A 72,089-nucleotide genomic window follows, 5' to 3' on the forward strand; every position below is an offset into this window, starting at 1 on the left:
GATTGATTGAATGTGATTGATTGAAGGTGATTGATGTATAGAAGGCAACTGATAGATAGAACGTAGGAGATTGATACAAGGTACGTGATTGATAGATAGTAAGTCATAGATGGTAAGTGATAGAAGGAAAGTGATTGATAGAAGGTAAGTGATTGATAGAAGCTAATTGATAGAAGGTAAGTGATGACAGAAGGTATGTGATAGAAGGCAAGTGATAGAAGGTAAGTGATAGAAGGTAAATGATAGAAGGTGCATGATTGATAGAAGGTAAGTGAAAAAAGGTAAGTGACAGAAGGTAATTGATAGAATATAAGAGATTGATAGAAGGTTAGTGATGGAAGATACGTGATAGAAGTTAAATGGTAGAAGGTATATGATAGAAGGATAGTGATTGATCGAAGGTATGTGATAGATGGTAAGTGATAGAAGGAAAATGACAAAGGGAAGTGATTGATTGAAAGTAAGTAATAGAAGGTAACTGATTGATGGATGGTAAGTGATAAAAGGTAAGTGACAGGAGGTATGTGATGAAGGTAACTGATTGATAGACGGTAAGCGATCGAAGGTAAGGCATAGAAGGTAAATGATAGAAGGTAAGTAATAGAAAGTAAGTGGTAGAAGGTAAGTGATAGCAGGTAAGTGATAGAAGCTAAGTAATAGGAGGTAAGTAATGAGGGTAACTGATTGATAGACGGTAAGTGATTGAAGGTAATTTATAGAGGGTAAGTGATCGAAGGTAAGTGATCGAAGGTAAGTGATAGACAGTAAGTGATAAAAGGTAAGTGATAGAATATAAGTGATAGAAGGTAAGTGATCGAAGGTAATTGAAAGAAAGTAAGTGGTAGAAGGTAAGTGATAGCAGGTAAGTGAGAGAACATAAGTGATTGAAGGTACGTGATAGATCTTAAGTGATTGATAGAAGGTCAGTGATTGATAGAAGGTAAGTGATAGAAGGTAAGTGATAGAAGGTAAGTCAAGGATGGTAAGTGATTTAAGGTAAGTGATAGATGGTAAGTGATTGATAGAAGGTAGGTGAAAAAAGGTAAGTGACAGAAGGTAAGTGATAGAAGGCAAGTGATTTATTGAACGTAAGTGATAGAAGTTAAGTGATAGATGGTAAGTGATTGATAGAAGGTATGTAATAGAAGTTACATGATAGAAGGTAAGTGATAGAATGATAGTGATTGATTGAAGGTAAGTGATAGATGGTAAATGATAGAAGGTAAGTGATAGAAGGCAAGTGATTCATTGAAAGTATGTAATAGAAGGTAAATGATAGAAGGTAACTGATTGATAGACGGTAAGTGATATAAGGTAAGTGATAGAAGGTAAGTGATAGAAGGTGAGTGAATGATAGAAGGTATGCGATAGAAGGTAAGTGATAGAAGGTAAGTGAATGATAGAAGGTATGCGATAGAAGTTAAGTGATAGAAGTGAAGTGATAGAAGGTAACTGATTGATGGACGGTAAGTGATAGAAGGTAAGGGAGAAAATTTAAGTGATTGAAGGTAAGTGATAGAAGTTTAGTGATTGATAGAAGTAAGTGATTGATAGAATGTAAGTGATAGAAGGTAAGTAATCGATGGTAAGTGACAGAAAGTAAGTGATAGAAGGTAAGTGATAGAAGGTAAGTGATAGAAGGTAAGTGATAGAAGGTAAGTGAGAGAATTTAAGTGATTGAAGGTAAGTGATAGAAGTTTAGTGATTGATAGAAGTAAGTGATTGATAGAATGTAAGTGATAGAAGGTAAGTGATTGATAGAAGGTAAGTGATCGAAGGTAAATGAAAGAAGGTAAGTGATAGAAGGTACGTTATTGAAGGTAAGTGATTGATACAAAGTAAGTGATGAAAGGTTGGTGATAGAAGATAAGTGATTTAAGGTAAGTGATGGAAGATAAGTGATAGTCGGTAAGTGATAGATTGAAGGTAAGTGATCGAAGGTAAGTGATAAAAGGTAAGTGATAGATGGTAACTGATTGATTGACGTTCAGTGATCGAAAGTAAGTAATAGATGGTAAGTGATAGAAGATAAGTTTAAGGAGGTAAGTGATAGAAGGAAAGTGAATGATAGAATGTAAATGATTTATGGAAGCTAAGTGATAGAAGGTAAGTGATAGAAGTTAAGTGATTGATAGATGTAAGTGATTGATAGAAGGTAAGTGATAGAAGGTAAGTGATTGACAGAAGGTAAGTGATCGAAGGTAAGTGATGAAGGTAAGTGATAGAAGGTACGTTATTGAAGGTAAGTGATTGATACAAAGTAAGTGATGAAAGGTTGGTGATAGAAGGTAAGTGATTGAAGGCAAGTGATGGAAGATAAGTGATAGTTGGTAAGTGATCGATAGAAGTTAATTGATAGAAGGTAAGTCATAGAATGTAAATGATAGCTTGAAGTTAAGTGATCGAAGGTAAGTGATTGAAAGAAGATAAGTGATTGATAGAAGGTGATTGATAGTTAGAAGGTGTTTGATTGATAGAAGGTAACTGATTGATAGAAAGTAAGTGATTGATAGAAAGTAAGTGACTGATAGAAGGTAAGTGATTGATGGAAGTTAATTGACAGAAGGTAAGTGATTGATAGAAGGTAAGTGATTGATAGAAGGTAAGTGATAGAAGGTTCGTGATAGAAGTTGAGTTGAAGAAGGTAAGTGATAGAAGGAAAGTGATTGATATAAGTTAAGTAATAGAAGGTAAGTGATGATAGAAGGTAAGTGATAGAAGGTATGTGATAGAAGGTAAGTGAAAGAGTTTAAGTGATTGATAGAAGGTAGGTGATAAAAGGTAAGTGATAGAAGATAAGTGATAGAAGGTAAGTGATCGATAGAAAGTGAGTGATAGAAGGTAAGTGCTGGAAATTAAGTGGTAGAAGGTAAGTGATAGAAGGTAAGTGATAGATGGTAAGTGACAGAAGGTAAGTGATTGTTCGAAGGTAAATGATAGAAGGTAAGAGATCGCAGATAAGTGATTAAATGTAAGTGGTTGATGCACGCTAAGTGCTAGAAGGTAAGTGATTGAAGGTAATTGATTGAAGGTAAGTGGTAGAAGGGAAGTTATTGTGAGAAAGTAAGTGATAGAAGGTAAGTGATGGAAGTTAAGTGATTGATAACCGGTAAGTGAAAGAAGGTAAGTGATTGATGGAAGTTGAACGACAGAAGGTAAGTTATAGAAGGTAAGTGATAGAAGGTAAGTAATAGAAGTTAAGTGATAGAAGGTAAGTGATTAAAGGTAAGTGATATAAGGTAAGTGATCGAAGGTAAGTGAGTGAAAGAAAGTGAGTGTAAGAAGATAAGTGCTCGAAAATAATTCGTAGAAGGTAAGTGATAGAAGGTTAGTGATTGATAGAAGGTAAGTGCTGGAAAGTTAGTGGTGGAATGTAAGTGATAAAAAGTTAGTGATAGAAGTTAAGTGATTGATAGAAGGTGAGAGATAATAGGTAAGTATTCGAAGGTAAGTGACAGAGCGTAAGTTTGAGAAGGTAAGTGATAGAAGGTAAGCGATTGATAGACAGTGATTGATTGATTGATAGAAGGAGATTGATTGATCGAATGTAAGTGATTGATAGAAGGTAAGTGATAGAAGGTAAGTGACAGAAAGTAAGTGGGTGAGAGCAGATGATTGAATGAATGTGATTGATATATGTGATTGATGGATATAAGATAAGTGATTGATAGAAGGTAAGTGATAAAAGCTAAGTGATTGGTAGAAGGTAAGTGATAGAAAGTAATTGATTGATAGAAGGTAACTGATAGAATGTAAGTGATAGAAGGTAAAAGATAGAAGGTAAGTGCGAGAAGGAAAATACTGCAAGGTACGTGATGATAGAAGGTAAGTGATAGAAGTTAATTGATAGAAGGTAAGTAATAGGAGGAACCTGATAGAAGGTAAGTGATTGATAGAAGGTAAGTGATAGAAGGTAAGAGATAGAAGGTAAGTGACAGAAGCTAAGTGATTTGTAGAAGGTAAGTGACAGAAGGTAAGTGATAAAAGGCAATTGATTGATAGACGGTAAGCGATAGAAGGCAAGTGATAGAAGGAAAGTGATTGATAGAAGGTAAGTGATAGAAGGTAAGTGATAGAAGGAAAGTGATTGATAGAAGGTGAGTGATAAAAAGGTAAGTGATAAAAAGCAAGTGATTGATAGAATGTAATTGATATAAGATAAGTGCTAGAAAGTAACTAACTGATAGACGTTAAGTGATAGAAGGTAAGTGATAGAAGGTAAGTGATTGATAGAAAGTGAGCTATAGATTGTTAGTGATAGAAGTTAAGTGATAGAAGGTAAGTGAGAGCAGGTAAGTGACAGAAGGTAAGTGATAGACGGTAAGTGATTGATAGAATTGTGATTGATTGAAGGTGATTGATAGAAGGTGATTGATTGAAAGTGATTGATAGAAGGTGATTGATATATAGAAGATAAGTGGTTGATAGAAGGCAATTGATAGAAAGTAAGTGACTGATTGAAGGTAAGTTTTGGAATGTAAGTGATCGAAGGTAAGTGATAGAAGTTAAGCGATAGAAGGTAAGTGATAGAAGGTAAGTGATTGAAAGTAAGTGATTGATAGAAGGTAAGTGATAGAAGGTAAGTGATTCATAGAATGTATGTGATAGAAGGTAAGTGATTAAATGTAAATGATAGATACAAGGTGATTGTTAAAAGGTGATTGATAGAAGGTGATTGATAGATAGACTTTCAGTGATTGATAGAAGGTAAGTGATAGAAAGAAGGTGATTGATTGATAGAAGGTGATTGATAGATAGAAGTTCAATGATTGATAGAAGGTAAGTGATAGAAAGAAGGTGATTGATTGATAGAAGGTGATTGATTCATCGAATCAGTGATTGATAGAAGGTAAGTGATTGATAGAAGGTACGTGATAGGAGGAACGTGATAGAAGGTAAGTGATTGATAGAAGGTAAATGATTGATAGAAAGTAAGTGACTGATAGAAGGTAAGTGATTGATAGAAGTTAATTGACAGAAGGTAAGTGATTGATAAAAGGTAAGTGATTGATAGAAGGTAAGTGATTGATAGAAAGTAAGTGACTGATAGAAGGTAAGTGATTGATAGAAGTTAATTCACAGAAGGTAAGTGATTGATAGAAGGTAAGTGATGATAGAAGGCAAGTGATAGAAGGTATGTGATAGAAGGTAAGTGAAAGAGTTTAAGTGATTGATAGAAGGTAGGTGATAGAAGGTTAGTGATAGAAGGTAAGTGATAGAAGGTAAGTGAAAGAGTGTAAGTGATTGATAGAAGGTAAGTGATTAACAGTAAGTGATGGAAGGTAAATAGAGAAGGTAAGTGATTGATAGAAAGTGAGTGATAGAAGGTAAGTGCTGGAAATTAAGTGGTAGTAGGTAATTGATAGACAGAAGGTAAGTGATAGAAGGTAAATGATAGATGGTAAGTGACAGAAGGTAAGTGATTGTTAGAAGGTAAGTGATAGAAGGTAAGTGATCACAGATAAGTGATTAAATGTAAGTGATTGATGCACGCTAAGTGCTAGAAGGTAAGTGATTGAAGGTAATTGATTGAAGGTAAGTGGTAGAAGGGAAGTTATTGTGAGAAAGTAAGTGATAGAAGGTAAGTGATAGAAGTTAAGTGATTGATAACCGGTAAGTGATAGAAGGTAAGTGATAAAATGTAATTGATTGATAGACGGTAAGTGATAGAAGGCAAGTGATTGATAGAAAGTAAGTGATAGAAGGTAAGTGATTGATTGAAAGTATGTAATAGAAGGTAAGTGATAGAAGGTAAATGAATGATAGAAGGCATGTGATAGAATTTAATTGATAAAAGTTAAGTGTTAGAAGGTTACTGATTGATAGACGGTAAGTGATAGAAGGTAAGTGATAGAAGGTAACTGATTGCTAGACGATAAGTGATAGAAGGTAAGTGATAGAAGATAAGTGATAGAAGTTAAGTGATGGAGGTAAGTGATAGAAGGTAAGTGATAGAAGGTAAGTGACAGAATGTAACTGATTGATAGACGGTAAGTGACAGAAGGTAAGTGATAGAAGATAATTGATTAAAGGTAAGTGATTGATAGAAGGTAAGTGATAGAAGGTAAGTGTAAGATTGTAAGTGATGGAAGGTAAGTGGTACGGTGATTGTTAGAAGGTGATTGATAGAAGGTGATTGATAGATAGAAGTTCAGTGGTTGATAGAAGGTAAGTGATAGATAGAAAGTGATTGATAGAAGGTGATTGATGGATCCAATAAGTGATTGCTAGAAGGTAAGTAATAGAAGGCAAGAGATAGAAGGTAAGTGATAGAAGGTAAGTCATTGATGGAAGGTAAATGAAAGAAGGTAAGTGATTGATGTTAGGTAAGTGATAGAAGGTAAGTGATAGAAGGTAAGTGATTGATAGAAGGTATGTGATAGAAAGTGACTGATAGATAGAAGTTCATTGATTGATTGAAGGTAGGTGATTGATTGATAGAAGGAGATTGATTGATCGACTGTGAGTGATTGATAGAAGGTAAGTGCTAGAAGGCAAGTGATATAACGTAAGTGATTGATAGAATGTAACTGATAGATGCTAAGTGATAGAATGCAACTGATGGATAGACGGTAAGTGATAGAAGTTAAGTGATAGAAGGTAAATGATAGAATGTAAGTGATTGATATAAGGTAAATGATAGAAGCTAAGTCATAGAATGTAACTGATTGATAGACGGAACATGATCGAAGTTAAGTGATAGAAGGTGAGTGATAGAAGGTAAGTGGTTGATAGAAGGTAACTGATAGAAGTTCAGTGATTAAATGTCAGTGATTGAGAGAAGTAAGTGCTAGAAGGCAAATGATAGAAGGCAAGTTATAGAAGGTAAGTGATAGAAGGTAAGTGATAGAAGGTAAGTGATTGATAGAAAGTGATACAATGTAAGTGATAGAAGTTAAGTGATTAAATGTAAATGATAGATACAAGGTGATTGTTCGAAGGTGAGTGATAGAAGGTGATTGATAGATAGAAGATAATTGATTGATCGAATAAGTGATTGATAGATGGTAAGTGATTGATAGAAGGTAAGTGATAGAAGGTGCATGATAGAAAGTAAGTGATAGAAGGTAACTGATTGAAGCTAAGTAATAGAAAGTAAGTGATAGATAGAAGGTAAGTGATTGACGGTATGTGATTGAACCTCAGTGATAGAAGGTAAGTGATTAATAGAAGGTAAGTGATAGAAGGTAAGTGATAGAAGGAAAGTGATAGAAGGTAAGTGATAGAAGGTAAGTGATAGAAGGTAAGTGATTGATGGAAGGTAAGTGATAGAAGTTAAGTGATTGATGGAAGGTAAGTGATAGAAGGTAAATGATAGAAGGTAACTGATTGAAGCTAAGTGATAGAAAGTAAGTGATAGATAGAAGGTAAGTCATTGACCGTATGTGATTGAACGTCAGTGATAGAAGGTAAGTGATTAATAGATGGTAAGTGATAGAAGGTAAGTGATAGAAGGAAAGTGATAGAAGGTAAGTGATTGCTAGAAAGTAATTGATAGAATGTAATTGATAGAAGGTAACTGATTGATAGACGGTATGTGATAGAAGGTAAGTGATTGATAGAAGGAAAGTGATAGAAGTTAAATGATTGATTGAAGGTAAGAGATTGATAGTAGGTGATTGATAGAAGGTGATTGACAGAAGGTGATTGATAGAAGGTGATTGAATGATAGAAGTTGATTGATTGATACAATGTAAATGATACAAGGTAAGTGATAGAATGTAAGTGATTGATAGACGGTAAGTGATAGAATGTAAGTGATAGAAGGTAAAAGATACAAGATAAGTGTGAGAATGAAAGAACTGGAAAGTACATCATGGATAGAAGGTAAGTGATAGAAGTTAAGTGATTAAAGGTGAGTGATTGAATGATGGTAACTGCTAGAAGGCAAGTGACCGAAGGCAAGTGATAGAAGGTAAGTGATAGAACGTAAGTGATAGAATGTAAGTGATAGAAGGTAAGTGATTGATAGAAGGTATGTGATACAAAGTGACTGATAGATAGAAGTTCATTGATTGATTGAAGGTAGGTGATTGATTGATAGAAGGAGATTGATTGATCGACTGTGAGTGATTGATAGAAGGTAAGTGCAAGATGTAAATGATAGATACAACGTGATTGTTAGAAGGTGATTGATAGAAGTTGATTGATAGATAGAAGTTCAGTGATTGATAGAAGGTGATTGATTGATCGAATAAGTGTTTGATAGAAGGTAAGTGATTGATAGAAGGTAAGTGATAGAAGGTAAGTGATAGAAGGTACGTGATAGAAAGTAAGTGATAGAAGGTAAGTGATTGATAGAAGGTAAGTGATAGAAGGTAAGTGATAGAAGGTAACTGATTGATAGAAGGTAAGTGATAGAAGATAAGTGATAGAAGGTAAGTGAGTGATAGAATTGTGATTGATAGAAGGTAAGTGAGTGATAGAATTGTGATTGATAGAAGGTGATTGACTGAAAGTGATTGATAGATAGAAGCTAAGTGATTGATAGAAGGTAATTGATAGAAGTTAATTGATACAAGCTAAGTCATTGATGGAAGGCAAGTGATAGATAGAAGGTAATTGATTGATAGAAGGTAATTGATTGATCGAATAAGTGATTGATAGATGGTAAGTGATTGATAGAAGGTAAGTGATAGAAGGTACATGATAGAAAGTAAGTGATAGAAGGTAAGTGATTGATAGAAGGTAAGTGATAGAAGGTAAGTGATAGAAGGTAAGTGATAGAAGGTAAGAGAGTGATAGAATTGTGATTGATAGAAGGTGATTGATAGAAGGTGATTGATTGATGGTGATTGATTGAAAGTGATTGATAGATAGAAGCTAAGTGATTGATAGAAGGTAATTGATAGAAGTTAATTGATAAAAGCTAAGTGATTGATAGAAGGTAAGTGATAGAAAGTAAATGACTTATAGAAGGTAAGTGATAGAAGGTAAGTGATTGATAGAAGGTTAGTGATAGAAGGTTAGTGATAGAAGGTAAGTTATAGAAGATAAGTGCTGTAAAGTAACTGACTGATAGACGGTAAGTGATACAAGCTAAGTGATAGAAGGTAAGTGAGCGATATAATTGTGATTGATAGACGGTGATTGATAGAAGGTGATTGATTGCACGTGATTGATAGAAGGGGATTGATAGATCGAAGATAAGTCATTGATAGAAGGTAATTGATAGAAGTTAAGTGATAGAAGGTAAGTGAGAAAAGCTAAGTGATTAAAAGAAGGTAAGTGATAGAAAGTAAGTGACTGATAGAAGGTAAGTGTTGGAATGTAAGTGATAGAAGGTATGTGAGAGAAGATAGGTGATGCATATATGGTAAGTGATAGATGGTAAGTGATAGATGATAAGTGATAGTAGGTAAGAGATAGAAGGAGAGTGATAGAAGGCAAGTGATAAAACGTAAGTGATGGATAGAAGTTAAGTGACAGAAGGTAAGTGATTGATGGAAGATAAGTGATAGAAGTTAAGTGATTGATGGAAGGTAAGTGATAGAAGGTAAATGATAGAAGGTAAGTGATTGATAGACGGTAAGTGATAGTATGTAAGCGATAGAAGGTAAGAGATGGATAGAAGGTAAGTGATAGAAGGTAAGTGATAGAAGGTAAGTGATTGAAGCTAAGTGATAGAAAGTAAGTGATTGATAGAAGGTAAGTGATTGACGGTATGTGATTGAACGTCAGTGATAGAAGGTAAGTGATTAATAGAAGGTAAGTGATAGAAGGTAAGTGATAGAAGGAAAGTGATAGAAGGTAAGTGATAGAAGGTAAGTGATGATAGAAAGTAAGTGATAGAATGTCATTGATAGAAGGTAACTGATTGATAGACGGTAAGTGATAGAAGTTAAGTGATTGATGGAAGGTAAGTGATAGAAGGTAAATGATAGAAGGTAAGTGATTGATAGACGGTAAGTGATAGTATGTAAGCGATAGAAGGTAAGAGATGGATAGAAGGTAAGTGATAGAAGGTAAGTGATAGAAGGTAAGTGATTGAAGCTAAGTGATAGAAAGTAAGTGATAGATAGAAGGTAAGTGATTGACGGTATGTGATTGAACGTCAGTGATAGAAGGTAAGTGATTAATAGAAGGTAAGTGATAGAAGGTAAGTGATAGAAGGAAAGTGATAGAAGGTAAGTGATAGAAGGTAAGTGATGATAGAAAGTAAGTGATAGAATGTCATTGATAGAAGGTAAGTGATTGATAGACGGTAAGTGATAGAAGTTAAATGATTGATTGAAGGTAAGAGATTGATAGTAGGTGATTGATAGAAGGTGATTGACAGAAGGTGATTGATAGAAGGTGATTGAATGATAGAAGTTGATTGATTGATACAATGTAAATGATACAAGGTAAGTGATAGAATGCAAGTGATTGATAGAAGGTAAGTGATAGAATGTAAGTGATAGAAGGTAAAAGATACAAGGTAAGTGTGAGATGGAAAGAACTGGAAAGTACGTCATGGATAGAAGGTAAGTGATAGAAGTTAAGTGATAAAAGGTAAGTGATAGAAGGTAAGTGATAGAAGGTAAGTGATAGAAGGTAAGTGATTGATAGAAGGTAAGCGATAGAAGCTAAGTCATAGAATGTAACTGATTGATTGACGGTAAGTGATAGAAGTTAAGTGAAAAAAGGTAAGTGATAGAAGGTAAGTGGTTGATAAATAGTAAGTGAAAGAAGGTAAGTGATAGAATGTAACTGATTGATAGAAGGCAAGTGATAGAAGGTAAGTGATTGAAGGTCAGTGATAGAAGGTAAGTGATTGATAGAAGGTACGTGATAGAAGGTAAGTGATAGAAGGAAAGTGATACAATGTAAGTGATAGAAGGTAAGTGATTAAATGTAAATGATAGATACAACGTGATTGTTAGAAGGTGATTGATAGAAGTTGATTGATAGATAGAAGTTCAGTGATTGATAGAAGGTGATTGATTGATCGAATAAGTGTTTGATAGAAAATAAGTGATTGATAGAAGGTAAGTGATAGAAGGTAAGTGATAGAAGCTAAGTGATAGAAGGTAACTGATTGATAGAAGGTAAGTGATAGAAGGTAAGTGAGTGATAGAATTGTGATTGATAGAAGGTGATTGATTGAAGGTAATTGATTGAAAGTGATTGATAGATAGAAGCTAAGTGATTGATAGAAGGTAATTGATAGAAGTTAATTGATAAAAGCTAAGTGATTGATGGAAGGTAAGTGATAGAAAGTAACTGACTGATAGAAGGTTAGTGATAGAAGGTAAGTGATTGATAGAAGGTTAGTGATATAAGGTAAGTGATAGAAGATAAGTGATTGAACGAAGGTAAGTGATAGAAGATAACTGATAGAAGGTAAATGATTGATAGAAGGTTTGTGATAGAAGGTAAGTGATAGAAGCTAAGTGATTGATAGAAGGTAATTGATAGAAGTTAATTGATAAAAGCTAAGTGATTGATAGAAGGTAAGTGATAGAAAGTAAATGACTGATAGAAGGTAAGTGATAGAAGATAAGTGATTGAACTAAGGTAAGTGATAGAAGATAAGTGCTGTAAAGTAACTGACTGATAGACGGTAAGTGATAGAATGTAAGTGATAGAAGCTAAGTGATAGAAGTGAGTGATATAATTGTGATTGATAGAAGGTGATTGATAGAAGGTGATTGATTGAGGGTGATTGATAGAAGGGGATTGATTGATAGAAGATAAGTGATTGATAGAAGGTAAATGACAGAAGTTAAGTGATAGAAGGTAAGTGAGAGAAGGTAAGTGATGCATAGATGGTAAGTGATAGATGTTAAGTGATAGATGATAAGTGATAGTAGTTAAGTGATAGAAGGTAAGGGATAGAAGGAGAGTGATAGAAGGCAAGTGATAGAAGGTAAGTGATGGATAGAAGGAAAGTGGTAGAGCGTAAGTGATTGCTAGAAGGTAAGTAATAGAATGTAACAGATAGAAGGTAAGTGATAGAAGGTAACTGATTGATGGGAGGTAAGTGATAGAAAGTAAGTGATTGATAGACGGTAAGTGATTGACGGTAAGTGAGAGAAGTTAAGTGATAGACGGTAAGTGATTGATAGATGGTAAATGATAGAAGGTAAGTGGTAGAAGGTAAGTGATTAAATGTAAGTGATTGATAGACGTAAGTACTAGAAGGTAAGTGATAGATTGTAAGTAACAGAAGATAAGTGATTGATCGAAAGTATGTGATAGATGGTAAGTGTTATATTGTAACTGATTGATAGAGGGTAAGAGAGAAAATGTAAGTGATAGAAGTTAAGTGATCGAAGGTAAGTGATAGAAGGTAAGTGATAGCAGGTAAGTGATTGATAGAAGGTAACTGATAGAAGGTAAGTGATAGAAGGTAAGTGATTGATAGAAGGTAAGTGCTAGAAGGCAAGTGATAGCAGGTCCGTGATAGAAGGTAAGTGATAGATGGAAAGTGATAGAAGGTAAGTGATGGACGGAAAGTGATTGATAGAAGGTAAGTCATACAATGTAAGTGAAAGAAGGTAAGTGATTAAATGTAAGTGATTGATATAAGGTAAGTGATAGAAGGTGATTGATAGATACAAGTAGAGTGATTGATAGACGGTAAGTGATTGATAGTAGGTGATTGAGTGATAGAAGGAGATTGATTGATCGACTGTAAGTGATTGATAGACGGTAAATGATAGAAGGTATGTGATAGATGGTTAGTGATTGAGAGAAGATAAGTGATAGATGATAACTGATAGAAGATAATTGATTGATCGAAGGTAATTGTTAGAAGATGGTAGGTAAGTGATAGAAGGTAACTGATTGATAGACAGTAAGTGATAGAAGGTAAGAGAGAGAAGGTAATGATTGATAGAAGGTAAGTGTTCGAAGGTAAGAGATATAAGGTAAGTGATAGAAGGTAAGTGATGCAAGGTAAGTGATAGAAGGTAAGTGATAGAAGGTAAGTGAGAGAAGTAAGTGATAGAAGGTGATTGACAGAAGGTGATTGATTGAATGTGATTGATCGAAGGTGAATGATAGATAGAAGATATGTGATTGATAGAAGGTAAGTGATAAAAGCTAAGTGATTGATAGAAGGTAAGTGATAGAAAGTAAGTGATTCATAGATGGTAAGCGATAGAATGTAAGTGATAGAAGGTTAGAGATAGAAGGTAAGTGACAGAAGGTTAGTGATAGAAGGTACATGATGGATAGAATGTAAGTGATAGAAGTTAATTGATAGAAGGTAAGTGATTGTAGGAAAGTGATAGAAGGTAAGTGATAGAAGGTAAGTGATTGATAGAAAGTAAGTGATAGAAGGTAATTGAAGGAAAATAAGTGATAGAAGTAAAGTGATAGAAGGTAAGTGATTCATAGATGGTAAGCGATAGAATGTAAGTGATAGAAGGTTAGAGATAGAAGGTAAGTGACAGAAGGGTAGTGATAGAAGGTACATGATGGATAGAATGTAAGTGATAGAAGGTTAGAGATAGAAGGTAAGTGAAAGAAGGTAAGTGATAGAATGTAACTGATTGATAGACGGTAAGTTATCGAAGTTAAGTGATAGAAGGTAAGTGATAGAAGGTAAGTGGTTGATGGAAGGTAACTGATAGAAGGTAAGTGATTTAATGAAAGTGATAGATAGAAGATAAGTGATAGAAGTTAAGTGATTAAATGTAAGTGATTGAGAGAAGGTAAGTGCTAGAAGGCAAGTGATAGAAGGCAAGTGATAGAAGGTAAGTGATAGAAGGTAAGTGGTTGATAGTAGGTAAGTGAAAGAAGGTAAGTGATAGAATGTAACTGATTGATAGAAGGCAAGTGATAGAAGGTAAGTGATTGAATGTCAGTGATAGAAGGTAAGTGATTGATAGAAGGTAAGTGATACAATGTAAGTGATAGAAGGTAAGTGATTAAATGTAAATGAAAGATACATCGTGATTGTTAGAAGGTGATTGATAGAAGTTGATTGATAGATAGAAGTTCAGTGATTGATAGAAGGTGATTGATTGATCGAATAAGTGTTTGATAGAAGGTAAGTGAAAGAACGAAAGTGATACAATGTAAGTGATAGAAGGTAAGTGATTAAATGTATATGATAGATACAACGTGATTTTTAGAAGGTGATTGATAGAGGGTGATTGATAGATAGAAGTTCAGTGATTGATAGAAGGTAAGTGATAGATAGAAGGTGTTTGATTGATCGAATAAGTGTTTGATAGAAGGTAAGTGATTGATAGAAGGTAAGTGATAGAATGTATGTGATAGAAATAAGTGATAGAAGGTAAGTGATTGATAGAAGGTAAGTGATAGAAGTTAAGTGAGTTATATAATTATGATTGATAGAAGGTGATTGATAGAAGGTGATTGATTGCAGGTGATTGATAGAAGATGATCGATTGCAGGTGATTGATAGAAGCGGATTGATAGATAGAAGATAAGTGATTGATAGAAGGTAATTGATAGAAGTTAAGTGATAGAAGGTAAGTGAGAAAAGCTAAGTGATTAAATGAAGGTATGTGATAGAAAGTAAGTGACTGATAGAAGGTAAGTTTTGGAATGTAAGTGATAGAAGGTAAATGAATGAAGGTAGGTGATGCATAGATGGTAAGTGATAGATGGTAAGTGATAGATGGTAAGTGATAGATGGTAAGTGATCGTAGTTAAGTGATAGAGGGTAAGAGATAGAAGGAGAGCGATAGAAGGCAAGTGATAGAGGTAAGTGATGGATAGAAGGTAAGTGATAGAAGGTAAATGATTGCTAGAAGGTAAGTAATAGAAGGTAAGAGATAGAAGGTAAGTGATAGAAGGTAAGTGATAGAAGGTAAGTGATTGATAGAAGGTATGTGATAGAAAGTGACTGATAGATAGAAGTTCATTGATTGATTGAAGGTAGGTGATTGATTGATAGAAGGAGATTGATTGATCGACTGTGAGTGATTGATAGAAGGTAAGTGCTAGAAGGCAAGTGATATAACGTAAGTGATTGATAGAAGGTAACTGATAGATGCTAAGTGATAGAAGGTAAGTGATTGATAGAAGGTAAGTGATAGAAGCCAAGTCCTAGAATGTAACTGATGGATAGACGGTAAGTGATAGAAGTTAAGTGATAGAAGATAAATGATAGAATGTAAGTGATTGATATGAGGTAAGTGATAGAAGCTAAGTCATAGAATGTAACTGATTGATAGACGGTACATGATCGAAGTTAAGTGATAGACAGTAAGTGATAGAAGGTAAGTGGTTGATAGAAGGTAACTGATAGAAGTTCAGTGATTAAATGTCAGTGCTTGAGAGAAGTAAGTGCTAGAAGGCAAATGATAGAAGGCAAGTTATAGAAGGTAAGTGATGCAAGGTGAATGATAGAAGGTGAATGATAGATAGAAGTTCAGTGATTGATAGAAGTTAAGTGATAGATATAAGGTGATTGATTCATAGAAGATAATTGATTGATCGAATAAGTGATTGATAGATGGTAAGTGATTGATAGAAGGTAAGTGATAGAAGGTACATGATATAAAGTAAATGATAGAAGGTAAGTGACAGAAGGTAAGTGATGGAAGGTAAATGAAAGATAGAAGGTAAGTGATAGAAGGTAAGTGATAGAAGGTAAGTGAGTGATAGAATTGTGATTGATAGAAGGTGATTGATAGAAGGTGATTGATTGAAGGTGATTGATTGAAAGTGATTGAAAGATAGAAGCTAAGTGATTGATAGAAGGTAATTGATAGAAGTTAATTGATAAAAGCTAAGTGATTGATAGAAATAAGTGATAGAAAGTAAATGACTTATAGAAGGTAAGTGATTGATTGATAGAAGGTTAGTGATAGAAGGTAAGTTATAGAAGATAAGTGCTGTAAAGTAACTGACTGATAGACGGTAAGTGATACAAGCTAAGTGATAGAAGGTAAGTGAGCGATATAATTGTGATTGACAGAAGGTGATTGATAGAAGGTGATTGATTGCACGTGATTGATAGAAGGGAATTGATAGATCGAAGATAAGTCATTGATAGAAGGTAATTGATAGAAGTTAAGTGATAGAAGGTAAGTGAGAAAAGCTAAGTGATTAAAAGAAGGTAAGTGTTAGAAAGTAAGTGACTGATAGAAGGTAAGTGTTGGAATGTAGTGATAGAAGGTATGTGAGAGAAGATAGGTGATGCATAGATGGTAAGTGATAGATGGTAAGTGATAGATGATAAGTGATAGTAGTTAAGTGATAGAAGGTAAGAGATAGAAGGAGAGTGATAGAAGGCAAGTGATAAAACGTAAGTGATGGATAGAAGGTAAGTGACAGAAGGTAAGTGATTGCTAGAAGGTAAGTCATAGAAGGTAAGAGATAGAAGGTAAGTGATAGAAGTTAAGTGATTGATGGAAGGTAAGTGATAGAAGTTAAGTGATTGATGGAAGGTAAGTGATAGAAGGTAAATGATAGAAGGTAAGTGATTGATAGACGGTAAGTGATAGTATGTAAGTGATAGAAGGTAAGTAGATGGATAGAAGGTAAGTGATAGAAGGTAAGTGATAGAAGGTAAGTGATTGAAGCTAAGTGATAGAAAGTAAGTGATAGATAGAAGGTAAGTGATTGACGGTATGTGATTGAACATCAGTGATAGAAGGTAAGTGATAGAAGGTAAGTGATAGAAGGAAAGTGATAGAAGGTAAGTGATAGAAGGTAAGTGATTGATAGAAAGTAAGTGATAGAATGTAATTGATAGAAGGTAAGTGATTGATAGAAGGTAAGTGATAGAAGCCAAGTCATAGAATGTAACTGATGGATAGACGGTAAGTGATAGAAGTTAAGTGATAGAAGATAAATGATAGAATGTAAGTGATTGATATAAGGTAAGTGATAGAAGCTAAGTCATAGAATGTAACTGATTGATAGACGGTACATGATCGAAGTTAAGTGATAGACGGTAAGTGATAGAAGGTAAGTGGTTGATAGAAGGTAACTGATAGAAGTTCAGTGATTAAATGTCAGTGCTTGAGAGAAGTAAGTGCTAGAAGGCAAATGATAGAAGGCAAGTTATAGAAGGTGATTGATAGAATGTGATTGATAGATAGAAGTTCAGTGATTGATAGAAGTTAAGTGATAGATAGAAGGTGATTGATTGATAGAAAATAATTGATTGATCGAATAAGTGATTGATAGATGGTAAGTGATTGATAGAAGGTAAGTGATAGAAGGTACGTGATAGAAGGTAATGATAGAAGGTAATGATAGAAGGTAAGTGATAGAAGGTAAGTGATAGAAGGTAATGATAGAAGGTAAGTGATAGAAGGTAATGATAGAAGGTAATTGATTTATAGAAGCTAAGTGATAGAAGGTAAGTGATAGAAGGTAACTGAAAGATAGAAGGTAAGTGATAGAAGGTAAGTGATAGAAGGCAAGTGATAGAAGGTAAGTGAGTGATAGAATTGTGATTGATAGAAGGTGATTGATAGAAGGTGATCGATTTAAGGTGATTGATTGAAAGTGATTGAAAGATAGAAGCTAAGTGATTGATAGAAGGTAATTGATAGAAGTTAATTTATAAAAGCTAAGTGATTGATAGAAGGTAAGTGATAGAAAGTAAATGACTTATAGAAGGTAAGTGATTGATTGATAGAAGGTTAGTGATAGAAGGTAAGTTATAGAAGATAAGTGCTGTAAAGTAACTGACTGATAGACGGTAAGTGATACAAGCTAAGTGATAGAAGGTAAGTGAGCGATATAATTGTGATTGACAGAAGGTGATTGATAGAAGGTGATTGATAGAAGGTGATTGATTGCACGTGATTGATAGAAGGGGATTGATAGATCGAAGATAAGTCATTGATGGAAGGTAATTGATAGAAGTTAAGTGATAGAAGGTAAGTGAGAAAAGCTAAGTGATTAAAAGAAGGTAAGTGATAGAAAGTAAGTGACTGATAGAAGGTAAGTATTGGAATGTAAGTGATAGAAGGTATGTGAGAGAAGATAGGTGATGCATAGATGGTAAGTGATAGATGGTAAGTGATAGATGATAAGTGATAGTAGTTAAGTGATAGAAGGTAAGAGATAGAAGGAGAGTGATAGAAGGCAAGTGATAAAACGTAAGTGATGGATAGAAGGTAAGTGACAGAAGGTAAGTGATTGCTAGAAGGTAAGTAATAGATGGTAAGAGATAGAAGGTAAGTGAAAGAAGGTAAGTGATTGATGGAAGGTAAGTGATAGAAGTTAAGTGATTGATGGAAGGTAAGTGATAGAAGGTAAATGATAGAAGGTAAATGATTGATAGACGGTAAGTGATAGTATGTAAGTGATAGAAGGTAAGTGATGGATAGAAGGTAAGTGATAGAAGGTAAGTGATAGAAGGTAAGTGATTGAAGCTAAATGATAGAAAGTAAGTGATAGATAGAAGGTAAGTGATTGACGGTATGTGATTGAACGTCAGTGATAGAAGGTAAGTGATTAATAGAAGGTAAGTGATAGAAGGTAAGTGATAGAAGGAAAGTGATAGAAGGTAAGTGATAGAAGGTAAGTGAATGATAGAAAGTAAGTGATAGAATGTAATTGATAGAAGGTAACTGATTGATAGACGGTAAGTGATAGAAGGTAAGTGATTGATAGAAGGTAAGTGATAGAAGCTAAATGATTGATTGAAGGTAAGAGATTGATAGCAGGTGATTGATAGAAGGTGATTGACAGAAGGTGATTGATAGAAGGTGATTGAATGATAGAAGTTGATTGATTGATACAATGTAAATGATACAAGGTAAGTGATAGAATGTAAGTGATTGATAGAAGGTAAGTGATAGAATGTAAGTGATAGAAGGTAAGTGATTGATAGAAGGTAAGCGATAGAAGCTAAGTCGTAGAATGTAACTGATTGGTAGACGGTAAGTGATAGAAGTTAAGTGATAAAAGGTAAGTGATAGAAGGTAAGTGGTTGATAGAAGGTAAGTGAAAGAAGGTAATTGATAGAATGTAAGTGATAGAAGGTAAAAGATAGAGTGTAAGTGCGAGATGGAAAGAACTGGAAAGTACGTCATGGATAGAAGGTAAGTGATAGAAGTTAAGTGATTAAATGTGGGTGATTGAGAGATGGTAACTGCTAGAAGGCAAGTGACCGAAGGCAAGTGATAGAAGGTAAGTGATAGAACGTAAGTGATAGAAGGTAAGTGATTGATAGAAGGTAAGTGATAGAAGGTAAGTGATAGAAGGTAAGTGAGTGATAGAAATGTGATTGATAAAAGGTGATTGATAGAAGGTGATTGATTGAAGGTGATTGATTGAAAGTGATTGAAAGATAGAAGCTATGTGATTGATAGAAGGTAATTGATAGAAGTTAATTGATAAAAGCTAAGTGATTGATAGAAATAAGTGATAGAAAGTAAATGACTTATAGAAGGTAAGTGATTGATTGATAGAAGGTTAGTGATAGAAGGTAAGTTATAGAAGATAAGTGCTGTAAAGTAACTGACTGAGAGACGGTAAGTGATACAAGCTAAGTGATAGAAGGTAAGTGAGCGATATAATTGTGATTGACAGAAGGTGATTGATAGAAGGTGATTGATTGCACGTGATTGATAGAAGGGAATTGATAGATCGAAGATAAGTCATTGATAGAAGGTAATTGATAGAAGTTAAGTGATAGAAGGTAAGTGAGAAAAGCTAAGTGATTAAAAGATGGTAAGTGTTAGAAAGTAAGTGACTGATAGAAGGTAAGTGTTGGAATGTAAGTGATAGAAGGTATGTGAGAGAAGATAGGTGATGCATAGATGGTAAGTGATAGATGGTAAGTGATAGATGATAAGTGATAGTAGTTAAGTGATAGAAGGTAAGAGATAGAAGGAGAGTGATAGAAGGCAAGTGATAAAACGTAAGTGATGGATAGAAGGTAAGTGACAGAACGTAAGTGATTGCTAGAAGGTAAGTAATAGAAGGTAAGAGATAGAAGGTAAGTGATAGAAGGTAAGTGATTGATGGAAGGTAAGTGATAGAAGTTAAGTGATTGATGGAAGGTAAGTGATAGAAGGTAAATGATAGAAGGTAAGTGATTGATAGACGGTAAGTGATAGTATGTAAGTGATAGAAGGTAAGTGATGGATAGAAGGTAAGTGATAGAAGGTAAGTGATAGAAGGTAAGTGATTGAAGCTAAGTGATAGAAAGTAAGTGATAGATAGAAGGTAAGTGATTGACGGTATGTGGTTGAACATCAGTGATAGAAGGTAAGTGATTAATAGAAGGTAAGTGATAGAAGGTAAGTGATAGAAGGAAAGTGATAGAAGGTAAGTGATAGAAGGTAAGTGATTGATAGAAAGTAAGTGATAGAATGTAATTGATAGAAGGTAACAGATTGATAGACGGTAAGTGATAGAAGGTAAGTGATTGATAGAAGGTAAGTGATAGAAGCCAAGTCATAGAATGTAACTGATGGATAGACGGTAAGTGATAGAAGTTAAGTGATAGAAGATAAATGATAGAATGTAAGTGATTGATATAAGGTAAGTGATAGAAGCTAAGTCATAGAATGTAACTGATTGATAGACGGTACATGATCGAAGTTAAGTGATAGACGGTAAGTGAATGAAGGTAAGTGGTTGATAGAAGGTAACTGATAGAAGTTCAGTGATTAAATGTCAGTGCTTGAGAGAAGTAAGTGCTAGAAGGCAAATGATAGAAGGCAAGTTATAGAAGGTAAGTGATAGAAGGGGATTGATAGAATGTGATTGATAGATAGAAGTTCAGTGATTGATAGAAGTTAAGTGATAGATAGAAGGTGATTGATTGATAGAAGATAATTGATTGATCGAATAAGTGATTGATAGATGGTAAGTGATTGATAGAAGGTAAGTGATAGAAGGTACATGATAGAAAGTAAGTGAGAGAAGGTAACTGATTGATAGAACGTAAGTGACAGAAGGTAAGTGATAGAAGGTAAATGATAGAAGGTAAGTGATAGAAGGTAATGATAGAAGGTAATTGATTTATAGAAGCTAAGTGATAGAAGGTAAGTGATAGAAGGTAACTGATTGATAGAAGGTAAGTGATAGAAGGTAAGTGATAGAAGGTAAGTGAGTGATAGAATTGTGATTGATAGAAGGTGATTGATAGAAGGTGATTGATTGAAGGTGATTGATTGAAAGTGATTGAAAGATAGAAGCTAAGTGATTGATAGAAGGTAATTGATAGAAGTTAATTGATAAAAGCTAAGTGATTGATAGAAGGTAAGTGATAGAAAGTAAATGACTTATAGAAGGTAAGTGATTGATTGATAGAAGGTTAGTGATAGAAGGTAAGTTATAGAAGATAAGTGCTGTAAAGTAACTGACTGATAGATGGTAAGTGATACAAGCTAAGTGATAGAAGGTAAGTGAGCGATATAATTGTGATTGACAGAAGGTGATTGATAGAAGGTGATTGATTGCACGTGATTGATAGAAGGGGATTGATAGATCGAAGATAAGTCATTGATAGAAGGTAATTGATAGAAGTTAAGTGATAGAAGGTAAGTGAGAAAAGCTAAGTGATTAAAAGAAGGTAAGTGATAGAAAGTAAGTGACTGATAGAAGGTAAGTATTGGAATGTAAGTGGTAGAAGGTATGTGAGAGAAGAAAGGTGATGCATAGATGGTAATTGATAGATGGTAAGTGATAGATGATAAGTGATAGTAGTTAAGTGATAGAAGGTAAGAGATAGAAGGAGAGTGATAGAAGGCAAGTGATAAAACGTAAGTGATGGATAGAAGGTAAGTGACAGAAGGTAAGTGATTGCTAGAAGGTAAGTAATAGAAGGTAAGAGATAGAAGGTAAGTGATAGAAGGTAAGTGATTGATGGAAGGTAAGTGATAAAAGTTAAGTGATTGATGGAAGGTAAGTGATAGAAGGTAAATGATAGAAGGTAAGTGATTGATAGACGGTAAGTGATAGTATGTAAGTGATAGAAGGTAAGTGATGGATAGAAGGTAAGTGATAGAAGGTAAGTGATAGAAGGTAAGTGATTGAAGCTAAATGATAGAAAGTAAGTGATAGATAGAAGGTAAGTGATTGACGGTATGTGATTGAACGTCAGTGATAGAAGGTAAGTGATTAATAGAAGGTAAGTGATAGAAGGTAAGTGATAGAAGGAAAGTGATAGAAGGTAAGTGATAGAAGGTAAGTGAATGATAGAAAGTAAGTGATAGAATGTAATTGATAGAAGGTAACTGATTGATAGACGGTAAGTGATAGAAGGTAAGTGATTGATAGAAGGTAAGTGATAGAAGCTAAATGATTGATTGAAGGTAAGAGATTGATAGCAGGTGATTGATAGAAGGTGATTGACAGAAGGTGATTGATAGAAGGTGATTGAATGATAGAAGTTGATTGATTGATACAATGTAAATGATACAAGGTAAGTGATAGAATGTAAGTGATTGATAGAAGGTAAGTGATAGAATGTAAGTGATAGAAGGTAAGTGATTGATAGAAGGTAAGCGATAGAAGCTAAGTCGTAGAATGTAACTGATTGGTAGACGGTAAGTGATAGAAGTTAAGTGATAAAAGGTAAGTGATAGAAGGTAAGTGGTTGATAGAAGGTAAGTGAAAGAAGGTAATTGATAGAATGTAAGTGATAGAAGGTAAAAGATAGAGTGTAAGTGCGAGATGGAAAGAACTGGAAAGTACGTCATGGATAGAAGGTAAGTGATAGAAGTTAAGTGATTAAATGTGGGTGATTGAGAGATGGTAACTGCTAGAAGGCAAGTGACCGAAGGCAAGTGATAGAAGGTAAGTGATAGAACGTAAGTGATAGAAGGTAAGTGATTGATAGAAGGTAAGTGATAGAAGGTAAGTGATAGAAGGTAAGTGAGTGATAGAAATGTGATTGATAAAAGGTGATTGATAGAAGGTGATTGATTGAAGGTGATTGATTGAAAGTGATTGAAAGATAGAAGCTATGTGATTGATAGAAGGTAATTGATAGAAGTTAATTGATAAAAGCTAAGTGATTGATAGAAATAAGTGATAGAAAGTAAATGACTTATAGAAGGTAAGTGATTGATTGATAGAAGGTTAGTGATAGAAGGTAAGTTATAGAAGATAAGTGCTGTAAAGTAACTGACTGAGAGACGGTAAGTGATACAAGCTAAGTGATAGAAGGTAAGTGAGCGATATAATTGTGATTGACAGAAGGTGATTGATAGAAGGTGATTGATTGCACGTGATTGATAGAAGGGAATTGATAGATCGAAGATAAGTCATTGATAGAAGGTAATTGATAGAAGTTAAGTGATAGAAGGTAAGTGAGAAAAGCTAAGTGATTAAAAGATGGTAAGTGTTAGAAAGTAAGTGACTGATAGAAGGTAAGTGTTGGAATGTAAGTGATAGAAGGTATGTGAGAGAAGATAGGTGATGCATAGATGGTAAGTGATAGATGGTAAGTGATAGATGATAAGTGATAGTAGTTAAGTGATAGAAGGTAAGAGATAGAAGGAGAGTGATAGAAGGCAAGTGATAAAACGTAAGTGATGGATAGAAGGTAAGTGACAGAACGTAAGTGATTGCTAGAAGGTAAGTAATAGAAGGTAAGAGATAGAAGGTAAGTGATAGAAGGTAAGTGATTGATGGAAGGTAAGTGATAGAAGTTAAGTGATTGATGGAAGGTAAGTGATAGAAGGTAAATGATAGAAGGTAAGTGATTGATAGACGGTAAGTGATAGTATGTAAGTGATAGAAGGTAAGTGATGGATAGAAGGTAAGTGATAGAAGGTAAGTGATAGAAGGTAAGTGATTGAAGCTAAGTGATAGAAAGTAAGTGATAGATAGAAGGTAAGTGATTGACGGTATGTGGTTGAACATCAGTGATAGAAGGTAAGTGATTAATAGAAGGTAAGTGATAGAAGGTAAGTGATAGAAGGAAAGTGATAGAAGGTAAGTGATAGAAGGTAAGTGATTGATAGAAAGTAAGTGATAGAATGTAATTGATAGAAGGTAACAGATTGATAGACGGTAAGTGATAGAAGGTAAGTGATTGATAGAAGGTAAGTGATAGAAGCCAAGTCATAGAATGTAACTGATGGATAGACGGTAAGTGATAGAAGTTAAGTGATAGAAGATAAATGATAGAATGTAAGTGATTGATATAAGGTAAGTGATAGAAGCTAAGTCATAGAATGTAACTGATTGATAGACGGTACATGATCGAAGTTAAGTGATAGACGGTAAGTGAATGAAGGTAAGTGGTTGATAGAAGGTAACTGATAGAAGTTCAGTGATTAAATGTCAGTGCTTGAGAGAAGTAAGTGCTAGAAGGCAAATGATAGAAAGCAAGTTATAGAAGGTAAGTGATAGAAGGGGATTGATAGAATGTGATTGATAGATAGAAGTTCAGTGATTGATAGAAGTTAAGTGATAGATAGAAGGTGATTGATTGATAGAAGATAATTGATTGATCGAATAAGTGATTGATAGATGGTAAGTGATTGATAGAAGGTAAGTGATAGAAGGTACATGATAGAAAGTAAGTGAGAGAAGGTAACTGATTGATAGAACGTAAGTGACAGAAGGTAAGTGATAGAAGGTAAATGATAGAAGGTAAGTGATAGAAGGTAATGATAGAAGGTAATTGATTTATAGAAGCTAAGTGATAGAAGGTAAGTGATAGAAGGTAACTGATTGATAGAAGGTAAGTGATAGAAGGTAAGTGATAGAAGGTAAGTGAGTGATAGAATTGTGATTGATAGAAGGTGATTGATAGAAGGTGATTGATTGAAGGTGATTGATTGAAAGTGATTGAAAGATAGAAGCTAAGTGATTGATAGAAGGTAATTGATAGAAGTTAATTGATAAAAGCTAAGTGATTGATAGAAGGTAAGTGATAGAAAGTAAATGACTTATAGAAGGTAAGTGATTGATTGATAGAAGGTTAGTGATAGAAGGTAAGTTATAGAAGATAAGTGCTGTAAAGTAACTGACTGATAGATGGTAAGTGATACAAGCTAAGTGATAGAAGGTAAGTGAGCGATATAATTGTGATTGACAGAAGGTGATTGATAGAAGGTGATTGATTGCACGTGATTGATAGAAGGGGATTGATAGATCGAAGATAAGTCATTGATAGAAGGTAATTGATAGAAGTTAAGTGATAGAAGGTAAGTGAGAAAAGCTAAGTGATTAAAAGAAGGTAAGTGATAGAAAGTAAGTGACTGATAGAAGGTAAGTATTGGAATGTAAGTGGTAGAAGGTATGTGAGAGAAGATAGGTGATGCATAGATGGTAAGTGATAGATGGTAAGTGATAGATGATAAGTGATAGTAGTTAAGTGATAGAAGGTAAGAGATAGAAGGAGAGTGATAGAAGGCAAGTGATAAAACGTAAGTGATGGATAGAAGGTAAGTGACAGAAGGTAAGTGATTGCTAGAAGGTAAGTAATAGAAGGTAAGAGATAGAAGGTAAGTGATAGAAGGTAAGTGATTGATGGAAGGTAAGTGATAAAAGTTAAGTGATTGATGGAAGGTAAGTGATAGAAGGTAAATGATAGAAGGTAAGTGATTGATAGACGGTAAGTGATAGTATGTAAGTGATAGAAGGTAAGTGATGGATAGAAGGTAAGTGATAGAAGGTAAGTGATAGAAGGTAAGTGATTGAAGCTAAGTGATAGAAAGTAAGTGATAGATAGAAGGTAATTGATTGACGGTATGTGATTGAACGTCAGTGATAGAAGGTAAGTGATTAATAGAAGGTAAGTGATAGAAGGTAAGTGATAGAAGGAAAGTGATAGAAGGTAAGTGATAGAAGGTAAGTGATTGATAGAAAGTAAGTGATAGAATGTAATTGATAGAAGGTAACTGATTGATAGACGGTAAGTGATTGAAGGTAAGTGATTAATAGAAGGTAAGTGATAGAAGCTAAATAATTGATTGAAGGTAAGAGATTGATAGCAGGTGATTGATAGAAGGTGATTGGCAGAAGGTGATTGATAGAAGGTGATTGAATGATAGAAGTTGATTGATTGATACAATGTAAATGATACAAGGTAAGTGATAGAATGTAAGTGATTGATAGAAGGTAAGTGATAGAATGTAAGTGATAGAAGGTAAAGGATAGAAGGTAAGTGCGAGATGGAAAGAACTGGAAAGTACGTCATGGATAGAAGGTAAGTGATAGAAGTTAACTGATTAAATGTGAGGGATTGAGAGATGGTAACTGCTAGAAGGCAAGTGACCGAAGGCAAGTGATAGAAGGTAAGTGATAGAACGTAAGTGATAGAAGGTAAGTGATTGATAGAAGGTAAGTGATAGAAGGTAAGTGATCGATAGAAGGTAAGCGATAGAAGCTAAGTCATAGAATGTAACTGATTGATAGACGGTAAGTGATAGAAGTTAAGTGATAAAAGGTAAGTGATTGATAGGCGGTAAGTGATAGAAGTTAAGTGATAAAAGGTAAGTGATAGAAGGTAAGTGGTTGATAGAAGGTAAGTGAAAGAAGGTAAGTGATAGAATGTAACTGATTGATAGAAGGCAAGTGATAGAAGGTAAGTGATTGAAGGTCAGTGATAGAAGGTAAGTGATTGATAGAAGGTAAGTGATAGAAGGTAAGTGATAGAAGGAAAGTGATAGAAGGTAAGTGATTGATAGAAGGTAAGTGATAGAAGCTTCGTGATAGAAAGTAAGTGATAGAAGTTAAGTGATTAAATGTAAATGATAGATACAAGGTAATTGTTAGAAGGTGATTGATAGAAGGTGATTGATAGAAAGAAGTTAAGTGATTGATAGAAGGTAAGTGATTGGTCGAATAATTGATTGATAGATGGTAAGTGATTGATAGAAGGTAAGTGATAGAAGGTACATGATAGAAAGTAAGTGATAGAAGGTAACTGATTGATAGAAGGTAAGTGACAGAAGGTAAGTGATAGAAGGTAAGCGATAGAAGGTAAGTGATAGAAGGTAATTGATTTATAGAAGCTAAGTGATAGAAGGTAAGTGATAGAAGGTAACTGAAAGATAGAAGGAAAGTGATAGAAGGTAAGTGATAGAAAGTAAGTGATAGAAGGTAAGTGATGGAAGGTAAGTGAGTGATAGAATTGTGATTGATAGAAGGTGATTGATAGAAGGTGATTGATTGAAGGTGATTGATTGAAAGTGATTGATAGATGGAAGCTAAGTGATTGATAGAAGGTAATTGATAGAAGTTAATTGATAAAAGCTAAGTGATTGATAGAAGGTAAGTGATAGAAAGTAAATGACTTATAGAAGGTAAGTGATAGAAGGTAAGTGATTGATAGAAGGTTAGTGATAAAAGGTAAGTTATAGAAGATAAGTGCTGTAAAGTAACTGACTGATAGACGGTAAGTGATACAAGCTAAGTAATAGAAGGTAAGTGAGCGATATAATTGTGATTGATAGAAGGTGATTGATAGAAGGTGATTGATTGCACGTGATTGATAGAAGGGGATTGATAGATCGAAGATAAGTCATTGATAGAAGGTAAGAGATAGAAGGTAAGTGATAGAAGGTAAGTGATTGATGGAAGGTAAGTGATAGAAGTTAAGTGATTGATGGAAGGTAAGTGATAGAAGGTAAATGATAGAAGGTAAGTGATTGATAGACGGTAAGTGATAATATGTAAGCGATAGAAGGTAAGTGATTGATAGAAAGTAAGTGATAGAAGTTAAATGATTGATTGAAGGTAAGAGATTGATAGTAGGTGATTGATAGAATGTGATTGACAGAAGGTGATTGATAGAAGGTGATTGAATGATAGAAGTTGATTGATTGATACAATGTAAATGATACAATGTAAGTGATAGAATGTAAGTGATTGATAGAAGGTAAGTGATAGAATGTAAGTGATAGAAGGTAAAAGATACAAGGTAAGTGTGAGATGGAAAGAACTGGAAAGTTCGTCATGGATAGACGGTAAGTGATAGAAGTTAAGTGATTAAATGTGAGTGATTGAGAGATGGTAACTGCTAGAAGGCAAGTGACCGAAGGCAAGTGATAGAAGGTAAGTGATAGAACGTAAGTGATTGATAGAAGGTAAGTGATAGAAGCTAAGTCATAGAATGTAACTGATTGATTGACGGCAAGTGATATAAGTTAAGTGATAAAAGGTAAGTGATAGAAGGTAAGTGGTTGATAGAAGGTAAGTGAAAGAAGGTAAGTGATAGAATGTAACTGATTGATAGAAGGCAAGTGATAGAAGGTAAGTGATTGAAGGTATGTGAGAGAAGATAGGTGATGCATAGATGGTAAGTGATAGATGATAAGTGATAGTAGTTAAGTGGTAGATGGTAAGAGATAGAAGGAGAGTGATAGAAGGCAAGTGATAAAACGTAAGTGATGGATAGAAGGTAAGTGACAGAAGGTACGTGATTGCTAGAAGGTAAGTAATAGAAGGTAAGTGATAGAAGGTAAGTGATTGATGGAAGGTAAGTGATAGAAGTTAAGTGATTGATGGAAGGTAAGTGATAGAAGGTAAATGATAGAAGGTAAGTGATTGATAGACGGTAAGTGATAGTATGTAAGCGATAGAAGGTAAGTGATGGATAGAAGGTAAGTGATAGAAGGTAAGTGATAGAAGGTAAGTGATCGAAGCTAAGTGATAGAAAGTAAGTGATAGATAGAAGGTAAGTGATTGACGGTATGTGATTGAACGTCAGTGATAGAAGGTAAGTGATTAATAGAAGGTAAGTGATAGAAGGTAAGTGATAGAAGGAAAGTGATAGAAGGTAAGTGATAGAAGGTAAGTGATTGATAGAAAGTAAATGATAGAATGTAATTGATAGAAGGTAACTGATTGATAGACGGTAAGTGATAGAAGGTAAGTGATTGATAGAAGGTAAGTGATAGAAGCTAAATGATTGATTGAAGGTAAGAGATTGATAGCAGGTGATTGATAGAAGGTGATTGACAGAAGGTGATTGATAGAAGGTGATTGAATGATAGAAGTTGATTGATTGATACAATGTAAATGATACAAGGTAAGTGATAGAATGTAAGTGATTGATAGAAGGTAAGTGATAGAATGTAAGTGATAGAAGGTAAGTGATTGATAGAAGGTAAGCGATAGAAGCTAAGTCGTAGAATGTAACTGATTGGTAGACGGTAAGTGATAGAAGTTAAGTGATAAAAGGTAAGTGATAGAAGGTAAGTGGTTGATAGAAGGTAAGTGAAAGAAGGTAATTGATAGAATGTAAGTGATAGAAGGTAAAAGATAGAGTGTAAGTGCGAGATGGAAAGAACTGGAAAGTACGTCATGGATAGAAGGTAAGTGATAGAAGTTAAGTGATTAAATGTGGGTGATTGAGAGATGGTAACTGCTAGAAGGCAAGTGACCGAAGGCAAGTGATAGAAGGTAAGTGATAGAACGTAAGTGATAGAAGGTAAGTGATTGATAGAAGGTAAGTGATAGAAGGTAAGTGATAGAAGGTAAGTGAGTGATAGAAATGTGATTGATAAAAGGTGATTGATAGAAGGTGATTGATTGAAGGTGATTGATTGAAAGTGATTGAAAGATAGAAGCTATGTGATTGATAGAAGGTAATTGATAGAAGTTAATTGATAAAAGCTAAGTGATTGATAGAAATAAGTGATAGAAAGTAAATGACTTATAGAAGGTAAGTGATTGATTGATAGAAGGTTAGTGATAGAAGGTAAGTTATAGAAGATAAGTGCTGTAAAGTAACTGACTGAGAGACGGTAAGTGATACAAGCTAAGTGATAGAAGGTAAGTGAGCGATATAATTGTGATTGACAGAAGGTGATTGATAGAAGGTGATTGATTGCACGTGATTGATAGAAGGGAATTGATAGATCGAAGATAAGTCATTGATAGAAGGTAATTGATAGAAGTTAAGTGATAGAAGGTAAGTGAGAAAAGCTAAGTGATTAAAAGATGGTAAGTGTTAGAAAGTAAGTGACTGATAGAAGGTAAGTGTTGGAATGTAAGTGATAGAAGGTATGTGAGAGAAGATAGGTGATGCATAGATGGTAAGTGATAGATGGTAAGTGATAGATGATAAGTGATAGTAGTTAAGTGATAGAAGGTAAGAGATAGAAGGAGAGTGATAGAAGGCAAGTGATAAAACGTAAGTGATGGATAGAAGGTAAGTGACAGAACGTAAGTGATTGCTAGAAGGTAAGTAATAGAAGGTAAGAGATAGAAGGTAAGTGATAGAAGGTAAGTGATTGATGGAAGGTAAGTGATAGAAGTTAAGTGATTGATGGAAGGTAAGTGATAGAAGGTAAATGATAGAAGGTAAGTGATTGATAGACGGTAAGTGATAGTATGTAAGTGATAGAAGGTAAGTGATGGATAGAAGGTAAGTGATAGAAGGTAAGTGATAGAAGGTAAGTGATTGAAGCTAAGTGATAGAAAGTAAGTGATAGATAGAAGGTAAGTGATTGACGGTATGTGGTTGAACATCAGTGATAGAAGGTAAGTGATTAATAGAAGGTAAGTGATAGAAGGTAAGTGATAGAAGGAAAGTGATAGAAGGTAAGTGATAGAAGGTAAGTGATTGATAGAAAGTAAGTGATAGAATGTAATTGATAGAAGGTAACAGATTGATAGACGGTAAGTGATAGAAGGTAAGTGATTGATAGAAGGTAAGTGATAGAAGCCAAGTCATAGAATGTAACTGATGGATAGACGGTAAGTGATAGAAGTTAAGTGATAGAAGATAAATGATAGAATGTAAGTGATTGATATAAGGTAAGTGATAGAAGCTAAGTCATAGAATGTAACTGATTGATAGACGGTACATGATCGAAGTTAAGTGATAGACGGTAAGTGAATGAAGGTAAGTGGTTGATAGAAGGTAACTGATAGAAGTTCAGTGATTAAATGTCAGTGCTTGAGAGAAGTAAGTGCTAGAAGGCAAATGATAGAAAGCAAGTTATAGAAGGTAAGTGATAGAAGGGGATTGATAGAATGTGATTGATAGATAGAAGTTCAGTGATTGATAGAAGTTAAGTGATAGATAGAAGGTGATTGATTGATAGAAGATAATTGATTGATCGAATAAGTGATTGATAGATGGTAAGTGATTGATAGAAGGTAAGTGATAGAAGGTACATGATAGAAAGTAAGTGAGAGAAGGTAACTGATTGATAGAACGTAAGTGACAGAAGGTAAGTGATAGAAGGTAAATGATAGAAGGTAAGTGATAGAAGGTAATGATAGAAGGTAATTGATTTATAGAAGCTAAGTGATAGAAGGTAAGTGATAGAAGGTAACTGATTGATAGAAGGTAAGTGATAGAAGGTAAGTGATAGAAGGTAAGTGAGTGATAGAATTGTGATTGATAGAAGGTGATTGATAGAAGGTGATTGATTGAAGGTGATTGATTGAAAGTGATTGAAAGATAGAAGCTAAGTGATTGATAGAAGGTAATTGATAGAAGTTAATTGATAAAAGCTAAGTGATTGATAGAAGGTAAGTGATAGAAAGTAAATGACTTATAGAAGGTAAGTGATTGATTGATAGAAGGTTAGTGATAGAAGGTAAGTTATAGAAGATAAGTGCTGTAAAGTAACTGACTGATAGATGGTAAGTGATACAAGCTAAGTGATAGAAGGTAAGTGAGCGATATAATTGTGATTGACAGAAGGTGATTGATAGAAGGTGATTGATTGCACGTGATTGATAGAAGGGGATTGATAGATCGAAGATAAGTCATTGATAGAAGGTAATTGATAGAAGTTAAGTGATAGAAGGTAAGTGAGAAAAGCTAAGTGATTAAAAGAAGGTAAGTGATAGAAAGTAAGTGACTGATAGAAGGTAAGTATTGGAATGTAAGTGGTAGAAGGTATGTGAGAGAAGATAGGTGATGCATAGATGGTAAGTGATAGATGGTAAGTGATAGATGATAAGTGATAGTAGTTAAGTGATAGAAGGTAAGAGATAGAAGGAGAGTGATAGAAGGCAAGTGATAAAACGTAAGTGATGGATAGAAGGTAAGTGACAGAAGGTAAGTGATTGCTAGAAGGTAAGTAATAGAAGGTAAGAGATAGAAGGTAAGTGATAGAAGGTAAGTGATTGATGGAAGGTAAGTGATAAAAGTTAAGTGATTGATGGAAGGTAAGTGATAGAAGGTAAATGATAGAAGGTAAGTGATTGATAGACGGTAAGTGATAGTATGTAAGTGATAGAAGGTAAGTGATGGATAGAAGGTAAGTGATAGAAGGTAAGTGATAGAAGGTAAGTGATTGAAGCTAAGTGATAGAAAGTAAGTGATAGATAGAAGGTAATTGATTGACGGTATGTGATTGAACGTCAGTGATAGAAGGTAAGTGATTAATAGAAGGTAAGTGATAGAAGGTAAGTGATAGAAGGAAAGTGATAGAAGGTAAGTGATAGAAGGTAAGTGATTGATAGAAAGTAAGTGATAGAATGTAATTGATAGAAGGTAACTGATTGATAGACGGTAAGTGATTGAAGGTAAGTGATTAATAGAAGGTAAGTGATAGAAGCTAAATAATTGATTGAAGGTAAGAGATTGATAGCAGGTGATTGATAGAAGGTGATTGGCAGAAGGTGATTGATAGAAGGTGATTGAATGATAGAAGTTGATTGATTGATACAATGTAAATGATACAAGGTAAGTGATAGAATGTAAGTGATTGATAGAAGGTAAGTGATAGAATGTAAGTGATAGAAGGTAAAGGATAGAAGGTAAGTGCGAGATGGAAAGAACTGGAAAGTACGTCATGGATAGAAGGTAAGTGATAGAAGTTAACTGATTAAATGTGAGGGATTGAGAGATGGTAACTGCTAGAAGGCAAGTGACCGAAGGCAAGTGATAGAAGGTAAGTGATAGAACGTAAGTGATAGAAGGTAAGTGATTGATAGAAGGTAAGTGATAGAAGGTAAGTGATCGATAGAAGGTAAGCGATAGAAGCTAAGTCATAGAATGTAACTGATTGATAGACGGTAAGTGATAGAAGTTAAGTGATAAAAGGTAAGTGATTGATAGGCGGTAAGTGATAGAAGTTAAGTGATAAAAGGTAAGTGATAGAAGGTAAGTGGTTGATAGAAGGTAAGTGAAAGAAGGTAAGTGATAGAATGTAACTGATTGATAGAAGGCAAGTGATAGAAGGTAAGTGATTGAAGGTCAGTGATAGAAGGTAAGTGATTGATAGAAGGTAAGTGATAGAAGGTAAGTGATAGAAGGAAAGTGATAGAAGGTAAGTGATTGATAGAAGGTAAGTGATAGAAGCTTCGTGATAGAAAGTAAGTGATAGAAGTTAAGTGATTAAATGTAAATGATAGATACAAGGTAATTGTTAGAAGGTGATTGATAGAAGGTGATTGATAGAAAGAAGTTAAGTGATTGATAGAAGGTAAGTGATTGGTCGAATAATTGATTGATAGATGGTAAGTGATTGATAGAAGGTAAGTGATAGAAGGTACATGATAGAAAGTAAGTGATAGAAGGTAACTGATTGATAGAAGGTAAGTGACAGAAGGTAAGTGATAGAAGGTAAGCGATAGAAGGTAAGTGATAGAAGGTAATTGATTTATAGAAGCTAAGTGATAGAAGGTAAGTGATAGAAGGTAACTGAAAGATAGAAGGAAAGTGATAGAAGGTAAGTGATAGAAAGTAAGTGATAGAAGGTAAGTGATGGAAGGTAAGTGAGTGATAGAATTGTGATTGATAGAAGGTGATTGATAGAAGGTGATTGATTGAAGGTGATTGATTGAAAGTGATTGATAGATGGAAGCTAAGTGATTGATAGAAGGTAATTGATAGAAGTTAATTGATAAAAGCTAAGTGATTGATAGAAGGTAAGTGATAGAAAGTAAATGACTTATAGAAGGTAAGTGATAGAAGGTAAGTGATTGATAGAAGGTTAGTGATAAAAGGTAAGTTATAGAAGATAAGTGCTGTAAAGTAACTGACTGATAGACGGTAAGTGATACAAGCTAAGTAATAGAAGGTAAGTGAGCGATATAATTGTGATTGATAGAAGGTGATTGATAGAAGGTGATTGATTGCACGTGATTGATAGAAGGGGATTGATAGATCGAAGATAAGTCATTGATAGAAGGTAAGAGATAGAAGGTAAGTGATAGAAGGTAAGTGATTGATGGAAGGTAAGTGATAGAAGTTAAGTGATTGATGGAAGGTAAGTGATAGAAGGTAAATGATAGAAGGTAAGTGATTGATAGACGGTAAGTGATAATATGTAAGCGATAGAAGGTAAGTGATTGATAGAAAGTAAGTGATAGAAGTTAAATGATTGATTGAAGGTAAGAGATTGATAGTAGGTGATTGATAGAATGTGATTGACAGAAGGTGATTGATAGAAGGTGATTGAATGATAGAAGTTGATTGATTGATACAATGTAAATGATACAATGTAAGTGATAGAATGTAAGTGATTGATAGAAGGTAAGTGATAGAATGTAAGTGATAGAAGGTAAAAGATACAAGGTAAGTGTGAGATGGAAAGAACTGGAAAGTTCGTCATGGATAGACGGTAAGTGATAGAAGTTAAGTGATTAAATGTGAGTGATTGAGAGATGGTAACTGCTAGAAGGCAAGTGACCGAAGGCAAGTGATAGAAGGTAAGTGATAGAACGTAAGTGATTGATAGAAGGTAAGTGATAGAAGCTAAGTCATAGAATGTAACTGATTGATTGACGGCAAGTGATATAAGTTAAGTGATAAAAGGTAAGTGATAGAAGGTAAGTGGTTGATAGAAGGTAAGTGAAAGAAGGTAAGTGATAGAATGTAACTGATTGATAGAAGGCAAGTGATAGAAGGTAAGTGATTGAAGGTATGTGAGAGAAGATAGGTGATGCATAGATGGTAAGTGATAGATGATAAGTGATAGTAGTTAAGTGGTAGATGGTAAGAGATAGAAGGAGAGTGATAGAAGGCAAGTGATAAAACGTAAGTGATGGATAGAAGGTAAGTGACAGAAGGTACGTGATTGCTAGAAGGTAAGTAATAGAAGGTAAGTGATAGAAGGTAAGTGATTGATGGAAGGTAAGTGATAGAAGTTAAGTGATTGATGGAAGGTAAGTGATAGAAGGTAAATGATAGAAGGTAAGTGATTGATAGACGGTAAGTGATAGTATGTAAGCGATAGAAGGTAAGTGATGGATAGAAGGTAAGTGATAGAAGGTAAGTGATAGAAGGTAAGTGATCGAAGCTAAGTGATAGAAAGTAAGTGATAGATAGAAGGTAAGTGATTGACGGTATGTGATTGAACGTCAGTGATAGAAGGTAAGTGATTAATAGAAGGTAAGTGATAGAAGGTAAGTGATAGAAGGAAAGTGATAGAAGGTAAGTGATAGAAGGTAAGTGATTGATAGAAAGTAAATGATAGAATGTAATTGATAGAAGGTAACTGATTGATAGACGGTAAGTGATAGAAGGTAAGTGATTGATAGAAGGTAAGTGATAGAAGTTAAATGATTGATTGAAGGTAAGAGATAGATAGTAGGTGATTGATAGAAGGTGATTGACAGAAGGTGATTGATAGAAGGTGATTGAATGATAGAAGTTGATTGATTGATACAATGTAAATGATACAAGGTAAGTGATAGAATGTAAGTGATTGATAGAAGGTAAGTGATAGAATGTAAGTGATAGAAGGTAAAAGATACAAGGTAAGTGTCAGATGGAAAGAACTGGAAAGTACGTCATGGATAGAAGGTAAGTGATAGAAATTAAGTGATTAAATGTGAGTGATTGAGAGATGGTAACTGCTAGAATGCAAGTGACCGAAGGCAAGTGATAGAAGGTAAGTGATAGAACGTAAGTGATAGAAGGTAAGTGATTGATAGAAGGTAGGTGATAGAAGGTAAGTGATTGATAGAAGCTAAGCGATAGAAACTAAGTCATAGAATGTAACTGATTGATTGACGGTAAGTGATAGAAGTTAAGTGATAAAAGGTAAGTGATAGAAGGTAAGTGATTGATAGAAGGTAAGTGATAGAAGGTAAGTGATAGAAGGAAAGTGATACAATGTAAGTGATAGAAGGTAAGTGATTAAATGTAAACGATAGATACAACGTGATTGTTAGAAGGTGATTGATAGAAGTTGATTGATCGATAGAAGTTCAGTGATTGATAGAAGGTGATTGATTGATCGAATAAGTGTTTGATAGAAGGTAAGTGATTGATAGAAGGTATGTGATAGAAGCTACGTGATAGAAAGTAAGTGATAGATAGAAGGTGATTGATTGGTCGAATAAGTGTTTGATAGAAGGTAAGTGATTGATAGAAGGTAAGTGATAGAAGGTAACTGATTGATAGACGGTAAGTGATAGAAGGTAAGTGATTGATAGAAGGTAAGTGATAGAAGTTAAATGATTGATTGAAGGTAAGAGATTGATAGTAGTTGATTGATAGAAGGTGATTGACAGAAGGTGATTGATAGAAGGTGATTGAATGATAGAAGTTGATTGATTGATACAATGTAAATGATACAAGGTAAGTGATAGAATGTAAGTGATTGATAGAAGGTAAGTGATAGAATGTAAGTGATAGAAGGTAAAAGATACAAGGTAAGTGTGAGATGGAAAGAACTGGAAAGTACGTCATGGATAGAAGGTAAGTGATAGAAGTTAAGTGATTAAATGTGAGTGATTGAGAGATGGTAACTGCTAGAAGGCAAGTGACCGAAGGCAAGTGATGGAAGGTAAGTGATAGAAGTTAAATGATTGATTGAAGGTAAGAGATTGATATTAGGTGATTGATAGAAGGTGATTGACAGAAGGTGATTGATAGAAGGTGATTGAATGATAGAAGTTGATTGATTGATACAATGTAAATGATACAAGGTAAGTGATAGAATGTAAGTGATTGATAGAAGGTAAGTGATAGAATGTAAGTGATAGAAGGTAAAAGATACAAGGTAAGTGTGAGATGGAAAGAACTGGAAAGTACGTCATGGATAGAAGGTAAGTGATAGAAGTTAAGTGATTAAATGTGAGTGATTGAGAGATGGTAACTGCTAGAAGGCAAGTGACCGAAGGCAAGTGATAGAAGGTAAGTGATAGAACGTAAGTGATAGAAGGTAAGTGATTGATAGAAGGTAAGTGATAGAAGGTAAGTGATTGATAGAAAGTAAGCGATAGAAGCTAAGTCATAGAATGTAACTGATTGATAGAAGGCAAGTGATAGAAGGTAAGTGATTGAAGGTCAGTGATAGAAGGTAAGTGATTGATAGAAGGTAAGTGATAGAAGGTAAGTGATAGAAGGAAAGTGATACAATGTAAGTGATAGAAGGTAAGTGATTAAATGTAAACGATAGATACAACGTGATTGTTAGAAGGTGATTGATAGAAGTTGATTGATAGATAGAAGTTCAGTAATTGATAGAAGGTGATTGATTGATCGAATAAGTGTTTGATAGAGGTAAGTGATTGATAGAAGGTATGTGATAGAAGCTACGTGATAGAAAGTAAGTGATAGATAGAAGGTGATTGATTGATCGAATAAGTGTTTGATAGAAGGTAACTGATTGATAGAAGGTAAGTGATAGAAGGTAAGTGATAGAAGGTAAGTGATAGAAGGTAACTGATTGATAGACGGTAAGTGATAGAAGATAAGTGATTGATAGAAGGTAAGTGATCAAAGTTAAATGATTGATTGAAGTTAAAGATTGATAGTAGGTGATTGATAGAAGGTGATTGACAGAAGGTGATTGATAGAAGGTGATTGAATGATAGAAGTTGATTGATTGATACAATGTAAATGATACAAGGTAAGTGATAGAATGTAAGTGATTGATAGAAGGTAAGTGACAGAATGTAAGTGATAGAAGGTAAAAGATACAAGGTAAGTGTGAGATGGAAAGAACTGGAAAGTACTTCATGGATAGAAGGTAAGTGATAGAAGTTAAGTGATTAAATGTGAGTGATTGAGAGATGGTAACTGCTAGAAGGCAAGTGACCGAAGGCAAGTGATAGAAGGTAAGTGATAGAACGTAAGTAATAGAAGGTAAGTGATTGATAGAAGGTAAGTGATAGAAGGTAAGTGATTGATAGAAGGTAAGCGATAAAAGTTAAGTCATAGAATGTAACTGATTGATTGACGGTAAGTGATAGAAGTTAAGTGATAAAAGGTAAGTGATAGAAGGTAAGTGGTTGATAGAAGGTAAGTGAAAGAAGGTAAGTGATAGAATGTAACTGATTGATAGAAGGCAAGTGATAGAAGGTAAGTGATTGAAGGTCAGTGATAGAAGATAAGTGATTGATAGAAGGTAAGTGATAGAAGGTAAGTGATAGAAGGAAAGTGATACAATGTAAGTGATAGAAGGTAAGTGATTAAATGTAAATGATAGATACAACGTGATTGTTAGAAGTTGATTGATAGATAGAAGGTAAGTGATTGACAGAAGGTAAGTGATAGAAGCTACGTGATAGAAAGTAAGTGATAGATAGAAGGTGATTGATTGATCGAAAAAGTGTTTGATAGAAGGTAAGTGATTGATAGAAGGTAAGTGATAGAAGGTAAGTGATAGAATGTAAGTAATAGAAGCTAAGTGATAGAAGGTAAGTGAGTGATAGAATTGTGATTGATAGAATGTGATTGATAGAAGGTGATTGATTGAAAGTGATTGATAGATAGAAGCTAAGTGATTGATAGAAGGTAATTGATAGAAGTTAATTGATAAAAGATAAGTGATTGATAGAAGGTAAGTGATAGAAAGTAAATGACTGATAGAAGGTAAGTGATAGAAGGTAAGTGATTGTACTAAGGTAAGTGATAGAAGATAAGTGCTGTAAAGTAACTGACTGATAGACGGTAAGTGATAGAATGTAGGTGATAGAAGCTAAGTGATAGAAGGTAAGTGAGTGATATAATTGTGATTGATAGAAGGTGATTGATAGAAGGTGATTGATTGAAGGTGATTGATAGAAGGGGATTGGTTGATAGAAGATAAGTGATTGATAGAATGTAATTGATAGAAGTTAAGTGATAGAAGGTAAGTGAGAGAAGGTAAGTGATGCATAGATGGTAAGTGATAGATGGTAAGTGATAGATGATAAGTGATAGTAGTTAAGTGATAGAAGGTAAGGGATAGAAGGAGAGTGATAGAAGGCAAGTGATAGAAGGTAAGTGATGGATAGAAGGAAAGTGGTAGAACGTAAGTGATTGCTAGAAGATAAGTAATAGAATGTAACAGATAGAAGGTAAGTGATAGAAGGTAACTGATTGATGGGAGGTAAGTGACAGAAGGTAAGTGATTGATAGAAGATAAGTGATAGAAGGTAAGTGATTGATAGACGGTAAGTGATTGACGGTAAGTGAGAGAAGTTAAGTGATAGATGGTAAGTGATTGATAGATGGTAAATGATAGAAGGTAAGTGGTAGAAGGTAAGTGATTAAATGTAAGTGATTGATAGACGTAAGTACTAGAAGGTAAGTGATAGAAGGTAAGTAACAGAAGATAAGTGATTGATCGAAGGTATGTGATAGATGGTAAGTGTTATATTGTAACTGATTGATAGAGGGTAAGAAAGAAAATGTAAGTGATAGAAGTTAAGTGATTGATAGAAGTTAAGTGATAGAAGATATGTGATAGCAGGTAAGTGATAGCAGGTAAGTGATTGAGAGAAGGTAACTGATAGAATGTAAGTGATTGATAGAAGTTATGTGATCGAAGGTAAGTGATAGAAGGTAAGTGATAGCAGGTAAGTGATTGATAGAAGGTAACTGATAGAAGGTAAGTGATAGAAGGTAAGTGATTGATAGAATGTAAGTGCTAGAAGGCAAGTGATAGCAGGTCCGTGATAGAAGGTAAGTGATAGATGGAAAGTGATAGAAGGTAAGTGATGGACGGAAAGTGATTGATAGAAGGTAAGTCATAGAATGTAAGTGAAAGAAGGTAAGTGATTAAATGTAAGTGATTGATATAAGGTAAGTGATAGAAGGTGATTGATAGATAGAAGTACAGTGATTGATAGAAGGTAAGTGATTGATAGTAGGTGATTGAGTCATAGAAGGAGATTGATTGATCGACTGTCAGTGATTGATAGACGGTAAATGATAGAAGGTATGTGATAGAAGGTTAGTGATTGAGAGAAGGTAAGTGATAGAAGATAACTGATAGAAGATAATTGATTGATCGAAGGTAATTGTTAGAAGATGGAAGGTAAGTGATAGAAGGTAACTGATTGATAGACAGTAAGTGATAGAAGGTAAGAGAGAGAAGGTAATGATTGTAGAAGGTAAGTGTTCGAAGGTAAGAGATATAAGGTAAATGATAGAAGGTAAGTGATGCAAGGTAAGTGATGCAAGGTAAGTGATAGAAGGTAAGTGAGAGAAGTAAGTGATAGAAGGGGATTGATAGAAAGTGATTGACAGAAGGTGATTGATTGAATGTGATTGATCGAAGGTGATTGATAGATAGAAGATATGTGATTGATAGAAGGTAAGTGATAAAAGCTTAGTGATTGATAGAAGTTAAGTGATAGAAAGTAAGTGATTCATAGATGGTAAGCGATAGAATGTAAGTGATAGAAGGTTAGAGATAGAAGGTAAGTGACAGAAGGTTAGTGATAGAAGGTAAGTGATAGTAGGAAAGTGATAGAAGGTAAGTGATAGAAGGTAAGTGATTGATAGAAAGTAAGTGATAGAAGGTAATTGATAGAAGGTAACTCATTGATAGACGGTAAGTGATAGACGGTAAGTGACAGAAGGTAAGTGATTGATAGAAGGTAAGTGATAGAAGGTAAATGATTGATTGAAGATAAGAGATTGATAGCAGGTAAGTGATAGAAGATGATTGACAGAAGGTGATTTATAGAAGGTGATTGAATGATAGAAGTTGATTGATTGATAGAAGGTAAGTGATAGAAGGTAAGTGATAGAATGCAAGTGATTGATAGAAGGTAAGTGGTAGATGGTAATTGATCAAAGGTAATTGATATAAGGCAAGTGTTTGATAGAAAGTTAGTGATAGAAGGTAAGTGACAGAAGGTAAGTGATAGGAGGTAAGTGTTGGAAGGTAAGTGATGCAAGGTGACTAATAGAAGGTATGTGATAGAATGTAAGTGATAGAAGGTTAGTGAGAAAAGATTAGTGATTGATAGAATGTAAGTCATAGAAGGTAAGTGATAGATGATAAGTGATAAACAGTAATTGATGGAATGTAAATGATTGATAGATTGTAAGTGATTGAAAGTAAGTGACAGAAAGTTAGTGATAGAAGGTACGTGATGGATAGAATGTAAGTGATAGAAGTTAATTGGTAGAAGGTAAGTGATAGAAGGTAAGTGAGAGAAGGTAATTGATAGAAGGTAACTGATTGATAGATGGTAATTGCTAGAAGGTAAGTGATTGATAGAACGTAAGTGATAGAAGGTAAATGATTGATTGAATTAAGAGATTGATAGCAGGAGATTGATAGAAGGTGATTGACAGAAGGTGATTGATAGAAGGTGATTGAATGGTAGAAGTTGATTGATTGATAGAATGTAAGTGATATAAGATAAGTGATAGAATGTAAGTGATTGATAGAAGGTAAGTGGCAGATGGTAATTGATAAAAGGTAATTGATAGAAGGCAAGTGTTTGATAGAAAGTAAGTGATCGAAGGTAAGTGATAGAAGGTAACCAATTGATAGACGGTAAGTGATAGAAGTTAAGTGAGCGAAGGTAAGTGATTAATAGAAGGTAATTGATAGAAGGTAAGTGAAAAACGTAAGTGATAGAAGGTAAGTGATTAATACAAGGTGAGCAATAGATTGTTAGTGATGGTACATGATGGATAGAATGTAAGTGATAGAAGTTAATTGATAGAAGGTAAGTGATAGTAGGAAAGTGATAAAAGATAAGTGATAGAAGGTAAGTGATAGAAGATAAGTGATTGAACTAAGGTAAGTGATAGAAGATAAGTGCTGTAAAGTAACTAACTGATAGACGGTAAGTGATAGAATGTAAGTGATAGAAGCTAAGTGATAGAAAGTAAGTGAGTGATATAATTGTGATTGATAGAAGGGGATTGTTAGAAGGTGATTGATTGAAGGTGATTGATAGAAGGGGATTGATTGATAGAAGATAAGTGATTGATAGAAGGTAATTGATAGAAGTTAAGTGATAGAAGGTAAGTGAGAGAAGGTAAGTGATGCATAGATGGTAAGTGATAGATGGTAAGTGATAGATGATAAGTGATAGTAGTTAAGTGATAGAAGGTAAGGGATAGAAGGTAAGTGATAGCAGGTAAGTGATTGATAGAAGGTAACTGATAGAAGGTAAGTGATAGAAGGTAAGTGATTGATAGAAGGTAAGTGCTAGAAGGCAAGTGATAGCAGGTCCGTGATAGAAGGTAAGTGATAGATGGAAAGTGATAGAAGGTAAGTGATGGACGGAAAGTGATTGATACAAGGTAAGTCATAGAATGTAAGTGAAAGAAGGTAAGTGATTAAATGTAAATGATTGATTGATAGATACAAGTACAGTGATTGTTAGAAGGTAAGTAGATACAAGTACAGTGATTGATAGAAGGTAAGTGATTGATAGTGGGTGATTGAGTGATAGAAGGAGATTGATTGATCGACTGTAAGTGATTGATAGACGGTAAATGATAGAAGGTATGTGATAGAAGGTTAGTGATTGAGAGAAGGTAAGTGATAGAAGATAACTGATAGAAGATAATTGATTGATCGAAGGTAATTGTTAGAAGATGGAAGGTAAGTGATAGAAGGTAACTGATTGATAGACAGTAAGTGATAGAAGGTAAGAGAGAGAAGGTAATGATTGATAGAAGGTAAGTGTTCGAAGGTAAGAGATATAAGGTAAGTGATAGAAGGTAAGTGATGCAAGGTAAGCGATGCAAGGTAAGTGATAGAAGGTAAGTGAGAGAAGTAAGTGATAGAAGGTGATTGATAGAAAGTGATTGACAGAAGGTGATTGACTGAATGTGATTGATCGAAGGTGATTGATAGATAGATGATATGTGATTGATAGAAGGTAAGTGATAAAAGCTAAGTGATTGAAAGAAGGTAAGTGATAGAAAGTAAGTGATAGAAGGTAAGTGATGGAAAGTAAGTGATGGAAGGTAAGTGATTGATAGAAGGTGATTGATAGAAGGTGATTGAAAGAAGGTGATTGATAGACAGAAGGTAAGTGATTGATAGAAGGTAAGTGATTGATAAAAGGTGATTGATTGATCGAAGGTGTTTGATTGATAGAAGGCAAGTGATAGACAGAACGTAACTGATTGATAGAAGGTATGAAAGTGATAGAAGGTAAGTGATAGAAGGTAAGTGATTGATAGAAGGTATGTGATTGATAGAAGGTAAGTCATAGAAGGTAAGTGATTGTTCGAAGGTACGTGATAGAAGTTAAGTGATAGAATGAAAGTGATTGATAGAAAGTAAGTGATAGAAGGTAAGTGATAGAAAATAACTGATTGATCGACGGTAAGTGATAGAAGGTAAATTATGGAAGGTAAGTGATTGATAGAAGTTAAGTGATAGAAGGTAAGTGATAGAAGGTAAGTGATGGAAGGTAAGTGATAGTAGTTAAGTGATAGAAGATAAGTGATTGATAGAAGGTAAGTGATAGTAGGTAATTGATAGAAGTTGATTGACAGAAGGTAAGTGATAGAAGGATAGTGTTTGAAGGTAATTGATAAAAGGTAAGTGAGAGAAGGTAAGTGATAGAAGGTAAGTGATTGACATAAGGTGATTGATAGAAGGTGATTGATAGATAGAAGATAAGTGATTGATAGCTTGTAAGTGAAAGAAGAAAGTGATAGAAGTTAAGTGATAAAAGTAAAGTGATTGATAGAAGGTGAGTGATAGAAGGTAAATGATAGAAGGTAAGTGAAAGAAGGTCAGTGAGAGAAGGTAAGTGATTGAAGTAGGTGATTGATAGAAGCTCATTGATAAAAGGTGATTGATTGAAGGTGGTTGATAGGTGATTGATAGATAGAAGAAAAGTGATTGACAGAAGGTAAGTGATAGAACCTAACTGATAGAATGTAAATGATAAATGCTAAGTGATTGATAGAAGGATAGTGATATAAAGTAAGTGATTGAGAGAAGGTAAGTGATGGAACGTAATTGATAGAAGGTAAGTGATTCAGAGAAGGTAAGTGATAGAAGGTAAGTGATGGAAGGTAAGTGATAGAAGATATGTGATAGAAGGTAAGTGATAGAAGGTAAGTGATATAAGGTGACTGATTGATAGACGGGAAGCGATAGAAGGTAAATGATAAAAGGTAAGTGATTAGAAAATACATAGAAACATAGAGAATAGGTTTAGAAGTAGGACATTTGGCCCTTGGAGCCTGTACCGCCATTCAATGAGTTCGTGGCTGAACATGCAACTTCGGTACCCCATTCCCACTTTCTCGCCAACCCTTGATCCCCCGAGTAGTAAGGACTACATCTAACTCCTTTTTGAATACATTTATTGAATGTGTCTCAACAACTTTCTGTGGTAGAGAAGTCCACAGGTTCACCACTCTCTGGGTTAAGAAGTTTCTCCTCATCTCGGTCCTAAATGGCTTACCTTATCCTTAGACTTGAACCCTGGTTCTATACTTCCCCAATATTGGGAACATTCTTCCTGCATCTAACTTGTCTAAACCCAGCAGAATTACAAACGTTTTTATGAGATTCCCTCTCATTCTTCTGAACTCCAGTGAATACAAGCCCAGTTGATCCAGTCTTTCTTTATATGTCAGTCCCGCCATCCTGGGAATCAGTCTGGTGAACCTTCGCTGCAGTCCCTCAATAGATAGAATGTCCTTCCTCAAGTTAGGAGACAAAAGCTGCACACAATACCCCAGGTGTGGCCTCACCAAGGCCCTGTACAACTGCAGTAACACCTCCCTGCCCCTGTACTCAAATCCCCTAGCTACGAAAGCCAACATGCCATTTGCTATCTTAACCACCTGCTGTCCCTGCATTCCAACCTTCAATGACTGATGTACCATGATACCCAGGTCTCGTTGCACCTCCCGTTTTCCTAATCTGTCACCATTCAGATAATAGTCTGTCTCTCTGTTTTTACCACCAAAGTGGATAACCTCACATTTATCCAGATTATCCTTCATCTGCCGTGCATTTGCCCACTCACCTAACCCCTCCAAGTCACTCTGCAGCCGAAGAGCAGATTCCTCGCAGCACACACTGCCACCCAACTTCGTGTCATCCGCTAATTTGGAGATACTACATTTACTCCCCTCGTCTAAATCATTAATGTGCAATGTAAACATCTGGGGCCCCAGCACAGAACCATGCTGTACCCCACTAGTCACTGCCTGTCATTCTGAAAAGTACTCATTTACTCCTACTCTTTGCTTCCTGTCTGCCATCCAGTTCTCAATCCACGTCAGCACACTACCCCCAATCCCATGTGCTTTAACTTTGCACATTAATCTCTTGTATGGGACCTTGTCGAAAGCCTTCTGAAAGTCCATATACATCACATCCACTGATTCTCCCTTGTCCACTCTACTGGAAACATCCTCAAAAATTTCCAGAAGATTTGTCAAGCATGATTTCCCTTTCACAAATCCATGCTGACTTGGACCTATCATGTCACCTCTTTCCAAATGTGCTGCTATGACATCCTTAATAATTGATTCCATCATTTTACCCACTACTGAGGTCAGGCTTACCGGTCTATAATTTCCTGTTTTCTTTCTCCCTCCTTTTTTAAAAAGTGGGGTTACATTGGCTACCGTCCACTCCATAGGAACTGATCCAAGTGTCTATAGAATGTTGGAAAATGACTGTCAATGCATCCGCTCTTTTCAAGGCCACCTCCTTAATTACTCTGGGTTTCAGTACAGCAGGCCCCGGGGATTTATCGGCCTTCAATCCCATCAATTTCCGCAACACAATTCCCCGACTAATAAGGATTTCCCTCAGTTCATCCTTCTTACTGGAGCCTCTGACCCCTTTTATATCCGAAAGGTTGTTTGTGTCCTCCTTAGTGAACACCGAACAACAGTGCTTCTTCAATTGGTCTGCCATTTCTTTATCCCCGTTATGACTTCTCCTGATTCTGACTGCAGAGGACCTACGTTTGTCTTTACTAACCTTTTTCTCTTTACATATCTATAGAAACATTTTCAGTCCATCTTAATGTTCCCAGCAAGCTTCCTCTCGTATTCTATTTTCCCTGCCCTAATCAAACCCTTTGTCCTCCTCTGCTGAGTTCTAAATTTCTCCCAGTCTCCGGGTTCACTGCTATTTCTGGCCAATTTTATGCCACTTCCGTAGCTTTAATACTATCCCTCATTTCCCTTGATAGCCACGGTTGAGCCACCTTCCCTTTTTTATTTTTACGCCAGGCAGGGATGTACAATTGTTGTAGTTCATCCATGCGGTCTCTAAATGTCTGCCATTGCCCATCCACAGTCAACCCCTTAAATATCATGCGCCAATCTATCCTAGCCAATTTACGTCTCATACCTTCAAAGTTACCCTTCTTTAAGTTCTGGATCATGGTCTCTGAATTAATTGTTTCATTCTCCATCCTCATGTAGAATTCCACCATATTATCGTCACTCTTTCCCAAGGGGCCTCGCACAACGAGATCTCTAATTAATCCTCTCTCATTACACAACACCCAGTCTAAGATGGCCTCCCCCCTAGTTGGTTCCTCGACATATTGGTCCAGAAAACCATCCCTTATGCACTCCAGGAAATCCTCTTCCACCGTATTGCCTCCAGTTTGGTTAGCCCAATCTATATGCACATTAAAGTCACCCATGATAACTGCTGCACCTTTATTGCATGCACCCCTAATTTCCTGTTTGATATCCTCCCCAACATCACTACTACTGTTTGGAGGTCTGTACATAACTCCCACTAACGTGTTTTGCCCTTTGGTGTTCTGCAGCTCTACCCATATAGATTCCACATCATCCAAGCTAATGTCCTTCCTAACTATTGCATTAATCTCCTCTTTAACCAGCAATGCTGCCCCACCTTCTTTTCCTTTTATTCTATCCTTCTGAATGTTGAATACCCTTGGATGTTGAGTTCCCAGCCCTGATCATCCTGGAGCCACGTCTCTGTAATCCCAATCACATCATATCTGTTAACATCTATTTGCACAGTTAATTCATCCACCATATTACGGATACTCCTTCCATTTAGACACAAAGCCATCAGGCTTGTTTTTTAAACACCCTTTGTCCTTTTAGAATTATGATGTAGTGTGGCCCTTTTTGTTTCTTGCCTTTGTTTACTCGGCATTCCACTATTGCTTTTTTCTGACTCCATATTACTTCGCTCTATCTCGCTGCATCGGTTCCTACCCCCCTGCCATGTTAGTTTAAACACTCCCGAACTGCATTAGCAAATGTTACCCCTATGACATCGGTTCCAGTCCTGCCCACGTGCAGACTGTCCCTTTTGTAAAGGTCCCACTTCCCCCAGAACTGGTTCCAATATCCCAGGAATTTGAATCCCTCCCTCTTGCACCACTGCTCAAGCCACGTATTTATTCTAACTATCCTGCTCCCTCTACTCTGATTAGCACGTGGCACTGGTAGCAATCCAGAGATTACTACCTTTGAGGACCTACTTTTTAATTTAACTCCTATCTCCCTAAATTCAGCTTGTAGGACCTCTTCCCGCTCTTACCTGTATCGTTGGTACCTACATGTACCACGATAACTGGCTGTTCACCCTCCCTCTCCAGAATGCTCTGCAGACACTCCGAGACAACCTTGACCCTTGCACCAGGGAGCCAACATTCCAGCCATCCTGGAATCTCGGTTGCGGCCGCAGAAACTCCTATTTATTCACCTTACAATAGAGTCCCCTATCTCAATAGCTCCCCCCCCCTCTTTTTCCCACCCTTCTGTGCAGCAGAGCCACCCACGGTGCCAGGAACCTGGCTGCTGGTGCCTTCCCCTTGTAAGTCATCTCCGCCAACAGTATCCAAAACGAGATATCTATTTTGGAGGGAGATGACCGCAGGGGACTACCTTCCTGCTCTTGGTCACCCATTCACTATCTGTCCTAACCCTTACCTGCGGTGTGACCAACTCAATAAATGTGCTATCCACAACATTCTCAGCAGCGCACCTGCTCCAGAGTGAGTCCATCCGCAGCTCCAGTGTCGTCATGCGGTCTGTCAGGAGCTGCAGCTGGACACACTTCCCGCACACTGGAAACGTCCCTGACTTCCCACATAGCACAGGAGGAGCAGGACACGGGTCCGTGCTCTACTGCCATGACTTAACCCTTAAATTGATTTACTTACTAAAATTTACTTAAACACCAAACAGCTACTTCTTAGTTTGCTGCCAATTAAACCAATCTAAAAGTAAGTCTAAAAGAGAGTTATACTTACCAGTCGAACAGCCAACCACTTACCAGCTTGGCTGTGACGTCACCTCTCGATTTCGCAACCCTCTATCTTTGTCTGCAACTGGTTGGGCTGGATTCTGGGCCTCCGTCTCCTACTCTGGCACTCCTTATCAGCTGCTTTAGTGTCAGCACTGATAGGAAAAACAATACAAAACAGCAGCTGCCAACCCCGCTTGCCTGAACTCACCCACTTCCCAAACACACAAATGCCACTCGATGCTGTTGCACTGCAAGAGCTGCCTCTTTTTAAACTGTATCTAGGTCAGATGACTCACTAAAGGTAAGTCGTTTTCAGAACTGGTTTTAACTAGCTGCTAATTTCCTCCTACTGGAGAGTAACCTTGTTTTTCTCTGCCTAAACCTGAAAGATTCCCAACTATTTAACTTTTCCCCATTAAATTAAACTGCAACTTACTTAGAAGATATTGGCAATTGCCACTAACAATTTACTCCAGCCTCCAGAATAACCATTTCAACTCACTCACTTACCAAACTCACAAATGCCACTCTATGCTGTTGCACTCCGAGCTCTGCACGAGTGTCCTCGTTTTACACTGATAGAAGTGAAGTGATAGAAGGTAAGTGATACAAGGTAAGTGATAGAAGGTAAGTGATAGAAGATAAGTGATAGAATGTAAGTGATTGATAGAAGGTGAGTGATAGAAGGTAAGTGATAGAAGGTGATTGATAGAAGATGATTGATAGATAGAAGTTCAGTGATTGATAGAAGGTAAGTGATTGATGGAAGGTGATTGATTGATAGAAGTAGATTGATTGATCGACTGTAAGTGACTAATAGGAGGTAAGTGATAGAAGGTAAGTGATAGAAGGGACGTGATGGAAGGTAAGTGAGAGAAGGTAAGTAACAGAAGGTAAGTGATTGATAGAAAGTGAGTGACACAAGGTAAATGATAGAAGGTAAGTGATCGAAGGTAAGTGATTGATAGAAGGTGATTGATAGAAGTAGTTGATAGAAGGTGATTGATTGAAGGAGATTGATAGAAGGTGATTGATGGATAGAAGAAAGTGAATGATAGAAAATAAGTGATAGAAGGTGATTGATAGAAAGACGTTTAGTGATTGATAGAATGTAAGTGATTGATAGAAGGGGATTCATTGTTGGATGGAGATTGATAGATCGACTATAAGTGATTGCTAGGAGGTAAGTGATCCATGGTAATGATAGAAGGTAAGTGATCGAAGGTAGTGATTGATTGAATGTAAGTGATGGAAGGTAATTGATAGACGGTAAGTGATTGATAGAAGGTAAGTGTTAGAAGGTAATTGATAGAAGGTAACTGATAGAAGTTAAGTGATAGAAGGTAAGTGATAAAAGCTGAGTGATTGATCGGAGGTAAGTGATACAAAGTAAGTGTTTGATAGAAGGTAAGTGACAGAATGTAAGCGATAGAAGGTAAGTGAGAGAAGGTAAGGGATTGAGAAAAGGTATGTGATAGAAGTTAAATGATAGAAGGTAAGTGATTAAAGCTAAGTGATTGATAGAAGCAAAGTGATATAAAGTAAGTGATTGATAGAATGTAAGTGATAGAAGGTAAGTGATAGAAGGTAATTGATAGAAGATAATTTATAGAAGGTAAGTGATAGAAGGTAAGTGATGATGGAAGGTAAGTGATAATAAAGGGTAATTGACAGAAGATAAGTGATGATTGAACACAAGTGACAGAAAGTAAGTGATAGAAGGTAAGTGATAGATGCTAAGTGATAGAAAGCACGTGATAGAAGGTAAGTGATAGATAGTACGTGATAGAAGGTAAGTGATAGATAGTAAGTGATCGATAGAAGCTAAGTGATAGAAGATAAGTGAAAGAAGATACATGAGACAGAAAGTATGTGATAGAAAATTAATGATAGATAGAAGGTAAGTGATTGATAGAAGGGCAGTGATTGTTGGAGGTATGTAATAGAATGTAAGTTATAGCAGGTAAGTGATTGAAGGTAAGTTTAAGAAGGTAAATGAAAGAAGCTCATTGATTCATAGAATGTAAGTGATTGATAGACGGTAAATGTTAGAAGGTAAGTGATGATAGAAGGTAATTGATATAAGAGAAGTGATGATTGAACCTAACTGATGGAAAGTAAGTGATAGAAGGTAAGTGATAGTAAGTACGTGATAGAAGGTAAGTGATAGAAAGTAAGTGATTGATAGAAGGTAATTGATAGAAGATAAGTGAAAGAAGATACATGAGAGACAGAAGGTAAGTGATAGAAGGTTAATGATAGATAGAAGGTAAGTGATTGATAGAAGGTAATGTTTGATAGAGGAAAGTGATTGAAGGTAAGTAAGTGATAGAAGGTAAGTGATAGAAGGTAAGTGAGAGAAGGTAAGTGAGAAAAGGTAAGTGATAGAAGGTAAGTGCTTGTTAGAATGTGATTGATAGAAGATGATTAATAGAAGGTTATTGATTGAAGTTGATTGATTGTATGTGATAGATAGAAGATAAGTGATTGAGAAAAGGTATGTGATCGAAGTTAAATGATAGAAGGTTTGTGATTAAACCTAAGTGATTGATATAAGCAAATTGATATAAAGTAAGTGATTGATAGAAGGTAAGTGATAGAATATAAGTGATAGAAGGTAAGTGATAGAAGGTAAGTGATAGAAGGTAAGTGATAGAAGGTAAGTGATAGAAGGTAAGTGATAGAAGGTCATTGATGCATAGAATGTAAGTGCGTGATAGAATGTGAGTGATAGAAGGTGATTAATAGAAGGTTATTGATTGAAGGTGATTGATAGAAGGCGATTGATAGATAGAAGATAAAAGATTTAGAGAAGATAAGTGATAGAAGTTAAATGATAGAACATAAGTGATTAAAGCTAAGTGATTGATAGAAGCAAAGTGATATAAAGTAAGTGATTGATAGAATGTAACTGATAGAATGTAAGTGATAGAATGTAAGTGATAGAATTTAAGTGATAGAATGTAAGTGATAGAAGGTAAGTGATACAAGTTAAGTGATAGAAGGTAAGTGATAGAAGGTAAGTGATAGAAGGTAAGTGACTGATAGAAGGTAAGTGACTGATAGAAGGTAAGTGATAGAAGGTAAGTGATAGAAGGTAAATGTTTGATCGAAGGTGATTGATCGAAGGTGACTGGTAGAAGGTGATTGATTGAAGGTGATTGATTGATGGTGATTGATTGAAGGTGATTGATAGAAGGTGATTGATAGATAGAAGATAAGTGATTGATAGACGGTAAATGTTAGAAGGTAAGTGATGATGGAAGGTAAGTGATGATAAAGGGTAATTGACAGAAGATAAGTGATGACAGAAAGTAAGTGACAGAAAGTAAGTGATAGAAGGTAAGGGATAGATGCTAAGTGATAGAAAGCACGTGATAGAAGGTAAGTGATAGATAGTACGTGATAGAAGGTAAGTGATAGATAGTAAGTGATCGATAGAAGCTGAGTGATAGAAGATAAGTGAAAGAAGATACATGAGACAGAAAGTATGTGATAGAAAATTAATGATAGATAGAAGGTAAGTGATTGATAGAAGTTCAGTAATTGTTGGAAGGTATGTAATAGAATGTAAGTTATAGCAGGTAAGTGATTGAAGGTAAGTTTAATAAGGTAAATGAAAGAAGCTCATTGATTGATAGAAGGCAATTGATTCATAGAATGTAAGTGATTGATAGACGGTAAATGTTAGAAGGTAAGTGATGATAGAAGGTAATTGATAGAAGAGAAGTGATGATTGAACCTAACTGATGGAAAGTAAGTGATAGAAGGTAAGTGATAGTAAGTATGTGATAGAAGGTAAGTGATAGAAGATAAGTGAAAGAAGATACATGAGAGACAGAAGGTAAGTGATAGAAGGTTAATGATAGATAGAAGGTAAGTGATTGATAGAAGGTAATGTTTGATAGAGGAAAGTGATTGAATGTAAGTAAGTGATAGAAGGTAAGTGATAGAAAGTAAGTGATTGATAGAAGGTCAGTGAGAGAAGGAAAGTGAATGATAGAAGGTAAGTGACAGAAGGGAAGTGATAGAAGTTAAGTGATTAATAGAAGGTAAGTGACAGAAGGTTAGTGATTGTTATAAGGTAAGTGGTACAAGGTAAGTGTCGGAAGGAAACTGATAGAAGGTAATTGATAGGAGGTAAGTGATAGAAGGTAACTGAGAGAAGGTAAGTGATTGATAGAAGGTAAGTGATAGAAGGTAAGTGATAGATGGTAAGTGATTGATAGAAGGTAATTGATTGATAGAAGGTGATTAATTGATCGAAGGTAAGTGATTGATAGAAGGTAAGTGATAGAAGGTAAGTGATAGAGTGTAAGTGATAGAAGGTAAGTGATTGATAGAAGGTAAATGATAGAAGGTAAGTGATAGAAGGTAAGTGATTGAAGGTAAGTGAGAGAAGGTAAGTGATTGATAGAAGGTAAGTGATAAAAGGTAAGTGATAGAAGGTAAGTGAGAGAAGGTAAGTGATAGAAGGTAAGTGAATGCTAGAAGGTGATTGATAGAAAGTGATTAACAGAAGGTGATTAATTGAAGGTGATTAATAGAAAGTGATTGATCGATGTTAAGTGACAGAAGGTAAGTGATTAAAGCTCAGTGATTGATCGAAGGTAAGTGATAGAATGTAAGTGATTGATGGAAGGTAAGTGGTAGAAGGTAAGTGATAGAAGCGAAGTGATTCATAGATGTTAAGAGATAGAAGGAAAGTGATAGAAGGTACGTGATTGAGAGAAGGTAAGTGAAATAAGGTAAGTGATAAAAGGTAAGTGATTGAAGGTAAGTGATAGAAGGTAACTGATAGAAATTAAGTGATAGAAGGTAAGGAGTAGAAGGTAAGTGATTCATAGAAGGTAAGTGATAAAATGTAGGTGATAGAAGGTAAGTGATAGAAGGTATGAGATTGATAGAAGATAAGTGTCAGAAGGTTAGTGATTGTTATAAGGTAAGTGATACAAGGTAAGTGACAGAAGGAAACTGATACAAGGTAAGAGATAGAAGGTAAGTGATTGAAGGTAACTGAGAAAAGGTAAGTGATTGATAGAAGGTAAGTGATAGAAGGTAAGTGATTGATAGAAGGTAATTTATAGATACAAGGTGATTAATTTTTGAAAGTAAGTGATTGATAGAAGGTAAGTGATATAATGTAAGTGATAGAGTGTAAGTGATAGAGTGTAAGTGATAGAAGGTAAGTGATAGAAGGTAAGTGATAGAAGGTAAGTGATAGAAGGTAAGTGATAGAAGGTAAGTGATAGAAGATAAGTGATTCATAGTTGGTAAGAGATAGAAGGTAAGTGATAGAAGGTAAGTGAGTGATAAAAGGGAAGTGATAGAAGGTAATTGACAGAAAGTAAGTAATAGAAGTTAAGTGATAGAAGGTAAGTGAAGGGAAGTAAGTGATAGAAGGTAAGTGATAGAAGGTAAGCGATAGAAAGTAAGTGATTGATAAAAGGTGATTGATAGAAGGTGATTGGGAGATGGTGATTGATAGGAGGTGATTGCTAGATAGAAGTTCAGTGATTGATAGAAGGTAAGTGATAGATAGAAGGTGATTGATTCATAGGAGGTGATTGATTGATCGAATGTAATTGATTGATAGATTGTTATTGATAGAAGATAAGTGATAGAAGGTAAGTGATAGAAGGTAAGTGATTCATAGATGGTAAGAGATAGAAGGTAAGTGATAGAAAGAAGGTGATTGATTGATCGAAGTTGATTGATTGATAGAATGTAAGTGATTGATAGAAGGTAGATGATTGATAGAAGGTAAGTGATAGACGGAAAGTGATTGATAGAAGTTAAGTGATTGATAGAAGGTAATTGATAGAAGGTGATTGGGAGAAGGTAAGTGATTGATAAAAGGTGATTGATTGAAATAAAGTGTTTGATTGATACATGGTAAGTGATTGATAGAAGGTAAGTGATAGACAGAACGTAAGTGATTGATTGAAGGTAAGTGATTGATAGAAGGTAAGTGATAGAAGGTTAGTGATAGAAGGTAAGTGATGATAGATGGTAACAGATGATAGAAGGTAAGTAATAGAAGGTAAGTGTTTCATAGATGGTAAGTGATAGAAGGTAAGTGATTTAAGATAAATGATAGAAGCTAAATGAAAAAAGGTGAGTGATTGATGGACGGTAAGTGAAAAAAGGTAAGTGATAAAAGGTAAGTGATAGAAGGTAAGTGATCGAAGGGAAGTGATAGAAGGGAAGTGATAGAAGGTAAGTGATTGATAGATGCTACATGATAAAAGGTAAGTGATAGAAGGTAAGCGATTGATAGAAGGTAAGTGATAGAAGGAAAGTGATAGAAGGTAACTGATTGATCGAGGGTAACTGATAGAAGGAAAGTGATAAAAGGTAAGTGATAGAAGTTAAGTGATGGAAGGTAAGTGACAGAAGATAAGTGATTGAAGGTCAGTGACAGAAGGTAAATGATTGAAGTTAAGTGATAGAAGGTAAGTGATTGATAGAATGCATGTGATAGAAGATAAGTGATAGAAGATCAGTAATAGAATGTAAATGATTGATGAATGGTAAGTGATAGAAGGTAAGTGATAGAAGGTATTTGATTGATAGAAGGTAAGTGATAGAAGGTAAGTGATAGAAGGTAACTGATTAATAGATGGTAACTGATAGAAGGTAAGTGATAAAAGGTAAGTGATAGCAGTTAAGTGATGTAAGGTAAGTGATAGAAGGTAAGTGACAGAAGGTAAGTGATTGATGTTAAATGATGGAAGGTATGTGATAGAAGCAAAGTGATAGAAGGTACGTGATTGAAGGTCAGTGAGTGATAGACCATAAGTGACAGAATCTAAGTGACAGAAGGTTACTGATTGATAGACGGTAACTGATAGAAGGTAAGTGATAGAAGGTAAGTGGTTGATAGAAGGTAAGTGATAGAAGGTAAGTGATAGAAGGTAAGTGATAGAAGGTAACTGATTGATGACGGTAACTGATAGAAGGTAAGTGATGGAAGGTAAGTGATAGAAGGTAAGTGACAGAAGGTAAGTGATAAAAGTTAAGTGATTCATAGATGGTATGTGATAGAAGGTAAGTGATAGTAGTTAAGTGATATAAGGTAAGTGATAGATAGTACGTGATAGAAGGTAAGTGATAGAGAGTAAGTGATTTATAGAAGGAAAGTGATAGAAGATAAGTGAAAGAAGATACATGAGAGACAGAAGGTAAGTGATTGATAGAAGGTCAGTCATTGTTGGAAGGTATGTAATAAAATGTAAGTAATAGCATGTAAGTGATTGAAGGTAAGTTTAAGAAGGTAAGTGAAATAAGCTAAGTGATTGATAGAAGCTAAGTGATTCATGTAATGTCAGTGCTTGATAGATGGTAAATGTTAGAAGGTAAGTGATGATGGAAGGTAAGTAATGATAGAAGGTAATTGATAGAAAATAAGTGATGATAGAACCTAAGTGATAGAAAGTAAGTGAGAGAAGGTAAGTGATAGATGCTAAGTGATAGAAAGTAAGTGATTGAAGGTAAGTGAGAGAAGGTAAGTGAGAGAAGGTAAGTGAGAAAAGGTAAGTGATAGAAGGTAAGTGCTTGTTAGAATGTGATTGATAGAAGATGATTAATAGAAGGTTATTGATTGAAGTTGATTGATTGTATGTGATAGATAGAAGATAAGAGATTGAGAAAAGGAATGTGATCGAAGTTAAATGATAGAAGGTATGTGATTAAACCTAAGAGATTGATATAAGCAAATTGATATAAAGTAAGTGATTGATAGAAGGTAAGTGATAGAAGGTAAGTGATAGAAGGTAAGTGATAGAAGGTAAGTGATAGAAGGTCAGTGATGCATAGAATGTAAGTGTGTGATAGAATGTGAGTGTTAGAAGGTGATTAATAGAAGTTTATTGATTGAAGGTGATTGATAGAAGGCGATTGATAGATAGAAGATAAAAGATTGAGAGAAGATAAGTGATAGAAGTTAAATGATAGAAGTTAAGTGATTAAAGCTAAGTGATTGATAGAAGCAAAGTGATATAAAGTAAGTGATTGATAGAATGTAAGTGATAGAATGTAAGTGATAGAATGTAAGTGATAGAAGGTAAGTGATAGAAGGTAAGTGATAGAAGGTAATTGATAGTAGATAATTTATAGAAGGTAAGTGATAGAAGGTAAGTGACTGATAGAAGGTAAGTGATAGAAGGTAAGTGATAGAAGGTAAGTGATAGAAGGTAAATGTTTGATCGAAGGTGATTGATCGAATGTGACTGGTAGAAGGTGATTGATTGAAGGTGATTGATTGATGGTGATTGATTGAAGGTGATTGATAGAAGGTGATTGATAGATAGAAGATAAGTGATTGATAGACGGTAAATGTTAGAAGGTAAGTGATGATGGAAGGTAAGTGATGATAAAGGGTAATTGACAGAAGATAAGTGATGATAGAACACAAATGACAGAAAGTAAGTGATAGAAGGTAAGTGATAGATGCTAAGTGATAGAAAGCACGTGATAGAAGGTAAGTGATAGATAGTACGTGATAGAAGGTAAGTGATAGATAGTAAGTGATCGATAGAAGCTAAGTGATAGAAGATAAGTGAAAGAAGATACATGAGACAGAAAGTCTGTGATAGAAAATTAATGATAGATAGAAGGTAAGTGATTGATAGAAGGTCAGTAATTGTTGGAAGGTATGTAATAGAATGTAAGTTATAGCAGGTAAGTGATTGAAGGTAAGTTTAATAAGGTAAATGAAAGAAGCTCATTGATTGATAGAAGGTAATTGATTCATCGAATGTAAGTGATTGATAGACGGTAAATGTTAGAAGGTACGTGATGATAGAAGGTAATTGATAGAAGAGAAGTGATGATTGAACCTAACTGATGGAAAGTAAGTGATAGAAGGTAAGTGATAGTAAGTACTTGATAGAAGGTAAGTGATAGAAGATAAGTGAAAGAAGATACATGAGAGACAGAAGGTAAGTGATAGAAGGTTAATGATAGATAGAAGGTAAGTGATTGATAGAAGGTAATGTTTGATAGAGGAAAGTGATTGAAGGTAAGTAAGTGATAGAAGGTAAGTGATAGAAAGTAAGTGATTGATAGAAGGTCAGTGAGAGAAGGTAAGTGAATGATAGAAGGTAAGTGATAGAAGGGAAGTGATAGAAGTTAAGTGATTAATAGAAGATAAGTGACAGAAGGTTAGTGATTGTTATAAGGTAAGTGGTACAAGGTAAGTGACAGAAGGAAACTGATAGAAGGTAAGTGATAGGAGGTAAGTGATAGAAGGTAACTGAGAGAAGGTAAGTGATTGATAGAAGGTAAGTGATAGAAGGTAAGTGATAGATGGTAAGTGATTGATAGAAGGTAATTGATTGATAGAAGGTGATTAATTGATCGAAGGTAAGTGATTGATAGAAGGTAAGTGATAGAAGGTAAGTGATAGAGTGTAAGTGATAGAAGGTAAGTGATTGATAGAAGGTAAGTGATAGAAGGTAAGTGATAGAAGGTGAGTGATAGAAGGTAAGTGATTGATAGGAGGTAAGTGATAGAAGGTAAGTGAGAGAAGGTAAGTGATAGAAGGTAAGTGAATGCTAGAAGGTGATTGATAGAAAGTGATTAACAGAAGGTGATTAATTGAAGGTGATTAATAGAAAGTGATTGATCGATGTTAAGTGACAGAAGGTAAGTGATTAAAGCTCAGTGATTGATCGAAGGTAAGTGATAGAATGTAAGTGATTGATGGAAGGTAAGTGGTAGAAGGTAAGTGATAGAATCGAAGTGATTCATAGATGGTAAGAGATAGAAGGAAAGTGATAGAAGGTACGTGATTGAGAGAAGGTAAGTGAAATAAGGTAAGTGATAAAAGGTAAGTGATTGAAGGTAAGTGATTGAAGGTAAGTGATAGAAGGTAACTGATAGAAATTAAGTGATAGAAGGTAAGGAGTAGAAGGTAAGTGATTCATAGAAGGTAAGTGATAAAATGTAGGTGATAGAAGGTAAGTAATAGAAGGTATGAGATTGATAGAAGATAAGTGTCAGAAGGTTAGTGATTGTTATAAGGTAAGTGATACAAGGTAAGTGACAGAAGGAAACTGATACAAGGTAAGAGATAGAAGGTAAGTGATTGAAGATAACTGAGAGAAGGTAAGTGATTGATAGAAGGTAAGTGATAGAATGTAAGTGATAGAAGGTAAGTGATAGAAAGTAAGTGATAGAAGGTAAGTGATAGAAGATAAGTGATTCATAGTTGGTAAGAGATAGAAGGTAAGTGATAGAAGGTAAGTGATTGAGAGAAGGTAACCGAAAGATGGTAAGTGATAGAAGGTAAGTGATTGAAGGTAAGTGATTGGTAGAAGGTAATTAATAGATACAAGGTGATTAATTTTCGAAAGTAAGTGATTGATAGAAGGTAAGTGATAGAATGTAAGTGATAGAGTGTAAGTGATAGAAGGTAAGTGATTGATAGAAGGTAAGTGATAGAAGGTAAGTGATAGAAGGTAAGTGATAGAAAGTAAGTGATAGAAGGTAAGTGATAGAAGATAAGTGATTCATAATTGGTAAGAGATAGAAGGTAAGTGATAGAAGGTAAGTGATTGAGAGAAGGTAAGTGAAAGAAGGTAAGTGATAGAAGGTAAGTGATTGAAGGTAAGTGATAGAATGTAACTTATAGAAATTAAGTGATAGAAGGTAAGGAGTAGAAGGTAAGTGATTGATAGAAGGTAAGTGATCGAAGTTAAGTGATAGAAGGTATGTGCTAGAAGGTAAGTGATAGAAGGTATGCGATTGATAGAAGGTAAGTGTTAGAAGTTAAGTGATCGAAGGTAAGTGATTAAATGTAAGTCATCGATAGCAGGTAAGTGGTAGGAGATAAGTGATAGACGCTAATCGATAGAAGGGAAGTGAATAGTAGAAGGGAAGTGCTAGAAGGTAACTGATAGAAGGTAAGTGATGGAAGGTAAGTGATGGAAAGTAAGTGATAGAAGTTAAATGATTGATAGTAGGTGAGTGATAGAAGGTAAGTGAAAGAAGGTAAGTGATAGAAGGTAAGTGATTCATAGATGGTAAGTGATAGAAGGTAACTGATAGAAGCTAAGTGATTGAAAGAAGGTGATTGATTGATCGAAGTTGATTGATTGATAGAATGTAAGTGATTGATAGAAGGTAGATGATTGATAGAAGGTAAGTGATAGACGGAAAGTGATTGATAGAAGTTAAGTGATTGATAGAAAGTGATTGATAGAAGGTGATTGGGAGAAGGTAAGTGATTGATAAAAGGTGATTGATTGAAATAAAGTATGTGATAGAAGGTAAATTCTCGAAGATTAGTTGAATAAGGTAAGTGATAGAAGGGAAGTGATGATAGAAGGTAAGTGATTGAAGGTAAATAATAGAAGGTGAGTGATTGATAGAAGGTATGTGATTGATAGAAGGTAAGTGAAAGAAGGTATGTGATAGAAGTTCAGTGATTGATAGAAGGTAAGTGATTGAGAGAAGGTGATTGATAGAAGGTAAGTGATTGATAGAAGGTAAGTGATAGAAGGTAATTAATAGAAGGTAACTGATTGATAGACGGTAACTGATAGAAGGTAAGTGACAGAAGGTAAGTGATAGAAGGAAAGTGATAGAAGGTACGTGATAGAAGGTAAGTGATTGATAGATGGTAAGTGATAGAAGGTAAGTGATTGAAGTTAACTGATTGATAGATGTTAATTGATAGAAGGTAAGTGATAAAAGGTAAGTGATAGAAGTTAAGTGATGGAAGGTAAGTGATCGAAGGTAAGTGACTGATAGAAGGTAAGTGATAGAAAGTAAGTGATTGATAAAAGGTGATTCATAGAAGGTGATTGAGAGAAGGTGATTGATTAAAGTTGGTTGATAGAAGGTGATTGATGGGAGGTGATTGCTAGATAGAAGTTCAGTGATTGATAGAAGGTAAGTGACAGATAGAAGGTGATTGATTAATAGAAGGTGACTGATTGATCGAATGTAAGTGATTGATAGAAGGTTATTGATAGAAGATACGTGATCGATGGTAAGTGATAGAAGGTAAGTGATTGATAGGAGGCAAGTGATTGAAAGAAGGTGATTGATTGATCGAAGTTGATTGATTGATAGAATGTAAGTGATGGATAGAAGGTAGGTGATTGATAGAAGGTAAGTGATAGAAGGAAAGTAATTTATAGAAGTTAAGTGATTGACAGAAAGTGATTGAAAGAAGGTGAGTGATTGATAAAAGGCGATTAATTGAAATAAGGCATTGGTTGATAGATGGTAAGTGATTGATAGAAGGTAACTGATTGATAGACGTTAACTGATAGAAGGTAAGTGATAAAAGGTAAGTGATAGAAGTTAAGTGATGGAAGGTAAGTGATAGAAGGAAAGTGATAGAAAGTATGTAATAGAAGGTAAATTCTCGAAGATTAGTTGAATAAGGTAAGTGATAGAAGGGAAGTGATGATAGAAGGTAAGTGATTGAAGGTAAATAATAGAAGGTGAGTGATTGATAGAAGGTAAGTAGAGAATGTAAGTGATAGAAAATAACTGATTGATCGACGGTAAGTGATAGAAGGTAAGTGATAGAAGGTAACTGATTGATAGACGGTAACTGATAGAAGGTAAGTGATAAAAGGTAAGTGATAGAAGTTAATTGATTGACAGAAGGTGCGAGATAGAAGGTAAGTGATAGAAGGTAAGTGATAGAAGGTGGGTGATTGACAGAAGGTAAGTGATAGAAGGTAAGTGATAGAAAGTAACTGATTGATAGACGGTAATTGTTAGAAGGTAAGTGATAAAATGTAAGTGATAGAAGTTAAGTGATGGAAGGTAAGTGCTCGAAGGTAAGTGATAGAAGGTATGTAATAGAAAGTAAATGCTCGATGATTAGTTCAATAAGGTAAGTGATAGAGGGTAAATAATAGAAGGTGAGTGATTGATAGATGGTAAGTGATTGATAGAAGGTAAGTGATAGAAGGTAGGTGATAGAAGTTAAGTGATTGATAGAAGGTAAGTGATAGAATATATGTGGTAGAAGGTAAGTGATAGAAGCCAAGTGATTGATCGATGGAAAGTGATAGAAGGTAAGTGATAGAAGGTAAATGATAGAAGCTAAGTGATTGATAGTAGGTAAGTGATAGAAGTTAGCTGATGGAAGCTAAGTGATAGAAGATAGGTGATAGAAGGTAAGTGATAGAAAGTATGTAATAGAAGGTAAATTCTCGAAGATTAGTTGAATAAGGTAAGTGATAGAAGGGAAGTGATGATAGAAGGTAAGTGATTGAAGGTAAATAATAGAAGGTGAGTGATTGATAGAAGGTAAGTGATTGATAGAAGGTAAGTGAAAGAAGGTATGTGATAGAAGGTAAGTGATTGATAGAAGGTAAGTGATAGAATGTTTGTGGTAGAAGGAAAGCGATAGGAGGTAAGTGAAAGACTGTATGTGATTGATACAATGTAAGTGATCGAAAGTAAGTGATAGAAGGTAAGTGATAGAAGGTAACTGATTGATAGACGGTAACTGATAGAAGGTAAGTGATAGAAAGTAAGTGATTGATAAAAGGTGATTCATAGAAGGTGATTGAGAGAAGGTGATTGATTAAAGTTGGTGGATAGAAGGTGATTGATGGGAGGTGATTGCTAGATAGAAGTTCAGTGATTGATAGAAGGTAAGTGATAGAAGGTAATTGATAGAAGGTAACTGATTGATAGACGGTAACTGATAGAAGGTAAGTGACAGAAGGTAAGTGATTGAAGTTAAGTGATAGAAGGTAAGTGATAGAAGGTAAGTGACAGAAGGTAAGTGATTGAAGTTAAGTGATAGAAGGTAAGTGATAGAAGGAAAGTGATACAAGGTACGTGATAGAAGGTAAGTGATTGATAGATGGTAAGCGATAGAAGGTAAGTGATTGAAGGTAACTGATTGATAGTCGTTAACTGATAGAAGGTAAGTGATAAAAGGTAAGTGATAGAAGTTAAGTGATGGAAGGTAAGTGATTGAAGGTAAGTGATTGATAGAAGGTAAGTGATTGATAGAAGGTAAGTGATAGAATGTATGTGGTAGAAGGAAAGCGATCGGAGGTAAGTGAAAGACTGTAAGTGATTGATAGAAGATGATTGATCGAAGGTAAGCGATAGAATGTAAGTGATAGAAGGTAACTGATTGATAGACGGTAACTGATAGAAGGGAAGTGATAAAAGGTAAGTGATAGAAGTTAATTGATTGACAGAAGGTGATAGATAGAAGGTAAGTGATAGAAGTTAAGTGATAGAAGGTGGGTGATTGATAGAAGGTAAGTGATACAAGGTAAGTGATAGAAAGTAACTGATTGATAGACGGTAACTGTTAGAAGGTAAGTGATAAAAGGTAAGTGATAGAAGTTAAGTGATGGAAGGTAAGTGCTAGAAGGTAAGTGATAGAAGGTATGTAATAGAAAGTAAATGCTCGATGATTAGTTCAATAAGGCAAGTGATAGAGGGTAAATAATAGAAGGTGAGTGATTGATAGAAGAAAAGTGATTGATAGAAGGTAAGTGATAGAAGGTAGGTGATAGAAGTTAAGTGATTGATAGAAGGTAAGTGATAGAATGTATGTGGTAGAAGGTATGTGATAGAAGCCAAGTAATTGATCGATGGAAAGTGATAGAAGGTAAGTGATAGAAGGTAAATGATAGAAGCTAAGTGATTGATAGTAGGTAAGTGATAGAAGTTAGGTGATGGAAGGTAAGTGACAAATAGTAAGTGATTGAGAGAAGGTAAGTGAAAGAAGGTAAGTGATAGAAGGTAAGTGATTGAAGGTAAGTGATAGAATGTAACTTATAGAAATTAAGTGATAGAAGGTAAGGAGTAGAAGGTAAGTGATTGATAGAAGGTAAGTGATCGAAGTTAAGTGATAGAAGGTATGTGCTAGAAGGTAAGTGATAGAAGGTATGCGATTGATAGAAGGTAAGTGTTAGAAGTTAAGTGATCGAAGGTAAGTGATTAAATGTAAGTCATCGATAGCAGGTAAGTGGTAGGAGATAAGTGATAGACGCTAATCGATAGAAGGGAAGTGAATAGTAGAAGGGAAGTGCTAGAAGGTAACTGATAGAAGGTAAGTGATGGAAGGTAAGTGATGGAAAGTAAGTGATAGAAGTTAAATGATTGATAGTAGGTGAGTGATAGAAGGTAAGTGAAAGAAGGTAAGTGATAGAAGGTAAGTGATTCATAGATGGTAAGTGATAGAAGGTAACTGATAGAAGCTAAGTGATTGAAAGAAGGTGATTGATTGATCGAAGTTGATTGATTGATAGAATGTAAGTGATTGATAGAAGGTAGATGATTGATAGAAGGTAAGTGATAGACGGAAAGTGATTGATAGAAGTTAAGTGATTGATAGAAAGTGATTGATAGAAGGTGATTGGGAGAAGGTAAGTGATTGATAAAAGGTGATTGATTGAAATAAAGTATGTGATAGAAGGTAAATTCTCGAAGATTAGTTGAATAAGGTAAGTGATAGAAGGGAAGTGATGATAGAAGGTAAGTGATTGAAGGTAAATAATAGAAGGTGAGTGATTGATAGAAGGTATGTGATTGATAGAAGGTAAGTGAAAGAAGGTATGTGATAGAAGTTCAGTGATTGATAGAAGGTAAGTGATTGAGAGAAGGTGATTGATAGAAGGTAAGTGATTGATAGAAGGTAAGTGATAGAAGGTAATTGATAGAAGGTAACTGATTGATAGACGGTAACTGATAGAAGGTAAGTGACAGAAGGTAAGTGATAGAAGGAAAGTGATAGAAGGTACGTGATAGAAGGTAAGTGATTGATAGATGGTAAGTGATAGAAGGTAAGTGATTGAAGTTAACTGATTGATAGATGTTAATTGATAGAAGGTAAGTGATAAAAGGTAAGTGATAGAAGTTAAGTGATGGAAGGTAAGTGATCGAAGGTAAGTGACTGATAGAAGGTAAGTGATAGAAAGTAAGTGATTGATAAAAGGTGATTCATAGAAGGTGATTGAGAGAAGGTGATTGATTAAAGTTGGTTGATAGAAGGTGATTGATGGGAGGTGATTGCTAGATAGAAGTTCAGTGATTGATAGAAGGTAAGTGACAGATAGAAGGTGATTGATTAATAGAAGGTGACTGATTGATCGAATGTAAGTGATTGATAGAAGGTTATTGATAGAAGATACGTGATCGATGGTAAGTGATAGAAGGTAAGTGATTGATAGGAGGCAAGTGATTGAAAGAAGGTGATTGATTGATCGAAGTTGATTGATTGATAGAATGTAAGTGATGGATAGAAGGTAGGTGATTGATAGAAGGTAAGTGATAGAAGGAAAGTAATTTATAGAAGTTAAGTGATTGACAGAAAGTGATTGAAAGAAGGTGAGTGATTGATAAAAGGCGATTAATTGAAATAAGGCATTGGTTGATAGATGGTAAGTGATTGATAGAAGGTAACTGATTGATAGACGTTAACTGATAGAAGGTAAGTGATAAAAGGTAAGTGATAGAAGTTAAGTGATGGAAGGTAAGTGATAGAAGGAAAGTGATAGAAAGTATGTAATAGAAGGTAAATTCTCGAAGATTAGTTGAATAAGGTAAGTGATAGAAGGGAAGTGATGATAGAAGGTAAGTGATTGAAGGTAAATAATAGAAGGTGAGTGATTGATAGAAGGTAAGTAGAGAATGTAAGTGATAGAAAATAACTGATTGATCGACGGTAAGTGATAGAAGGTAAGTGATAGAAGGTAACTGATTGATAGACGGTAACTGATAGAAGGTAAGTGATAAAAGGTAAGTGATAGAAGTTAATTGATTGACAGAAGGTGCGAGATAGAAGGTAAGTGATAGAAGGTAAGTGATAGAAGGTGGGTGATTGACAGAAGGTAAGTGATAGAAGGTAAGTGATAGAAAGTAACTGATTGATAGACGGTAATTGTTAGAAGGTAAGTGATAAAATGTAAGTGATAGAAGTTAAGTGATGGAAGGTAAGTGCTCGAAGGTAAGTGATAGAAGGTATGTAATAGAAAGTAAATGCTCGATGATTAGTTCAATAAGGTAAGTGATAGAGGGTAAATAATAGAAGGTGAGTGATTGATAGATGGTAAGTGATTGATAGAAGGTAAGTGATAGAAGGTAGGTGATAGAAGTTAAGTGATTGATAGAAGGTAAGTGATAGAATATATGTGGTAGAAGGTAAGTGATAGAAGCCAAGTGATTGATCGATGGAAAGTGATAGAAGGTAAGTGATAGAAGGTAAATGATAGAAGCTAAGTGATTGATAGTAGGTAAGTGATAGAAGTTAGCTGATGGAAGCTAAGTGATAGAAGATAGGTGATAGAAGGTAAGTGATAGAAAGTATGTAATAGAAGGTAAATTCTCGAAGATTAGTTGAATAAGGTAAGTGATAGAAGGGAAGTGATGATAGAAGGTAAGTGATTGAAGGTAAATAATAGAAGGTGAGTGATTGATAGAAGGTAAGTGATTGATAGAAGGTAAGTGAAAGAAGGTATGTGATAGAAGGTAAGTGATTGATAGAAGGTAAGTGATAGAATGTTTGTGGTAGAAGGAAAGCGATAGGAGGTAAGTGAAAGACTGTATGTGATTGATACAATGTAAGTGATCGAAAGTAAGTGATAGAAGGTAAGTGATAGAAGGTAACTGATTGATAGACGGTAACTGATAGAAGGTAAGTGATAGAAAGTAAGTGATTGATAAAAGGTGATTCATAGAAGGTGATTGAGAGAAGGTGATTGATTAAAGTTGGTGGATAGAAGGTGATTGATGGGAGGTGATTGCTAGATAGAAGTTCAGTGATTGATAGAAGGTAAGTGATAGAAGGTAATTGATAGAAGGTAACTGATTGATAGACGGTAACTGATAGAAGGTAAGTGACAGAAGGTAAGTGATTGAAGTTAAGTGATAGAAGGTAAGTGATAGAAGGTAAGTGACAGAAGGTAAGTGATTGAAGTTAAGTGATAGAAGGTAAGTGATAGAAGGAAAGTGATACAAGGTACGTGATAGAAGGTAAGTGATTGATAGATGGTAAGCGATAGAAGGTAAGTGATTGAAGGTAACTGATTGATAGTCGTTAACTGATAGAAGGTAAGTGATAAAAGGTAAGTGATAGAAGTTAAGTGATGGAAGGTAAGTGATTGAAGGTAAGTGATTGATAGAAGGTAAGTGATTGATAGAAGGTAAGTGATAGAATGTATGTGGTAGAAGGAAAGCGATCGGAGGTAAGTGAAAGACTGTAAGTGATTGATAGAAGATGATTGATCGAAGGTAAGCGATAGAATGTAAGTGATAGAAGGTAACTGATTGATAGACGGTAACTGATAGAAGGGAAGTGATAAAAGGTAAGTGATAGAAGTTAATTGATTGACAGAAGGTGATAGATAGAAGGTAAGTGATAGAAGTTAAGTGATAGAAGGTGGGTGATTGATAGAAGGTAAGTGATACAAGGTAAGTGATAGAAAGTAACTGATTGATAGACGGTAACTGTTAGAAGGTAAGTGATAAAAGGTAAGTGATAGAAGTTAAGTGATGGAAGGTAAGTGCTAGAAGGTAAGTGATAGAAGGTATGTAATAGAAAGTAAATGCTCGATGATTAGTTCAATAAGGCAAGTGATAGAGGGTAAATAATAGAAGGTGAGTGATTGATAGAAGAAAAGTGATTGATAGAAGGTAAGTGATAGAAGGTAGGTGATAGAAGTTAAGTGATTGATAGAAGGTAAGTGATAGAATGTATGTGGTAGAAGGTATGTGATAGAAGCCAAGTAATTGATCGATGGAAAGTGATAGAAGGTAAGTGATAGAAGGTAAATGATAGAAGCTAAGTGATTGATAGTAGGTAAGTGATAGAAGTTAGGTGATGGAAGGTAAGTGACAAATAGTAAGTGATTGTTAGAAGGTAAGTGATAGAAGGTAAGTGATAGAAGGTGGGTGATTGATAGAAGGTATGTGATAGAAGGTAAGTGATAGAAGATGGGTATAGAGCGTAAGTGAAAGAAGGTTAGTGATAGAAGTTAAGTGATTGATAGAGGGTGATTGAAAAATTATGATTGATAGAAGGTGATTCATTGAAGCTCATTGATAGAAGGTGATTGATAGATAGAAGCGAAGTGATGGATAGAAGGCATGTGATAGAGGTTCAGTGATAGAAGGTAAGTGATAGAAGGTGGGTGATTGATAGAAGGTAAGTGATACAAGGTAAGTGATTGAAAGTAATGAATGATCGACGGTAAGTGATAGAAGGTGAGTGATAGATGGTAAGTGATAGAAGGTAAGTGATTGATAGAAGGTAAGTGATAGAAGGTAAGTGATACAAGGTAAGTGATAGAAGTTAATGATGGAAGGTAAGTGATAGAAGGTAAGTGATACAATGTAAGTGATAGAAGTTAATGATGGAAGGTAAGTGATAGAAGGTAAGTGATACAAGGTAAGGGATTGAAAGTAATGAATGATCGACGGTAAGTGATAGAAGGTAAGTGATACAAGGTAAGGGATTGAAAGTAATTATTGATCGACGGTAAGTGATAGAAGGTCAGTGATAGAAGGTAAGTGATAGAAGGTAAGTGATTGATAGAAGGTAAGTGATAGAAGGTAAGTGATACAAGTTAAGTGATAGAAGTTAATGATGGAAGGTAAGTGATAGAAGGTTTGTGATTGAAGGTAAGTGATAGAAGGTAAGTGATAGAAGGTGGTTGATTGATAGAAGGTAAGTGATACAAGGTAAGTGATTGAAAGTAATGATTGATAGACGGTAAGTGATAGAATGTAAGTGCAAGAAGGTCAGTGATTGATAGAAGGTAAGTGATAGAAGGTAAGTGATTGATAGAAGGTAAGTGATGGAAAGTAAGTGATTGATAGAAGGTAAGTAGAGAATGTAAGTGATAGAAAATAACTGATTGATCGACGGTAAGTGATAGAAGGTAAATGATAGAAGGTAAGTGATTGATAGAAGGTAAGTGATAGAAGGTAAGTGATAGAAATCAAGTGATGGAAGGTAAGAAATAGAACGTCAGTGACAGAAGGTAAGTGATTGAAGATAAGTGATCGAAGGTATGTAATAGAAGGTAAATGCTCGATGATTAGTTCAATAAGGTAAGCGATAGAAGGTAAATAATAGAAGGTGAGTGATTGATAGAAGGTAAGTGATTGATAGAAGGTAGGTGATAGAAGGTAGGTGATAGAAGGAAAGCGAGAGGAGTTAAGTGAACGACTGTAAGTGATTGATAGAAGGTAAGTGATCGAAGGGAAGTGATAGAAGGTAATTGATAGAAGGCAAGTGATTGATCGACGGAAAGTGATAGAAGGTAAGTGATTGAAAGTAATGAATGATCGACGGTAAGTGATAGAAGGTCAGTGATAGAAGGTAAGTGATAGAAGGTAAGTGATTGATAGAAGGTAAGTGATAGAAGGTAAGTGATACAAGTTAAGTGATAGAAGTTAATGATGGAAGGTAAGTGATAGAAGGTAAGTGATTGAAGGTAAGTGATAGAAGGTAAGTGATAGAAGGTGGTTGATTGATAGAAGGTAAGTGATACAAGGTAAGTGATTGAAAGTAATGATTGATAGACGGTAAGTGATAGAATCTAAGTGCAAGAAGGTCAGTGATTGATAGAAGGTAAGTGAATGATAGTAGGTAATGATAGAAGTTAGGTGATGGAAGCTAAGTGATAGAAGACAGGTGATTGAAGGTAAGTGATAGAAGGTGGGTGATTGATAGAAGGTAAGTGATACAAGGTAAGTGATTGAAAGTAATGAATGATCGACGGTAAGTGATAGAAGGTCAGTGATAGAAGGTAAGTGATAGAAGGTAAGTGATTGATAGAAGGTATGTGATAGAAGGTAAGTGATACAAGTTAAGTGATAGAAGTTAATGATGGAAGGTAAGTGATAGAAGGTAAGTGATTGAAGGTAAGTGATAGAAGGTAAGTGATAGAAGGTCGTTGATTGATAGAAGGTAAGTGATACAAGGTAAGTGATTGAAAGTAATGATTGATAGACGGTAAGTGATAGAATCTAAGTGCAAGAAGGTCAGTGATTGATAGAAGGTAAGTGATAGAAGGTAAGTGATTGATAGAAGGTAAGTAGAGCATGTAAGTGATAGAAAATAACTGATTGATCGACGGTAAGTGATAGAAGGTAAATGATAGAAGGTAAGTGATAGAAATCAAGTGATGGAAGGTAAGTAATAGAACGTCAGTGACAGAAGGTAAGTGATTGAAGATAAGTGATCGAAGGTATGTAATAGAAGGTAAATGCTCGATGATTAGTTCAATAAGGTAAGTGATAGAAGGTAAATAATAGATGGTGAGTGATTGATAGAAGGTAAGTGATTGATAGAAGGTAGGTGATAGAAGGTAGGTGATAGAAGGAAAGCGAGAGGAGTTAAGTGAAAGACTGTAAGTGATTGATAGAAGGTAAGTGATCGAAGGGAAGTGATAGAAGGTAATTGATAGAAGGCAAGTGATTGATCGACGAAAAGTGATAGAAGTTAAGTGATAGAAAGTAAATGATAAAAGCTAAGTGAATGATAGTAGGTAATGATAGAAGTTAGGTGATGGAAGCTAAGTGATAGAAGACAGGTGATTGAAGGTAAGTGATAGAAGGTAAGTGATTGTTAGAAGGTACGTGATAGAATGTAAGTGATAGAAGGCAAGTGATAGAAGATAAGTGATAGAAAGTAAGTGATAGAAGATAAGTGATAGAAAGTAACTGAGTCATCGATGGTAAGTGATAGAACATCAGTGATAGAAGGTGGCTGATTGATAGAAGGTAAGTGATACAAGGTAAGTGATAGAAATTAACTGATTGATAGACGGTAAGTGATAGAATGTAAGTGCAAGAAGGTCAGTGATTGATGGAAGGTAAGTGATAGAAGGTAAGTGATGGAAGGTAAGTGATAGAAGGTGGGTGATTGATAGAAGGTAAGTGATACAAGGTAAGTGATAGAAGGTAAGTGATAGAAGGTGGGTGATTAATAGAAGGTAAGTGATACAAGGTAAGTGATAGAAAGTAACTGTTTGATAGACGGTAAGTGATAGAATGCAAGTGCAAGAAGGTCAGTGATTGATAGAAGGTAAGTGATAGAAGGTAAGTGATTGATAGAAGGTGATAGATAGAAGGTAAGTGATAAAAGGTGGGTGATTGATAGAAGGTAAGTGATACAAGGTAAGTGATAGAAAATAACTGATTGATAGACGGTAAGTGATAGAATGTAAGTGCAAGAAGGTCAGTGATTGATAGAAGGTAAGTGATAGAAGGTAAGTGATGGAAGGTGAGTGATAAAGCGTAAGTGAAAGAAGGTAAGTGATAGAAGGTAAGTGATTGATAGAAGGTGAGCGATAGAAGGTAAGTGATAGAAGGTAAATGATAGAAGGTATGTGATAGAGCATAAGTGAAAGAAGGTAAGTGATAGAACGTAAGTGATTGATAGAAGGTGATTGATAGATGGTGATTGATAGAAGGTGATTCATTGAAGCTCATTGATAGAATATGATTGATAGATAGATGATAAGTGATGGATAGAAGGCATGTGATAGAGGTTCAGTGATAAAAGGTAAGTGATTAAAGCTAAGTGATTGATAGAAGGTAAGTGATGGAAAGTAAGTGATTGATAAAAGGTAAGTAGAGCATGTAAGTGATAGAAAATAACTGATTGATCAACGGTAAGTGATAGAAGGTAAGTGATAAAAGGTAAGTGATAAAAGGTAAGTGATGGAAGTCAAGTGATGGAAGTCAAGTGATGGAAGGTAAGTGATAGGAGGTAAGTGATAGAAGGTCAGAGATAGAAGGTAAGTGATTGAAGATAAGTGATTGATAAAAGGTAAGTGATAGAAGTTAAGTGATAGAAGGTAACTGATTGATAGATGTTAAGTGATCGAAGGTAAGTGATAGAAGGTAAGTGATAGAAGGTAAGTGATTGATAGAAGGTAAGTGATAGAAGGCAAGTGATTCATTGACGGAAAGTGATAGAAGTAAGTGATAGAAGGTAAATGATAGAAGCTAACTGATTGATAGAATGTAAGTGATAGAAGTTAGGTGATGGAAGGTAAGTGATAGAAGGTAAGTGATAGAAGATAATTGATAGTAGTTAAGTGATTGATCGAAGGTAAGTAATAGACGTTAGTTGATAGAAGATAATTGACAGAAGGTAAGTGATTGTTAGAAGGTAAGTGATAGAAGGTAAGTGATAGAAGGCAAGTGATTGATAGAAAGTAAGTGATAGAAGATAAGTGATGGAAAGTAACTGATTGATCGACGGTAAGTGATAGCAGGTAAGTGATTGATAGAAGGTAAGTGATAGAAGGTAAGTGATACAAGGTAAGTGATAGAAGGTGGGTGATTGATAGAAGGTAAGTGATACAAGGTAAGTTATTGAAAGTAATGAATGATCGACGGTAAGTGATAGAAGGTCAGTGATAGATGGTAAGTGATAGAAGGTAAGTGATTGATAGAAGGTAAGTGATAGAAGGTAAGTGATACAAGGTAAGTGATAGAAGTTAATGATGGAAGGTAAGTGATAGAAGGTAAGTGATAGAAGGTAAGTGATAGAAGGTAAGTGATAGAAGGTGGGTGATTGATAGAGGGTAAGTGATACAATGTAAGTGATTGAAAGTAATGATTGATAGACGGTAAGTGATAGAATCTAAGTGCAAGAAGGTCAGTGATTGATAGAAGGTAAGTGATAGAAGGTAAGTGATAGAAGGTAAGTGATGGAAGGTAAGTGATAGAAAGTAAGTGATAGAAGTTAAGTGATTGACAGAAGGTGAGAGATAGAAGGTAAGTGATAGAAGGTAAGTGATTGATAGAAGGTAAGTGATGGAAAGTAAGTGATTGATAGAACGTAAGTAGAGAATGTAAGTGATAGAAAATAACTGATTGATCGACGGTAAGTGATAGAAGGTAAGTGATAGAAGGTAAGTGATAGAAATCAAGTGATGGAAGGTAAGTAAT

Source organism: Pristiophorus japonicus, chromosome 15 (assembly GCF_044704955.1).
Source record: "Pristiophorus japonicus isolate sPriJap1 chromosome 15, sPriJap1.hap1, whole genome shotgun sequence".
Lineage (NCBI taxonomy): Eukaryota > Metazoa > Chordata > Chondrichthyes > Pristiophoridae > Pristiophorus > Pristiophorus japonicus.